Here is a 72,089-nt window from a genome sequence, read left to right as displayed (position 1 = left end):
CAATTGGGAACATACCTGAAGATTTAGAAATATATAGATATAAGTCATCACAAAGGCAGTAATTTTCTAGTTTTTATGGAGTAGAAAGAAATTTATTGGGTATCCTACATCCACCTCTTTGTCTGACAAAGGGAGAACTCCAAATAAAGTACAGACATACAGTGGGAGATTGATAGGTCCTCCCACACCTTTCCCACATGCATGTTTAATGTCAACTCCCTTCCCCACACAAAATCACACACCCAAGTACCTATGCATCTGTCCAATGTGAACTCAGGATGGACTGGAAAATATGGATCAACCTAAGTCTAAGGACTGGTAACTCTTTAAAGATGAATTGAACCAATACATTCTAAATATAAAATTACAGTTCTGGAGTTACACATATTACTATGGATTTTGGCTCTAAATCTCTGTATGAAAACTCCTAATTTGGGTGACCTGAAGTGATGTTATAAAGGTACAGGAGCTCCTTTTGCTTCTTTCACTTCTGTTTCAAACAAAAAGCAGGACACCACTTTACATAGATCCCTTTTTTATGTTACCTGGAGAAAATTTCATTTCAATGATCAGAAGATATTTGGAAAACCAAATCTCCAAGGTAAAAGGAAATAATTTGCTCCAAAATAGGTATTTGATTCCTTCTGGGATCTAAGATCAACTTTCTAACAGCTTCTCTATTTCTATCTCTATCTCTACCTCTATCTCTGTCTCTGTCTCTGTCTCTATCTCTATCCCTATCCCTATCTGTTTATACCATGCATAGTATTTTTATTGTCTCACACTTCTATGCACCATGTATGTGCCTTTTCTTCCTTTTAATTTTTCTTTATTTTTTAAACGGTTTTATTCAGACACCATACAATCCTTCCTAAGTGTACAATCAATGGCTTCTGATATAATCACATAGTTATACATTCACCACCACAATCTATATGAGAACATTCCAATTGCTTCCAAAAAGAAAGAAAAAAGATCCCATAACCCTTCTTTTTATCCACCTATTATTGGTATTTAGATTTCGTATAGTGCCTTTGATACAATTAATGAAAAAATATTACAATGTTACTGTTAACTGTAGACTTTAGTTTGCATTAATTTTATTTTTCCATATACCATCACTTTTTTAACACCTTGTAATAGTGTCATACATTTGTTCTGGTTCATGTAAAAACTTTCTTTATATTTGTACAATTAACCACCATCATCATCCACTCTAGGTTTTGCTAAGTATACAGTCCCACATTTTATCCTCTAGCTTTCTTAGGTGACATATACAACCCTAGCCTTCCTCTTTCAACCATACTTGAACTCAGCTTTGTTCATTAAACTTAAAATATTGTGCTACCATGACACAGTATTATACTGTCTTTTTCTGAACTTTTACAGTCAACTTTATTAGACATTCTTTACTCCATAAGGATCAATTGCCCAATCTCTACCCTCCTTCTAAATCCTGGTAACCTGATCTCAAATTTAACTCTCAGTGTTTGCTCATTATAATTAGCTCATATTAGTGACACCATGTAGTATTTGTCCATTTGTTTCTGGCTTCTATCACTGGATGCAATGTCTTCAAGGTCCATCCACATTGTTGCATACTTCATGACTTCATTGTATCTTAGAGACGCATAATATTCCATTGTAGGTATATAACACAGTTTGTTTGTCCACTACTCAGTTGATCGACATCTGGGCTATTTCCATCTGTTGGCAATTTTAAACATCAGTGTGCAAATGTTTATTCCTGTCACTGCTTTCAGTTCTTCTCAGTATATATCTAGTAATGGGATTACCAGGTCATATGGTAATTCAATACTTAGCTTCCTGGGGAACCACAAACTGTCTTCCAGAATGGATGCACCACTCTGCATTCCCACCACAGTGTCTAAGTGTACCTATTCCTCCACATCCTCTCCAGCACTAGTAGTTTTCTGTTTTTTGATAAAGTCTATTCTATTAGGTATGAAATTGTATTACATTGTGGTTTTGATTTGCATTTTCATAATAGCTAGTGAAGTTGAGCATCTTTTCATATACTTTTTAGCCATTTGTATTTCCTCTTTGGAAAAGTGTCTATCCATGTCTTTTGCCCACTTTTTAAATTGGCTTGTCTTTTTTTTAAATTTAATTTTATTGAGATTGTTCACATACTCTATAATTATCCAAAGATCCAAAGTGCACAATCAATTGCCCACAGTACCATCATACAGCTGTGCATCCATCACCACAATTAATTTTTTTCCTATTTTTAGAACATTTTAATTACCCCAGAAAAAAAATAAAGATAACAAAGAAAACTCAATTCCTCCCCTACCCCTAACCACCCCCACTCCATTACTGACTCATAGTATTTGTATGGTACATTTGTTACTGTTGATGAAAGAATGTTAAAATACTGTTAACTGTGGTACATAGTTTACAATAGGTATATTTTGTCCCCTATATACCCATCTATTATTAGCTTCTAGTTATAGTGCCATACATTTGTTCTAGTTCATGAAAGAGATTTCTAATATTTGTACAATTAATCACAGACATTGTCCACCACAATATTCACTGTTTTATACTTTACCATATTTTAACCTCCAACTTCCCTTCTGTTGACATACGTGACTCTAAGCTTCCCCTTTCCACCACATTCACACACCATTCAGCACTGTTAGTTATTCTCACAGTGGCGTGCTACTGTCACTTCTGTCCACTTCCAAACACAGGTTCAACCTGTTGAACATTCTGCTCATAATAAGCAACTGCTCCTCTTTCTTTAGTGTCATTCTATATCCTGTTAACTTATATTACATATCTATTTGTTTACATATTATAATTAGTTCATATCAGTGAGACTATGCCATATTTGTCCTTATGTGTCTGACTTATTTCACTCAATGTAGTGCCCTCAATGTTTCTTCATCAACCTGTTTTATTTTTTTTAAGACGGTTTTGTTCACACACCATACTTTCAATCCTAAGTAATAATCAATGGTTGCCTGTATAGATACATATTTATGTATTCACCAATATCATACTATATATATAAGGACATCTCCATTTCTTCCACGAATAAGAAGGAAGAGTCAAAAGAAGGTACAGAGATAAAAGAAAAAGAAAGAAAAAAATATGACAGCTAAAAAGCAATGAAAGGAAAGAGAATTAAATTAAAATAGAATAAAAGAGTCAGACATCATCACCAATGCCAAAAGTCCCATACCTCTCCCTTATGTCCCCCTCTTATAGGCATTTAGCTTTGGTATATTGCCTTTGTTACACTAAAAGAAGCATAATGTAAAATTTCTGTTAACTATAGTCTCTAGTTTACATTGATTGTATATTTTTCCCAATACCACCCTATTTTTAACACCTTGCAAGGTTGACATTCATTTGTTCTACCTCATGTAAAAACATATTTGTACATTTTATCACAATCGTTGAGCACTCTAGGTTTCACTGAGTTATACAGTCACAGTCTTTGTCTTTCCTCTTTCCTTCTGGTGTCCCACATGTTCCTAACCTTCCTCTTTTGACCATACTCACAATCATCTTTGTTCAGTTTACTTGCATTGCTGTGCTACTATCATGCAAAATTGTGTTCCAAACCTCTCACTCCTGTCTTCTCCTATCTGTCTGTAGTGCTCCCTTTAGTATTTCCTGTAGCGCAGGTATCTTGTTCACAAACTCTCTCATTGTCTGTTTGTCAGAGAATATATTAAACTCTCCTTCATATTTGAAGGACAGTTTTAGATACAGGATTCTTGGTTGGTGGTTTTTCTCTTTCAGTGTGTTAAATATATCACACCACTTCCTTTTTGCCTCCAGGGATTCTACTGAGAAATCCACACATGGTCTTATCAAGCTTCCTTTGTATGTGATGGATCGCTTTTCTCTTGCTGCTTTCAGAATTCTCTCTTTGTCTTTGATGTTTGATAATCTGATTATTAAGCGTCTTTGTGTAAATCTATTCAAATCTATTCTGTTTGGGGTATGCTGTGCTTCTTGTGTCTGTAATTTTATGTCTTTCATAAGTTACGGGAAATTTTCATTGATTATTTCCTCTATTATTGCTCCTGCACCTTTTCCCTTCTCTTCACCTCTGGGACACTCATGACATGTACATTCATGTCCTTCATGTTGTCATTTAATTCCCTGAGGTGTTGCTCATATTTTTCCATTCTTTTCCCTATCTGTTTTTTGTGTGTAGTATTTCAGGTGTCTTGTTCTCCAGTTTCTGAGTGTTTTCTTATGCCTCTTGAGATCTGCTGCTGTATGTCTCCACTGTGTTTTTCATTCTCTTGTGTTATGCCTTTCATTTCTATAGATTCTGCCCATTGTTTTATCAAACTTTCTATCTCTACTTCATGTTCACCCAGTGTTTTCTTTATAGCCTTTGTCTCTTTGTAATATCTTCTCTGAACTCACTGATTTGGTTTTTTTATTTGATTTAGCATATTTCTTTGAAAATCTTTGATAGATTGTTTCATTAAAGTGAAACAATATCTCAGTGGTATCTTGATGGAGGTGTAAGTTTGTTCCTTTGGGCCATATCTTTGTTTTCCCTAGTATAGATTGTAGTTTTCTTTTGTCTAGGCATCTAGTTTCCTTGGTTACCCCAGTCAATTTTCCCAGACCAGAATGGGTTCAGGTCTCAGTACGGGGTTATATTCAGGGTGTATTTTAGAGGAATGACAGATTTTCCTGTGAGGTTTCCATTTGCTGTGTTTTTCCTAACCTGCCCAGCAGGTGGCACCTGTCAGCCTGTTGCTCCCAACTGGTGTAAGGAGGTGTGACCTCCTTGGTTTCTGTTTTGGCTGTTTTCCCCCAGGCTCTGGGGTCTGGTTCTGAAGGGAAAGCTGGGCACCACTTCCCTACTCTTAGGGAAGATCCACCCCTAGGGAGTTATCATCTGCATTTGAATAGTCTCCCTGACTGTGTTATCTCCACCCCTGTCTGGGTCAGAATGCTGTGAACTGAAAATGGCTACAGCTCTCTCTTCTGATACCCTCAGATTGAGAGAGAGAAAAAGGGACAGAAAACCCCCTTTTGGAGCCAGTACATGGCTCCCCAGTTTCACTCATTGGCCAGAGGTAACACTCAGTCTTCTGGGCTCCCCCTCTCAAGACAGATGAGTCTTCTGCTTCTTTAAGGTCAGTCATCACTAAAGGCCTCTGTCTGCTTGTTGGGGGTTTGTAGCTTGTATTCAGGAGTCCACATTTGTTAATTAAATACCCAGTTGGAGCTCAGCTGAGCTATATTCTCTCACTCAGAGAGTGCTACTAGTTTCTACCACTGCGAGGTTTTGCAGCTTACCCTGCCATGGGGGGAGGGGGCTCTCAGGGAGGTTCTACAGCTTTTACTTACAGATTCTATGCTGCAATCTCAGGCATTCCTCCCAATCCAGGTTGGTGTATGATGTGTGGATAGTCACCATTGTCCCCCAGCAGTTATTCCAAATTATTTACTAGTTGTTCCCTGTTTATTAGTTGTTCCAGGGGACTGACTAAATTCCACTCCTGTCTTTGCTGCCATCTTGCCCCTCCTCCTTGATTGTCTTCTTGTTTGTTGAGGTTTGTTTCTTCTCAAGTTTGTGTTGGTTGTTCGTGTGTTTCTAGGAAGTTGTCCATTTCATCCAATTTGTTTGTTAGTATACTGTTGATCATTGCATCCTGTTATTAGCTCTTTTATTTCTGCATGGTCAATATTAATGTCCCCCCTCCCATTTGTGATTTTATTTATTTGCATCCTTTCTCTTTTCTTCTTTGTCCACCTAGCTAAGGGTCCATCAGTTTTACTGATTTTCTCAAAGAACCAACTTCTGGCTTTGTTGATTCTCTCTATTTTTTTCATGTTCTCAATTTCATTTATTTCTGCCCCAATCCTTGTTATTTATTTTCTTCTGTTTGCTTTGGGGTTAGTTTGCTGTTCTTTTTCTAGTTCCTCCAGATATGCAGTTAAATCCTTACTTTTACCTCTTTCTTCTTTGTTAATGTAGATGTTTAGGGCAATAAATTTCCCTCTCAGCACTGTCTTCACTGCATCCCATAAATTTTGATATGTCATGTTCCAATTTTCATTTGCCTTGATATATTTACTGATTTCTCTTTTAATTTCATCTTTGATCAGTGGTTGTTTAAGAGTGTATTGTTTAGCCTCTATATATTTGTAGATTTTCCAGTCCTCTGCCTGGTATTGACTTCAATCTTCATTCCATTATGATCCAAGAAAGTATTTTGTATAATTTTAATCTTTTTAAATTTATGGAGACCTGCTTTGCACCTAACATGTGGTCTCTCCTTGAGAGTGGTCCATGAGCACTTGAGAAGACTATATATCCTGCAGTTGTGAGATGCAGTGTTCTGTAAGTATCTGTTAAATCTAATTCATTTATCATATTATTCAAGATCTCTGTTTACTTATTGATCCTCTGTCTAGATTTTCTATCCATTGATGAGAGTGGTGTATTGAAGTCTCCAAATATTATTGTAGAGGTGTTTATTTCTCCCTTCAGTGTTGCCAGTGTTTGCCCTAATGGACTTTGGGGCATCCTGGCTAGATGCATAAATATTTATGGTAGTTATTTCTTCTTGATGTATTGTCCCTTTTATTAACACATATTTCCATTCTTTGTCTGCTTCAACAGTTTTATATTTAAAGTCTATTTTGTACAATATTAGTTTAGCTACCTCTTTTAGGAACTGTTTTTTTCCCATTAACCCTGCTAAGGGAGCACCCCCAGTTGCTTAGAGAGAAACACACTGGGAGAAAAGAGCAAGGAAGCACAGGAGCTGAGAGAGAGGAGCCAAGGCAAAAGCCCAGAGACATTTTGGAGAAAACCACTTTGATACACAACCTGGGAGCAGTGGAGCAGCAGACACTAGCCATATGCCTTCCCAGCTGACAGAGGTGTTCCAGACACCATCAGCCATTCTTCAGTGAAGTATCCTCTTGCTGATGCTTTAGTTTGGAAACTTTTATGGCCTTAGGGCTGTAAGTTTGTAGCCTAATAAATCCCCTTCATAAAAGCCAATCCATTTCTGGTATTTTTCATACTGATATCATTAGCAAACTAGACACATTTTGGTACCAGAGAAGTGTGGTGCTGCTGAGTTTGCAGGCACCAAATATGATGGAAAGGATTTTTAACTGATAAGGGAAAGATTCTGGAATAATTGTGAGGAGCTTGATAGAAAAGGCCTAGGTTGCTTTGAAGACACTATTGATAGAACTATGGAATTAAAACATAATTCTGATGTGGCCTTAGAATTGATGAATATGTCATTGCAAACTGGAAGAAAGGTGATCCTTGTTTTAAAGTGACAGAGGATTTGGCAAAATTGGGTCCTGGTGTGGGATGGAAGGCAGAAATTGAAAGCATGAACTGGAATACTTAGCTGAAGAGATCTCCAAACAAAAAGTGGAAAATGCAGCCTGGGTTCTCCTTGCAGCTTATAGTAAAATGCAAGGAGAAAGAGATAAGCTGAGAATTGAATTCTTGTGTACAAAGAAATCAGAAATTGATGGTCTGGAAAACTCTGGACTTCCAGAAACCCAGGGGCTTCAGCCCTATGTGAGGATTTAACAAAATCTGGAACCAGCCAGCTATGTCAGTACAAGCAAGGATTGGAAATGGAGTTATCCACAAAGTATTTGTGGAAAGTCCTATTGTCTGATGGTTTTGACCCCTGTATGCTGCATACCAAGATCTGTATAAATGGAACCACTGACAGTCTGGACTAAACAGGACAGAAAAGGGGCAGATTGAAGGAAAAATTTATTCAGAGAAGGCAGAACCATGGAAACCAAGGTCTGAAGCCAAGAAATCTTGGGCAAGGAGACCAGAGCAAGCCAAGCACGTGGAGGCCTCAGAGAGGGTAGAGCACATTCCCCAGAGACTGGGGAGAGCCTGGCCACCACTCCACTGTTCTGAAGGGGTTGAGCATTTGCCCAGGAAATGGAAGAGAGTCTGGGTGCCACCCTGATGTTTGAGGAGAGTGGGGCTGAGAAGAATGTGGGCTTCCCAGTGCATGGATATGTTAGAGCACTCCCCCCAAGGTTGGGAAAATAAAGGGCTGCCATGAAGGCCCTTGGAAAGGGTTAGACTCCTGCTCTCTCAAGCCCTAAGGATAAAAAGGCATTCAATAAATGATTCTCAGACTTTTAAATCTAAGGAAGTATGCCCCACAGGTTTTGGAACTGTTTTGGACCTTGGATCCCTGTTTTCCTTCCAATTTTTCCATATGGCAATGTGAATGTCTATCCTATGGCTGCCACTCATTTGTATATTGGAAGCAGATAACGTGTTCTGAGTTTCACAGGTCCACAGCTGGAGTCAAATGTTAGGAATTTGTACTTACTTGTCTGTATTGTGATGGAATGAATATATTTTTTCATTTGGAAAGAACATGTCTTTTGGGGGTACAGGGGGTGGAATGTTCTGGTTTTCATACATTGTGTCCCCCAAAAAGTCATATTCTTTAATGCAGTCTTTGGGGGCACACTGATTAGTCTGTTGATTAGGGTGGAACCTCTGGTTGAATTATTTGAATGGAGGTGTGGACCCACCTATTCAGGGTGCATCTTGATTAGATCACTGGAGTATTTAACAGAGAAGTTAAGGGTTGACACAGAGCCAGATGCTTGCTTATGCTTGGAGATGGTTGGAGATGTGGACCAAAGGATGTTTGGAGATGCTAAGAGATGAAACCCAGAGTTTGCACCAGAAGAGCCAAGAGAGGACCTCCAGTTGCTTAAAGAGAAATGCACTGGGAGAAAGAAGCAAGGATGCAAAGGAGCTGAGAGAGGAGCCAAGACAAAAGCCCAGAGACATTTTGGATAAAGCCATTTTGAAACACAACCCTGGAGCATAGGACAAGCAGATGCCAGCCATTTTCCTTCCCAGCTGACAGAGGTGTTCTGGACACTACTGGCTATTTTTCAGTGAAGATATCCTCTTGTTGATGCCTTAGTTTGGACACTTTTATGGCCTTAGGACTATAAATGTGAAACTCAATAAATCCCCTTCATAAAATCCAATCCATTTCTGGTATTTTGCATAATGGCAGCATTAGCAAACCAGAATACTACCCCTGCTCCTTGCTGGTTGCTGTTTGCATGGAATATTTTTTTCCAAAACTTTCATTTTCAACCTGTTTGTTTCCTTGGGTCTAAAGTGTTTTTCTTGTAGACAGCATATAGATGTATCCTGTTTTTTAAAAATCCATTCTTCCAGTCTATGCCTTTTGATTGTGGAGTTCAATCCATAGGCATTCAATGTTATAACTGTAAGGGCAGTACTTTCTTCAACTACCTTGTCTTTTCATTTTATATGTCATATCTTATTTTCTCTCTCTTTTTACCCTTTTAGTTACCCTTACTGATATTCTTAATTTCTACACTTTCCTCTAAACCTGTCTCTCTCCAGTCTTTTCCTATCAGCCTGTAGCAATTCCTTTAGTATTTCTTGTAGCACAGCTCTCTTGTTTATGAACACTCTCAGTTTCTGTTTATTTCTGAATATTTTAAACTCTTCCTCATTTTTGAAGGATAATTTTGCTGAATATAGTATTATTGACTGGCAGTTTTACTTTTTTAATATCTTAAATATATCATACCACTGCCTTCTTACCTCCATGATTTCTGGTGAGAAATCTGCACATAGTCTTATCGAGCTTCCCTTGTATACGATGGATCGCTTTTCTCCTGCTACTTTCAGAATTCTCTTTTTGTATTTGACATTTGACAATCTGATTAGTAGTGTCTCAGAGTAGGCCTGTTCGGATCTATTCTGTTTGGCATATATTGCACTTCTTGGACCTGAAATTTGATGTCTATCATAAGAGTCGGGAAATTTTTGAAATTATTTCTTTAATTATTATTTCTGCCCCATTTCCCTTCTCTTTGACTTCTGGAACACCAATGACATGTATATTTGTGTGTTTCAGCTGTCATTCAATTCCCTGAGACCCTGCCCCAACTTTTCTATTCTTTTCCAAGTCTGAGATTTCAGATAACTTATCCTCTAGTTCTCTGATCCTTTCTTCTGCCTCTTTAAATATGCCGTTGTATGTCTTTATTTTATTTTTTATCTCTTCTATTGTACATTTCATTCCCATAAGTTCTGTTATTTTTTTTATGCCTGCTTCCATGTTCTTCTTTATGGTCACCCAGTGTCTTCTTTATATCCATCATCTCTTTTGCCATATTTCCTCTCAATTCATTGAATTGGCTTACAAGATTTGTTTGAACATCCTTAATTAGTTGTTTTGATTCCTGTATTTCAGCTGAAGTTTTAGTTTGTTCCTTAGACTGGGCCATATCTTCTTGTTTCTTAGCATGACTTGTGATTTTTTGCTAGGTCTAGGCATCTGATTTTATTCATTAGTTTACTCTGGAGTTCATTTTCTCTTTTTTGCCTAGGGCTTTCTTGTTGATTGGCTTTTTGTTCAAACTCTTCTTTGACACTTAGTTCAACTTATTCTGGACCTCTAAGATACCTTGTGTTTAAATGATCAGAGTTTTTTTTAGCTCTTATATATCTGATTCTTGGCCTGCATATATGGAATGATTTTTGATATTTCCCTATTTGTGCAGTTGTTTCTCACTCAGGAAAAAGATTTCTCTTCCTTCTTCCACCCTAGGGAATGTTGATCTTCTCTGTTTTTTTTGTGTTGTTTTTTGTTTTTTGTTTTTTAATTGCCTGTCTTTATGTTTAACTCTCCTTTCACTGTCTCTAACAACTTTTACCTGGAGGGCTGATTCTGGGAGGAGGGTTTCCCTGGAGCAGATCTACCCCAGTCAGATTTTTCCAGACAAGACAGGTCCAAGACTCACAAAGGAGGATGAGACCCAATAAGGTGCCAGTCTTCCCTGTGAAGCCTCCTGGTCCTGTTCTTTTCCTGTCCAACCCAGCCAACTGCACTCTTAAGTCCACTTCTCCTTACAGGCATAAGGTGGTACTTTGCCTTTAATTCTCAGCTGACACTGTCCCCAGGAACCTGGTTGAGACAGAGGCTGCAGGGAAAGTAGGTTGAACTGTTTCTGTTTTCCTAGCCTTTGGGGTTTGAGTTCTCTAAATAATAACCAATACCTGCACTGGGACTTGCCTCCCTCCTTTTCTTGGGGAGGAGCCACTCTTCAGCCCCCTGTTCCACCCAGGCCAGAAAAGTTACAGAGACTCTCAAGTAGCCCCAGTTCCTCCATGCTAGTGTGGTGCATGGTTGAGACTAAGGCTGGGCACCACTATTTTGGCTGAAACTGTTGCTGACATCCCAGGCCCTGGGATCTAAATTCTCTAAATGACAGCTGCTGCTTGCACTGGGCCCTGCCCCACCTTTTCTTGAGGAAGATATGCCCTTTAAGGAACTGTCTCCCCTGCCTGAGTGGTTTCTGTGCCTCTCAGTCAACCATACTTCTACTCCTGCCTGGAGCAGGGCTGACAACTGAGACTGCTGAATACTTTCTATAATGGGCTGCTTAAAAAAAAAGCTATTCTCAGATCTGGGCCCAGCACCCCAGGTTCACCAGTAAAGAGCTGGAGTTGGTACCTGGCTCTGTCAGCCTCTTTTCTTGGGACAATGCTGTCTTTCAGCAAAGTGAGTCTAGTTAACTCCAGAAGCATCAGCCTCTCTGTTAGCCCTGCTTCTTCTCTGATGGGAACACAGCTGAAACAGAATGCCAAGTTTATTTCTTGGTTGCATTGTGAATTTATCTATGCTCCAAGCTGGTATCCAGCAGTCCGAATTTGTTAATCAAAGCCTCAATTGGTGCCTGGCTGAGTTCCTCTCCCCTTGCTCCTCAGAGAGAGGGCTTAAGTTTCCCACCAGGGAGTGGCTCCTGAGTCAGCCTGCCTTGACAGAAGAGGAGGGGCTCCAGCCTCAACAGCTTGGTATGATTTACTTACAGCTCTTCACTGTAATTTCTCAGTCTCTCTCTTCCACTCATTCCTGGCTCATGTATGATGCGTGTCTGGTCTCCAAAGTCCCCCAAACAGTTGTTTCAGACAGTTCCTGGCTATTTACTAGCTGTTCTGGAGGACAAAATAAATCCTAGAACTTCCTATGCCACCATTTTCCTGATTCTCCAGAGCTTACCTTTTATCTTGATTCTTCAGAAGCTGTGAAGGATGAGACTTTTCTTCCTACCCTGTAACTTTGTCTACAGTCAATAGGAAATATTATCCAGCCCTATCTTGTATTTTGTTGTTTTAAAAATTGCTTGGGGGTAAATTTTTTAACACTCAAATAACATTCTTCCTTTTCTCAAGGATTTCAACTCATGAACTGTTAAGGTATTAGCAATGAATGTTAACTCCCTTTCTTCTTGATGCATTAGAACTATAGAACATTTAGGCAGTCTTCATATGTATTAATCTTCCATGTACTTGTTACAAAGTCACAAATTTTCTCTATCATCATAACTTTAATGGGAAGTTGAAAATTCTAAATAATAGCATATATTCAACCATCACACTTCACCACCATTATGTGTGACTTTTAAAAGAGCTATTAACAATTTGAATACATTTCCAGGGCTTAAAGAATTTAAGTATTACAGTGAGTATAAAATATTTTGGTGTGATGATCATAAGAGATACATTAAGTTAGCAATAATGTGATTCTATTAGTGTTGTTAATTCTTTCATTAAAGGCAATAAATTCTATACCATGTCTTTCTTGTGTTTTGTATTTTTTTTCCAGAAAGCTATTACATTTTTTTCTTGTGTTTTGTATCTTTTTTCCAGAAAGCTATTACATTTTTTTAAGATCTTGTGAAGAAGATATTAAAAAAATACATGTTCTTGGTGGAAAATAGGTGTTAAATGCTTAGCAGATGTAAATATCTCTTTAAATGACTTCTCTATTTTAAGCTTTTCAAATTATACTTAAAAATAGTAATGTTTTGAAGGAGTCTAAATACTGAAATGCAATGACTAAATTGTTAATATACAACATCTTAACATTTAAATAGGTCAAAAACCTATTCTTGGGAAGTCCTCAAATCTTGTAGTATAGGAAAACAGATGCTATATATTAAACAGTGATTAAACATTTGTTGATTATTTATCAATGCTTGGCATAGTTCTGGACTGTTAAGAAAGCAAAAATATTGAAAATTTGGAAATAATCAAATGCATGGTTGCATGCCCTTTCAGTGTGACATGGAGTTACTGGGTGGGTATATCAGGTCCACTTGAGGCTTATTTAATTCTCTGAGTGTATGCATCTATGTTTGACTTACTATCTACTATTGAATAGGATGCTTTACAACTCTGTAAATATTAAAATTATTTTGTAGAAAAATTATAGTGTTACAAATGATTTTAGTACAGTTGCAAATCAAATGGATTTTGTCCTGAAGAGATGTCAATTTATACTCATAGAAGAGATAATCCCAAGGTTGAAGAATTATTGCTCTGTAGGGCATTAACCAGTTTATCAGTCATTTACTGGTATTCTTTCTTTCAGTGTCTACAAATAATTTGTCTCGCCTACAATCCTTTGAACCAATTTTTTCATCTTGCTGGTCTCCTCATTAATGATCTAAATAAATCTTTGACATACACTCATCCTATGTTTTTAAGAGATATATTTTATCTTTTGAAGGTTATATTTAACAGGTTTTTGTTCATCTTGTTCTCTCCTTAATTGACATATATGCAGGAACTGATTGTATAAAAGTTTCAACAGATTTCTATAATGCTGCTTCAAGACTTGCTCCTTCCAAGTAGAACTTATTAGGTCCCCTTCTAATTATGTTTTACATTATTTCTCATTATTACTTATCTTCCAATTCCTTAATTTTCTTAATTTCTAAACTTCTTCCTTTCAGACTTACCCTTGTGCATCAGCTCCTACTACCTGTCTTGCTTTTGGGATTGACAATCTAAATTGAATGTATCATCAAACTTATAAATCTTTCTCTTTAAATACATATTTTTAGTCATAGTGTTTTCAACACTCCAGTTTATATAAGCCTTCCCAAACATTTTTTCCCTAGTATCTGTAAGGGTTTCACTTTCTTCTAGTAGATTTTTTTTAAATGTAGATCTCTTTATCCTTTTTTAAATTATCCTAGTACATGGTGAGAGAGAAATGTATTCAATAATGTCATTTCATTGTATTTCTTCAGTTATCCCAACACTAATTATACCCCATCTTTTTTCCTCATAGATTTGAATTGCCAACTTACTGGTTTTGAAAATTTCCAAATGCAGTTGGGGTTATTTTTAAATTTTCTGTTCCATACCATTGGTCTGTCTACTCATATGCCAATACAACACTCTTTTAGTTTAGTTATAAAGACTATACATAATGTAAGATGAAACTTCAGGGGTTAATTTGGTGATTAAAGAAATGCAGTGAGGTTCTCTCTCACCCTTGAAATTAAAAAAGCAGTATAAACTGCAAATTAATGACCTCTCTTGAAGCAATCTGAGAGCTGAAGTTGAAGGGCAAACCACTAGCCCAATATCTGGAGAAAGACAGGTACCTGGAGGGAGAAAAAAATCATCCATGTATTTGCTTACTGGGAACAAACCATGCATATGATATAAGCCCATAAGGAAAGTCAGCTATAAATTCTTAGTGGATTACTAAAGCCTGAATATGGGTTAGCGTGAAAGTATAAAGCCACAGACCTAGGGAAGTTCATACAATTTTGTAGGTTTTTTCTCAAGGAACTCGACCAGGTGCTAAAAAGGAAGATCATGTAGAATTTGAGAAAGCTTACCTGGAAGTGCTACCTGGGAGAGGAGAAGAGCAGCTATTGCCAAGACCCCATCCAAACCCATCTTCCCTATTTCCAGTAAAGAAGGAAAACCTAAATCTGAAGGAGAGAAAGACGAACAAACAAACAAAGAAACAAAACACATAATAGCCTGAGGGCTCTTGTAGAAACCTGGAGAAATGCAACAGGGGCAAGAGAAAGCTCTATCCTTAGAAAAGGGATGCAAGCAAATACATACTAGGGCAAGCACTATTTCAACAGAAGAGCACACCTACTTTTAAAGGCCACAATTCTGAGAATCAGGTTCAGAGTACTTGTCTAAGACTGAGGCTTATTGAAAACATCAGAGAACACCACATCCTCCATGCCCCACTACCATGCTAAGAAATGTCAAATTAAAATTAGAGTAGAAATCAGCTGGAAGAAATACAAGAGACTGATTCTCTCTGGTCAGTAGTACAAAGGAAGGACATTAAGGCAAGCAAGGAGTCTCAAAGACAAGTGGTGAGCATACAGGAAGAAAAAAAGTCCTTTGACAAATTAGTCCACAATAAAACATATCAGTGTACATAGTGCACTGAGGATAACCACAAAAAACCATCATAAAACTTCAAACCCAACCCAACTGCTGACTGTAATAATATAAACCCTGCACTACAAGCCTAGGAAGAAGAAATTTTAAAAGTCAGACTCATATCTAAGCATATATGCATGTGTATAATCTCAGTATCTACTATCCTATAAAACATTTGTAACTTTTAATAAAAAATGATGTATCAAAAAAGCAAGAGAAATATACAATGTGAAGAAACAAAGTAATAATTAAAACAAGACTTAAATATAACATAGATGCCAGAATTTTTAGGCAGGGGAATTAAAACAGCTGCAATTAAGAAATTAAAGTATCCAATGGCAAAGGTAGACCACATGCAAGATCAGAAGATAGTGAAGCAGAAAAGTAGATGCTATAGGAAAGAATCAAATGGGAATACTAGAGAAAAACTCGGTAACAGATATGGAGAATTCTTTGATGGACTCATCAGCAGACTTGATGTAGTTGAGGAAAGGCTTGGTAAATGTGAAGATAGATCAGTAAAAATTACACAAAGGAAAACCCAAAGACAAAAATGAGTGAATAAAAAAATCATCGAATTCAAGAACTCTCAGAGAATACGAAAGTGTCTGATAATGATTAATTGGAAACATTTAAGGAAAGGAGAGAACAGAAGAGAAGAGATATTAAAAGAAGTAGTGGCCAACAATTGTCCAAAATTAATGGCAATCTCCAAAGCAAAGATCCAAGAAGCTCAGAGAACAAGCAAGATAATTTTTTTTTAATGACTACACATATTAAATTCACAATGTTAAAACACTAATCAGAAAATGTCAAAGGCAGACTATGAAAAGAAATGATTCATTACTTAGAGAAAATAAAGATAAGAATTGTAGCCGACTTCTTGTCATTAGCCATTCAAACAAGAAATTGAGACACATTTTTAAAGTCTTGGAAGAGAAAAACTGACAACTCAGAATTCTTTATCCAGCAAAAATAACTTTGAAAAGGGAAGGAGAATAAAGAATTTCTTAGACAAACAAATATCAAGGGAATCATTGCCAACAGACCTACTCTTTAAGAAATGTTAAAAGAAACTTCTTAAAGCAAAAGGAATGTGGTACAGGCCACCTAATTGGATATTTACAAATAAATGATGAGTGTCAGAGGTAGAAAAATATTTTTGTGTCTTTTTTAATCTTTGAAAAAAGTGACTGAAGCAAAAATCATTTAAAGCTTAATTATAAAGATGGAGAACAAATCACATTTTGTTAGGAGTGGACAGTGTTTGACTGCAAATGTGTAATGAAGAAGTTCTTTGTGCTGAAGGAATTCTTTATCCTGATTGTGTTGGTAGTTACATGAGTCAATGCATTTCTCCAAACTCATGAAACTGTACTCCAAAAGAAAAGTGAAGTTTACTGTATCTAAATGAAAAAGTAAAAACATAAAGTGTTAATAGTCAGCAAAAGAAAGTAACTGGATGGTTGAAAATGGTATTGGAAGCAAAGGGGGCTCTAATTAGTTACTCTTGTTTACCACAGGGGCCCCAGTGCCTAACTGAGTAATTTACATTTGTCAGACTTCCAATAAATATTAGTTGAATAAATTAACAAATGAATGAGTAAATGAGGCCTGATAGAATTGAAAGAAACTACCTGGGAAATTCAGAGGGAGGGAGAGGATTTTTGGAGGGGAAGAGTTCAAGAATATTTATTACCAATATTTTCTAAATGTGTCAGAGAGAGACTCTGTTTTCTCACTACATGGGTATGGCCCTCCAGCCCAGGAGACCACGTAAGAAGAAATGAAACCACACTTAAAATACACACTTTTCTAACCAGTGTTCTTAAACTAAAGCCTCTAGAATAAACTAATGTGTTTCAAGAAGAAATTATGAGGACTTAGGATTGTGGTAAGTGAATGATCAACATAAAGAGGCTAGAGGAGAAAACAGGTTATTTTGCTCAATCAATCTTCTAAAAGCCTACTGCAGAATGTTCTCTAATGAATGATATACCAGTGAGTGAAATGGGGTAAGAGATAATATTGACTAGAAAAATAGAAGGTGGGGGTAATGTATTGAAATTTCCCAATTTATTAGTGATATTTCCAGGAAAATTGTAGAAATTCTGATTTGAAATACTTAGAATGAACGCATTGACCATTTGGAAACTTGCCCTAAGTCATGTTCATGCATTGGAGAAGACTCTTCTGTCAGTGGTTTTGAGTCCTGTGATTGCACATGCCGCTAATAGGATCTGTGCAATGAATAGATTATTTTCTTAATATTCAGGTGAAAAATGTAGGGTGTTAATTTTTCTCCAAAGTAAACATCTGGTAGAAGTGGGCCATTGTTGCGCATGTTATACAGCAGAAATCAGCAAGTTTTCTATAAATGGGGAGCTAGCATTTAAATATTTTAGGCTTTGCAGGCCATGTGGTCTCTGTCACAGCCAATTAGCTCTGCCTTTGTAGTGTGAAAGTGATCATACACAGGATATAAATATATAGATATGGATATATTCCAATAAAATTTTATTTACAAAAATGGGAAGTGCCATACTTAGCCTGTGGGCCACACTTTGCCAGCCCCTGGTCTGTAGAATTATTAGAATATTGTCACAGGGAAAAGCACATTTAAATAATAGGTCATCATATTTTTTTTTCATTTAAATGAAAAATAGCAAAATGGAGGACATACATGAATGGGGATCAGCTAAAAGAAGGATCTAATTTTGATCCAATTGTAATAGAATTTGAATAGGAGTATTTTTCTTAAAGAACCAGAGCTCTTGAAGACAAATAGTAAATGAAGGAGTCTCCTGGAAAATCACACATAAAGAGTGAACATCCTGTGTTTGAATATTTGCATAGGCTCTGTTGTCTGCTAATCCAACCTTGTTCTTAGCAGAGCAGGGGGAAAGAAAATTGGAAAGATAAAATGAATGGAAATGTATTGTATCTGCCCAAGTGCTCATGAGAAATGGTGAAGGGATAATATATATATTACAAAAATGAGGCAGTGAATATAAGAATTAAAGATTTTCATATTGACTCCCAAGGAGTTAAGATTCACAGTTATCCTCCAAGAGTCTTGACAGAGTCAAATATTGACAATAAGGCCTGGATTGAAATATCTCAAAAATATCCGATATTCTTGGTGGAGCAGTTAGAGATTGTTATGGAATATGGGTCCCTTGGGACATAATAGGCAGGATGTCTATTGCCCATAAAGTCAGTAAAAATTTCAGGAGCAGGCAAAAGATCTGGTGTGTAGTGGTCAAGCAAGAGAACAAGCAAATTAATAAGATAACTGATGCAGCTGAAGCTCCTGTATCCAGCTCTGGGCATATATCTTTCCATGATAGCAGTATGCTATGGATTTGTGACCCAACTTCATATTTTAGAGGAATAATTTCCATAATAATATAATTGTAACTAACTCTCATTGCCTACTTAATATATCAGGCACAGCTGTAAGTTTTACAATCACTATCTTGTCTATCTTCAAATAATGAGGCAATTATTATTATCTCCATTTTTCTTATAAAGAAACAAAGATGGAGGAGAAATATGACAATGATAACTTTTTGCTATTAAATATTACAGTGTATTGTCACATACAGAGAAAAAATACTTTAATTGGCAGTTGGAGGAATAATTGCAAATGTTTTTAATAATATTGTACAGCTCAAAGGGTGACAGAAGGGGGACTTGCCAGCTGGCTGATGAGGACTCCTCATGGTGGCATTTGGTGTAGTCCAGGACCAGCCTTCAATATCAGAAACCAGTTCACCCAGGGACAATCAGACTCTCTGTGGCAGAGTCACATTAGACTGATGCATAATGCTGGTGCATGCTGGTCATTCTGGTTCATTTATTTACAGAGGAAGGTATATACTTTAAGTGGACATAATGCCATAATTCTTTCTAGTGTACTTTCTATCTCAAAATCTAGATAGCCATGACCTCTATTAGCAATAAGAAAGTTACTTGATGTGAGTTTCTGGTTTCCAACACTTCAAGTACGAACTACTGTTATCATTTATTCACTTACCTAATCATCACCTTAACTAAGGGAATAATTGTGCTGTATGCTATCCTGATAAAGTATATCAGAACCAGGTTATAGGTAGCTTCATGTTAGAGGTGGATAGCATCAAATAAAGGATGGCTAGAATATTAGACCATACTTTTGGATAAGAGCAGATTTTCAGTACAACTGGCAAGCTGGGTTTTGTTTTCATGGATTCTGGCTAGGCAGGGAGGATGAATAGAGATGTGGTTATGGTTACAGAATGGAAGTTAACGTTCAGATGGCAAAGCCATAGGGAGGTCATGGGTTCTGTGAAATAGACACAGATCAGGGTTTTGTGGTCACATTGACTGAGGGAAACCGATTAGGCAAGAAGGAACTGGCAGCTGTTGTCACTCAGTACTAAAACCAGTAGGTGGCTCTTGTCCCAGAGTGAGGGCTTCCTGTCTTCTGCTCTGGATTTAAGAAGCTGTAAGCATGTGGTTGGATAAGGACTAACTGGCTTGCTTTATTTCTCCACCAAGGCAGAGATCTCTGAATGAAGAGGATTGCCCTGGAAACCCAGCTCCTCTGGCAGATCCTCACACTTAAGGCAGAACATGTATGGCATTTCCTCCAAATCTGAGGGGGCATCTACTCTTGCCCCCTCAGTAGTGCAACCTATTTTGAACCAGCCAATATTTAACAGGACATTATTTATCTTAGTTTTGGAAGTGGAAGCAAGGCTGCATTGCCAGTCAATAATTAGTAATATCTCCTGCCAGCCCTCTTCTTGTATGGCTCAGATTACAATTCATAAAAATAGTTTCTTCTCTGAACACATAAGAATTAATTTTATGAAAAACAAAACATGAAAATTGTTACTAACTTGATCTTAGACCAGAAGGTAAATACTACGCATTTGGAAAACAATCACTGAGTGTGAAAGTGTGGGGAACCATTAGATTGGAAAACTGAGAGCTATAAATCCAGGAGCACAGCACCTGATTAGTTCTAAATTTTCTTTGAGTTCAATATTCTACTATTTTATGATTCTAGAACTTAAACATCTTCTTTATATTCTCATATCTTGTTATTAAACTTCATTTTTTCACTTTATACATACGTTATCAAAGTAAGACACAATAAGATGTTTGGTTGCCCCACTTTCTTTTTCTGCATCCATTATTGTCCAGATCATTCAGTTAGGGAAAACAACAGGCTTTTATTTTCAACTGAGCTATTTTCTTTATATTACTTTGGTCCTGCAGCCTAAAACAAATTGTCTCTTGTTCCTATCAATTGCTTTGTTTTGCTTTCTATTTGCTTCATTACATTCTTGAATTGATTTCTTTTGTCTGCTGGGTACACTTTTCCCCAATATTTTATTTCTCAGAAATAGTTAACTGGGTAACAACTGTAAAAGGAATAGGATAATTTATACTTATTTCTCATATTTCAAAGTTTACCACCAGCTGTTCTACCACTGCATCAAGCAGTCAAATTATTTACTTTGACTTCTAGGCTAGTATTGGTGCTTTGCTTAAGGTCTCTTGGTTGAGCTGAAGAGTAAATCATAACTTAATTTTTGCTGCACATTTTGTCACCTCATTGACAACAACTTGAAGGTGAAGGTGGTCTATTTGTTGAGGCTGAAGTTCAAATCTAACAGACAATATGTTGTGGTCCTGTCTCAAACTTGTTACCTTCTCTAGCCCAAAATTTTATCTTTGACATTAAAATATTAGAGAAAAGACCTACTTTTTTTCTTTATGACTTTAACAAAAATGGTCAGGAATTAACTATCAACATATCAACAAATTTTTGATAAGCACCAAATATTTATTCATCTTATTCATTTGGCAACTGCTAATCCATTGTAGGGCTCACCACAACTTAGTGGTTAAGATAATGAGATTTGTACAAAATTGCATGTGTCTAAACACCTGTTCTGCTGCTTACTAACCTGGTAGCATTGAGTAGATTACTTAAATTGCCTGACTTTCTGATTCTGTAAAAATTGTCCTACTTTATAGGATTAGATGAGATTGAGGAATATACAATATTTAAAATAATTTCCAGCAAGATGGTAAGTGCATAATAAAAGTTAGCTATCAAATTACATACCAAAGAATATGCTAGATATGTGAGGAATCCAAGGTTTCTTCAGATGTGACATCTATCCTTCGGTATATAGAAAATTAATAATAAATAGAAATACATACCTGCCTTTTATGGTTTTTATTACGATTTTCTGAGATTATGACCACAGAAACCCTTTGCAAAATTTAATGTGTGTTTTCCAAGTCTGCAAAGTAGGTTGTTGGAATTTTGGAATTGCATTGAATATGTAGATCAGTTTGGGTAGAATTAACATCATAGCGAAGTTTAGCCTTCCTATGCATGAACATGGAATATCTTTCTACCTCTTTAGGTCCCCTTTGATTTCTTTTAGTAACAATTTGTAATTTTCTACGTAGAGGACTTTTACATCCTTGGTTAAATTTGTTCCTAGGTACTTGATTTAGTTGCTATTGTGAATGGATTTTTTTTTTTTTTTTTTTTTTATTGCCTCTCCAGTTAGGTCATTACTAGTGTATAGAAACTTTACTGGCTTTTGTGATTAATCTTGTATCCTGCCACTCTGCTGAATTTGTTTATTAGTTCAAGTAGATTTGTCACTGATTTCACATTTTTTATATATGTTATATTTCACAGTGAGGAAAAAACTGAAACTATGGTATTATAATCCATAAGATTCTTGGAAATTTCCTATCTAACTACTTATTAAATCATACTTTGAAAGTTATCACCTTTTTGCATAGACATTTTATTTCACAATACAGAAATAACTGAAACTGTGGAACTGTAACCCATAAAATTCTTTGAAATTTGCTAACTACTTGTTAAATTGCACTTGGAGAGTTATCACTTCTATGTAAATATATTGTATTCCACAATAAAAAAAATTATTATGGGATATAAATGAAATATATCATTACTAATTCAAGTGGATATAGTTTACCAGAAAAGAAAGGCTCTATTTACCTCCCTTTATCATCAACATCATTATTTGAACTAAAAAGGTATTAATATATAAAATGGCTAAAGTATTGTCTTCAGCAACAAAGAAATCAGAATAATTTCTTGGTCTATGAAGGAATTTTCTGAAATCTACAGGTATGGCTGTATTAAGTTAAATGAAATAAATAGATCCCACACATCAATTCTAAACTGCAGGCTGGCCATTAACCCCAAATTTTGTAACCTGAATAGGAATTCATTGCGTATTTTAAAAAATGACTATAGCAATAGGAACTTCTTTAAACTATAATCTTTTTTTCTTTCTCCATTAAAGTGACTGATTCTGTGTTTTCAGAAGAATATATTTCTCTTGATTTTTTTATGGATCGTTTTTATCGTTTAACATAAGAAAAATTTAAACTGATAAAAAATCACATTCTTAAACACCTCGTCAAGGTGATGTGAATGAGAAGAGAGGGATTCTGCCCTTACCTGGCCATAGAAGGGATGGACAAACTGAAGTGCATTTATACAGACTACAACAGGATGTATAGCAGGGATCTCTGTGAAATCCCTAGGTTTGTCAACTGTCAAAGCCCCCAAATCCCAACTGCATCTCCCTTCTGTCCCCCAAAGAAAAAAAATCCCAAAGAATTTGTTGAACGAGTAACGCTAAGTTTATTCATCTTAATGCAGTATAGGAGAAAAACCACAAAGTGTTGCAGAAAGGGGAACTTGTAGAAGGATAATTTATCAAATTTTAGACCCTAGGCTGTGGAGGATTTTAAGGAAGATGTTAAAATAATTGTTTGGAAATGTTTAGAACTTATGACATAATAGCTTTGGATTACTGGGCAAAGTGAGCAAGTGCCTCAAAATAATTCCTATAAGCAACTAATTGGAACTGAGAAGTAGGCTGGTTCACAGTATTATATTTCAGAAGGAAGTATTTCCCAGGAGAAGTTAACTTGTTTTTGCTTATTCTGAATATTATTTAACATGTGGCTAAGAAAGTATGCCCAGTCCCATCATTGTCCAACATAGAGACAAGAAATTATGTTGATTTCTGTTTTCAGGTTCCACAGTTAGTAAGGATTAACTTTGATTTTAAACTCAGATTTTCTTCCTCCAAATTCTTTTAAGATTAAATGTTTTGCTGGAGAGTGAAACTATTACATCCATTTACTGACTCCTAGGACAATTTATATTTTTGCCATTTCACTGTTTAATGATTTTTATGCTAAATAATTCATTAAAAAAAATCAGCCTATTGAATCATCCACTCCATGTGAGTAAATAAAGCTGGGTATAAAGAAAGTGCGTGAATAGTATAAATATTTGGTCAAGAAGCAGTTCTTGAAGAAAAAAAAGTAAATCACAAAATATGCAAGTAAGAAGATAGAGTAAGAACTGCTTGCCCCACTTGATATTGTGATGCTTATCAGATGTTATTTCAAAATTCATTCTTTTTTCAGTCTGGCCTAGGAAGTGGAGCTGAATTAAATAAATATCCATTCCCAAACACTTTTTTTGTAGTTGTTTTGAGTGTTAGCCTAGCATTCTGTGATTTCAAGCAGGCTACTTATGCCTTTGTGAATAATGTTCAACAGTAAAACATTTCTGTATATACACAGTTTTATGAAAGAAGTTTTACCTGTTACTTGGTAAATACTTATTGTGCCTACAAGGCTGTAATTCATTTCAGAGTTTTCTGCTGAGTTTATAAGTAACAAAAATATCTTTTGAGTGCTTTACTGCTTGATTTAAAATGTCAAGGCTAAATTTAGAGCACTGGAATATTTCCTGAATATGCTTATATTTGTATGTATATATGTAGATATTTAGATATATATAAATTCATGTGTGTGTGTATGTGTGTTGGGGGGGAGGGTGTGTATCTATATATACATATACAAATACATATATTTGTTTCCCCAAATTTGAGTACTAAAATGCTGTACAAGATACATAAAAGTTGTTATCCAAGTATTTAAATATTTTTATCAAAAGAAAGGAGAGGGGTTTCTAATGTAAATTCTAGATAACAGATTTGAAGATAATTAGCTTTTAAAGATATCCATCATAACTTTTGTAGTTCCAAGTGACAGAAACTCAATTCAAAAGTGAGGATTATTTATTCCCATCACTGGGAAGGGGGGTGATATCATTGGACCTAAGGATGGGAGAGAAGAAGAGGCTCCCATAGGGAGGGTGGGGCTCATCAGAAACAAGCTTGGGCAGCAGCCAGGCTCTGTCCTGGACCTCAAGAACCAATGAAACCAGTTAAAATATACTACCTTCCCTCTGATCGCTGTTCAAGGTTCTTTAATGGAGAATGACACTGAGTGAATATTTATCTTCATAACTACATTGTGTTCTTTTCATCTCCAGTTAACTGTTATAAATGGGTGAGCAAAGAATATACCTTCAGATTTTGGGTTCAGCAGCAGACCTTTGTAAACATAACTAATTAGGTGGTTTGGAAGTCTTACATTGATGACTCCCAAGGAATCACATCTCTTAGCATTCACAATGTGTGAATTCCCTCCCTCTTGAATATGGGATGGACCTGTTGTTTATTTAAACCATTAGGATATAGAGTAACAACTCTACCCCTGTTTTGGACACAAGACATAAGAAGACCTGGGAGCTTCCACTTTTGCACTTTTGGGAGCCCTGAGCTACCATGTAAGAAATCTGGATACCCTGGCTGGAAATATGATATAGAGAGACTACAGTGAGAGGGGGGCCCTGAGATCCAAAGGTCATCCCATTGCTAAAGGGTTCCCATTTAGCAAACTAAATCACTTACAATTTAATCAACTAGCTCTATATTATATCCGGTTGGATGGTGGTGGAAGGTGGAAGTGCACTGGCCAAGGGACTGAAACTGAGGCCAGCTCCTGTGCTCCTCCCTCATGGATGCCCAAACTGACTTGACTCTTAACCCCAACTTTGAAAGGAGTATATTTCCACTGCCAACCCTTGCTGGAGGCTGCTGCTCCCGGAAACTGACTGTACTGTCACAGTTGCAGCCGTGGGGCTGAGCAATGGGAGCTGGTCATAGGTTTTGCTTTTACTTATAGAAGTTGAACTCTTGAAGATCCTCACTTCCTTTGATGCTCCTGCAGTTGTTCTACTTGTCCATCTAGTTCCGGGGTTACCACTTAGTTAATTCCACTCTTTTTCCAGCTCTTTTATTTTTCTAGTGGAGCAAGTGATTTGTAAACTTCCTACCTGTAGTGTTTTAGTAAGTTGTAACATGATGTTAGTGCAAGAGTACTAAAATTATTTAGCTCATTTAGTAACAAAAGATCATGTGTTAAGTTCATGTTCCTCTCTTATTGTTTATTAAATGATGCATTTATGGTATTACAAATATTTTGCTATGATTGTTTATATTGTTACAAAATTCTTTTATTAAGAAATTTTGGCAATGGTGTCAGTCTTTGGCATTCCATAAAGCCAGCCTTTCAGGGCACAGAGACTCATGATGAAGGCTCGGGTGGGTCTGGAAAAACAGCATATTCAGGTATTTTAAAAATTTGAATACTGCCGTTTTAATAAATTGGATGTCATTTATGTTTTCATGTTTTGCCTTGAATATGCGTTGCAGCGATTGCTTGATTGGAAAATGTGAACATTCATCTCTCTAAATGGTGGGTATTGGTCCCATAGAATCCTGGATACCGTCCAACTAAAGAATTTTACTAATATTACCCATGTTTTTAAGGAATTTCTCTCATTTGTTGAGGTCACTTTATATTTACTTTATATCTTAAAGGAATGAACAATTATGTTTCATAGTTAAATGGAAATTTACTAAGGGACCTCTTTCAAAATGACAGATGAAAGACTGATATTTTAATAATGACATCTGCCTAAATGTTCAGTACATATTCATTCATGAAGCTCTCAAAGGGTGAATGTGATGCAACTGAAAAATCAAAAACTGATGAGTCTGCATTCTTCACCAACTTATGTTACAAGAATAAAAATAAAAATGGTAAATTTTCCTAAATTTATGATACAATATTTTATAGACTATATTTTGCTTTATTTGAGCAATAAAAATGGTCCTAATCATAATGATAGCTAAGCTTAAATCAAGCATGCAATAATCAATTAAATAAATAGTTTGAGGAGAGAAAGAGAATGAAAAAAAAAAAAAAACACTGCATGTTTTAGGTAGGTGGACTAAAAAAGTGTATACCAAAGCTCCACTAATAGGAATCTCAGTTTTAGCCAGCAGAGTCAGGTATAATTCTCTTAGATTATCAAATGTTTTATAAGCTATCTTTAGTCAAATGAACACTGGATTATGCATTGAAAAACTTAAATTTTATTTATTTCTAATTAATATAAATTTGTTTCTAATTTATTTATATTTCTAATTTCTTAATTAAATTAGAATTAATTCTAATTAATTAGAATTAATAGACTATTGATCAATCAATTATATTAATCTATTAATTAATAGAATCTGGCCTTTTCTCCCCTTAAAACAAGGGCATGTGAATAATGTCCCTTTCAGCTTTAAGATATTTTATTCACTAAGTTTATAATATTAACATTATCATTTCCAATAAGCTCCATGTTTCTCTGGTGAAAACTATACACTAAAATTTTACAAATTAAAAATCTCAAATAACATAGTCCTCTTTGGCCAATTATGGAAGCAATCATGAGTTGAAATCAGATTTATTCAATTGAGTCCACCTTACTGGTCTGGGAGGGTTTACTTTCTTTCCTTTCAGCCCTGCTTTCTGTTCCTTGGATTCCCTATGGTCTGTCTCTTTATTGTTTTTTTTTTTTTTTAGTCTTATATTTTTATTAATAATGCATGAAAGGTTAATGGACAGGAATCATCAACTTCAATGATCTATCTTCAGAGCCCCATGGAAAAGAATCTTCCATTTTATATAATTTACCAGTTATCTGTTCATAAGCAGGATAAAAATGTCATTGGACCCCAAGTTTACACAATAAATAAATCTAACTTGTACAATGAGCCAATACTTAAAAAAAAAAAAAAGGCCCTGATACAATGTTACTTTTCTTCAACTTTTAAAACACCTGCCAAAGTTGCTTGTTTGCACTAGACACAGAAGATTGACAATTAAAGAAAAACAAAGTAAAAATATCTGGGAGAGTGTCCATCATCAATGCTATCATGATGGGCAATTCTCTCATACTAAGATACCAAAAATACAAACAAACAAAAAGCAACCCTCGTTCATTTCTTAAATTTCTTATCTTAGTACCCAATTAATAAATCTTATAGTCCATGTGAAATATTATGACAACATGTGAGTTATGCAATGTATATTGTATTGAAGGGAAAACCAAATAGCAAAGGACCTAACACTTTGGGTTCTGCATTATTGATGTATACAAGTCTGGAAGCAAAAGAAAGAATCTTGTGGTATTTCCAGAATAATATTTAACTTCCCATCATGAATAAAAGCAGCCTATGTAGCACAGGCCAATTATACACAAATGGGCAGCTCCTATAAAAACAACGAAAGTTCTCTAGCCTGTCTCATCATCACCGAGATGGTTATCTCCACTGTAGTGTTGACCCGACTTCCTACCCAAGGAGTTGGAGTAGACATTCTTGCACAGAAGGCAGTCCTGGTTGCTTTCATTTCTGCAGCACAATTTGTTTCAATATTTATATTGATGTTTCAGTGAGTCACCTATTCCACCATACATTCTGATCAAATGACATCCAAAAGCATCAGTAGATCATCACCCTGACTGTGTGCGAGCCAAAGTCTTGGCCTGGTATGAACTCCAGGCAATCAGTCATTGAGAGAAGTCTGTTTGAGGCACACTGTGTGGAGGAGGTCCAGATTGGCCATTTTTCTGGTTCTTTTTTCTCATCTTCTCATCCACAATTTTGTGCTATCTTTCAGTACCTCTAAAATGAGATTAAGGTTTGTAGTGAACACAGTAGAAACCAGCAGTGAAGGAAATAGGCAAGAAACTGTCTTCATCCATCTTTCTCCTAAAAGACATCCCATTCCAAATTTTCTATCCTTATGTAATATTCAATTTAGCCCTTAATATATTCTTTAAGCAATGCTTCTTCCACTGGATACACCTGTACACCTGTACATCATCATAGTAATACTCATATGGTATTAAGTTCTGCATGAATTGGTTGGTTAGTCCTTTCACCATGTTCTCAATAACCATATGAATAATCAAAGTTCAATCAAAGATTCCCTCTGCCTTGGCCTCTTCCCCGTCCTCAGCCTCTTCCTCAGCCTCTAAAGGAACCTCTGATATTACCACCCTCACTTCTCACACTGGAAACTTCACTTGATCATCTCTCTCTTCTCTATCTTGCCTCCAACTTCTTGTGTCATTTCGCCTATTGTTATATGCTGATTTATTTGTCTCACATTGACATCTTGAGCTGTTCCGGGATTCTGGTATCTCTTGACTATTTGGTCTTACATCATCTCCACTTATGCTTATTAGCTCTCTTCCACTGATTACTTGACTGAGCTTCATCTTCACTGACATTTTCACCAGGACCATCTAATTTTGTTTCCTGGTTTTTTTTACTCTCACTATTGGTTTTTTTCTCTTCTTTTTATTTTCTATTTTGTGGCTTCTTATTTCTTGGCTGACAATACTTTGACAACCAGTATCTGCTAATTCACTTGATGTTGGCCAATTTGCCACATTGCTGAAATCACTAGCCTTATTTGTCCTAACTTTTCTGGCTTTTACAATCCTGGGAGAACTGAACTCAGCTCCTGCGCTCGCCTAGCCGCCACTGGCGGTGGCTGACTGATGAGCCCGCAGTGCTGCCTGGCCTCAAGTGTGGGGGAGGGAGGGTGGTGACCCTTTACTGTTTTTTAAGAGATACTTGCTATTCATTGTTATTTTGCTTCTGGCTCAACCACCATGACTTTATAGTCTCTCCCTAAAACCCACAGTTCTCCCATACCAGCAGCATCAGTAACATCTGGGAAAGTGTTAGAAATGCAAATTCTCAGATGCCAGCTCAACAATTGAATCAGAAACACTGGAAACAGGGTCTATGCTACTTTCTTTTCCAGGAATAACATTTTTCTTCCTGTCCACTTAACAAATTCCTACTCATTCTTTATTATTTCATTCAGATATCATCTAATCATAACTTAATTACATAATTATAGATTATTCTTCTGGAGGAGGATTTTTTTTGTCTTAATGATCTTTTTGTTGCCACTGACAACATAGAGCATTCAATTAATAATCAGTAGCACCAAAACATCATTAATTTCTAGAATTACCTGCAAAGGCACAAAAATATGAAAGAATATAGTACATCTGGGTAACTGCATAAAGAGTATAATGTTTCAAGCTCCAAGAACCCAATCATCTGGAAAAGTAAAAAGTGTTTATAAGCTACTATAAAGACTTTGGACTTGGTGAAAGACCTGGAGAAGGTTTTAATCAGAGCAGAGTGTGGATTCAAAATTGATGTGTTAGGATCATATTAGTGATATTGGGGATAAACTGGCTGCATTTGAAGAACATGTTGGGCTGGCACATGTAGGACTAGGGGAAAGGGACCTTCCTGGCAATGGAAAGTTTAGAATCTTCCATCCTTCTCTTAGTTCATGGGAGAAGGACAGTGAGCAGTGGGGCTGTCCTATGAATTATGTTCTAATACTTCAACTTAAGAGAGTGAAATTTAATTAAGGAAAGCAGAAATAGAAGAGAAATATAGAGAGACAAAAATATTGTTGAGAACAATGAGGGTCAGTCTCGGAAAACCAACATCAGTTGACAAGTCTAAAGGATGTGGGAAGAGAAAAACATACCAGCTGTCACCGACAATAGAAATATGCATCAGGAGCATGGAAGAATCTTGAACATGAAAGTAAATTGGGTGCAAACTTAAGGGGTCCTAGTGCATTGATATTCATTGTTGTCACCTCCACAATCTGTGTAAATGGACCTGGCTGGCTTAAGGTACAAGATTTAGATGGGAAAGACGTAAAAAAAAAAAAAAAAAAAAAAAAGACTGAATTAGAAAAAAATATATAAGGCAACAATATAAAGTGTTGAAATTGTATTTTGATGATTGACACATTCATGGTAAACTATAATTGACAGACACATGTGGATGATACCCTATGATTATAAAACTGATAAAATAACACAATATCCATTATTTTACAGCAATAATTAATATCCAAACAGCAAGGCCAAAATCGTAACTATTTGCCTCATTCATGAGAGAATATTAAAAATACAAGGGCAAGAGAGTTTCTCTAACTGGGATCACATGTTTGATAAAGAATTTAAATAGAAATGATGAATTGGTTAAATGTGACAACCTGAGAATTGATAAATAATGATAATACCAACATTTATTTTATTTTTTTTTTACTTTGCAACAGGAAAAAACTTTGACCCTGTATATATCAATAATCAGGTCTACGAGTCAAATGTAATAGCATAATGATACGTTGTGTTTCACATCACCATCTCAAATGAATTTTCCATGGCAATTTTATTATCTCTAATGTATAGCCTGTACAACGGCTACAATGAACAGATGGATTATGTGACTGGGCCTGAAAAGCCACTTGCTCCATTTATTTAGACCATAAATTTCTTTCAACTCTACAGCTTCTCCTCAAGACCAAGGTTCATTTCTTGCTTTCTTCTTATTAATGTAATAGCTGGTGCATTCAAACTGATCTCCTCAGCATCTGCAGTGGAGTGACTATTATAGGTACAGGAGAGTTTTCCTCCCTTTGTACTTTACTAGTTTGTATCAACACCCTGATACTGCTCATAGTATGTTTTAGTCACCTTTAATTCTTCTGGTATTAATATAAAAATTGGCTATAAATCTAGAAAAATGAAAATTAATAATAATAATGGTAGTTTATAATAATAATAGTAGTTTATAATGAGATTGATGCTTTCAAAATGATTACCCCATTTGAACATTAAGACCACCTTATATTGTAAGATTATTTTTGGTGAATATCACGAAACTATCTCAAAAAGATTCATTAATTTGTCTAATATCAAGCACTAAGTAGAAAACCAAGGTCTGTCAAATGCTAAAAATCCCTCTCTGCTACATCAAAGAATTTGTTCAGTTTACAAAATATAATGATTTAATTTACAGAATTTAGTTGTCAAATCTTTCGGTCATGGTAATAACATTTGTCATAGTGTCTATGTCTTATTCAATTGATCTTTTAGTGTTTGGTTTCAATCATCATTTCTCTTTTTGAATCTATTTTATGCTATCAATATCTCTATTTTACTTTTTCTCTTAAAAAAGAGATTTCTCGGAGGGAAGGATCTTTAGCTCAGAGAAATGAACTGAGTCACAGTAAGCAGATATGAAGAGCCATCTCTACTAACATTTTAAGGGATTGAATAGATTTGTGACTTATGGGGGAGCAGGCCATATATATAAAATTCCTTTAGGTTGTATGCTAATTGCTGTCACCACAAAATTAGCATAATGCCGCTATGACACCTCCTTTGGACATCACAGTGCACCGTCATTAATACTTAAAAAAATTCTGTACACCATTATATGTTCTTTAGCATCATTTTCTTCATATCTATGAAATACTATGTGATGGTCATTTCTCCATTTTCTGATTCTGCTTTTGGCTTTGCTCCCTCCTCCTCATTTATAGTTTCCACTAATCTAAAACATTCACTCATTTATAGCTTTCTCTACTCAGAATATTTCCCTCCTGCTCCCTCTCTGTCTCCCTTTTGCTCTCTCTGCATTATGGATACAGAGAACTTACAGCAGCTCAATATGTGGCCATGATTCCCTAAATAGATCATATCATAATGGTGTGAATGAACAGTATATGCAGTTTGAAAATAAAATGACATGATTGTTCAATTGCTTTGATCTTTAGTCAAAATTTGATTATCTTTACATTAAAATAATATTAAAAGTCTGAGTGGGATTTTATGTTTATCAAGAGGAAATAGTATTATAAGTGATTGAGAACCCCTGCCTTGCTGAATGCTGTGATTCTGAGAAATTACAGAGTTTCTCTGTGCACAGTCTTGGAGCCTGAGAGAAAGTGAGTGGTGTTTCAGCACCCTATTTTGTTCAGTAAATCTAGCACACTTATTTTCCTTTAGATCTTTCTACTGATTAAACATAGTAGTAACCCTAGTGACTTTATACAATGAGGATTGAATTTTTATTTTTCCACCAGGTGTTTTAGCATTTGCTCAACACTATCAAATTGTACAGACATGCAAAAAGAGGTAGAGGGAGCAAGTTATCTTGATTTACCCCAATAGAATTTAATAGTATCCTGAATGATTTATGTTCTCACAGTATTCCTTTCAAATAAGGCATGCAGCTTTCAAAAGTTTCTTTTTAATCTCAAAATTGAATCTATAAGATTTTTACCCCTATGTGAACTGAAGAGATACAAAATATTGAATCACCTCCTTACTCATTTGTCAATTTGATAAATACATTCTTCGGTGTTTTGTCCAATTGAGAATTAAGTGTCTTAAAGTTTATCATTCTACCAGCATCTGATGTGTAGTCAGCATTTCATTATACCAAGTCTCCCACAGGAGACGGACTCACTTTGGCTGTAGGTGAAAAAGTCTGAGAATGTATCTATGAGCTGATAAAGCACATGGAGAAAAGTTGCAGCTAATATCGAATATCCTCAAAGTCTGATAAGTCTAAGCACGTGTTGGAAGAGGCCCTAAGGATCTATTTCCATAAAGGTTCTTGTGAAGCAATTCACCTTCAGGGAAGACAAGACACATTAGCTTGATCTAAAGATAATGACTCCATGTAATAGGGAAGCAACGATTTTAAATATAAAAGTATGTACTATGCTGATTACTTTATTACTATTGAACTCTTACCCAGAGCCCAAAGGAGAGAAAGCTATAACTGTAAAATGACTCATATTTCTCAAATCTCTAAGATACTTTGAACACATGCTAGTAGTAGTTTATGGTCTATGGAGCAAAGAGTAGTGTGAAGGGGATTTTTTTCTCAATTTAGGAAGGGGGTTTGAAAAGAAAGGAGAAGGAGCAGTGGACAAAAGGACTGTGTTAAGAGCAGAAAACCAGGCCAGTCTACAAGAGGTCAGCTGCCACAAAGTCTAGGTATGTCCACAGAAAACATCAGGAGCAAGAGAGCAGCACAGCTGTGTGGACACTTGGACCCTACATCATGCGCGTAGATGGAGGAGTGGGAGAACATGTCACAATTAGGAGTGCCAGGTTTTGACCTCATCACCACACAGAACTGCAGAGCCCGTGAGCAGTTTCTGAGGTAGGAATTGAGTAGTAGCTGGACTGAGATTTGAGGTTAGATTATTCTTTTTTTTGCAGGTGGGAAATATTATAACAAGTTAGTATCCTGATGGGAATGATTAAGAGAGAGAGAAACAGTGATGGTGAAGAATAGAAGCCAGAGGTTTTGGATCGCTTATGCTAGTTCAGAAGTTACCCTTTGGGGATGCACAATTTCTTGGTCCTAACAGGAAGTAAGTGTGAGCTCAGGGTGCAGGTATGACAGGCCTCTGGGTACTTCTAAAACAAAGTGCGAGTGAGAGTCCCACAATCCTGTGAATAGCGGCTCCAATTCTGGAAAATACAATTTGGTTACTACTGTGGGACTCTTTCATTCATCCTTTTTTTTTTTTAATCTTCATTTTATTGAGATATATTCACATACCATGCAGTCATACAAAACAAATCGTACTTTCGATTGTTTACAGTACCATTACATAGTGGTACATTCATCACCCAAATCAATCCCTGACACCTTCATTAGCACACACACAAAAATAACAAGAATAATAATTAAAGTGAAAAAGAGCAATTGAAGTAAAAAAGAACACTGGGTACCTCTGTCTGTTTGTTTCCTTCCCCTATTTTTCTACTCATCCATCCATAAACTAGACAAAGTGGAGTGTGGTCCTTATGTCTTTCCCAATCCCATTGTCACCCCTCATAAGCTACATTTTTATACAACTGTCTTCGAGATTCATGGGTTCTGGGTTGTAGTTTGATAGTTTCAGGTATCCACCACCAGCTACCCCAATTCTTTAGAACCTAAAAAGGGTTGTCTAAAGTGTGCATAAGAGTGCCCACCAGAGTGACCTCTCGGCTCCTTTTGGAATCCCTCTGCCACTGAAGCTTATTTCATTTCCTTTCACATCCCCCTTTTGGTCAAGAAGATGTTCTCCGTCCCACAATGCCAGGTCTACATTCCTCCCCGGGAGTCATATTCCACGTTGCCAGGGAGATTCACTCCCCTGGGTGTCTGATCCCACGTAGGGGGGAGGGCAGTGATTTCACCTTTCAAGTTGGCTTAGCCAGAGAGAGAGGGCCACATCTGAGCAACAAAGAGGCATTCGGGAGGAGGCTCTTAGGCACAACCATAGGGAGGCCTAGCAGCAACCGTCTTTTATTCATTAATTCATTCATCATGTTTTAAAGTAAAATGGGCTAGGCACTATATTAGTTGTTAGATACAAAACAGTGAATCAAGTTTGAGGAAATTCAGTATGGACTGAGAAAAAGATTTCACATAATGGCATGTGATTAAATGGAAAAACCAGTTGTGTAGCTTTTACTAAGGACTAACATTGCAAGGTAATTAGGCAAATGACAAATATTTTTTTAAAAGTTTTACTAATGTCTTAGAGCAAGAGGCTTATTATCATACTGATTTGTCTCTAACTTACATTATTAATATTTTAAATATTACTAGGGAGCACACCTTAAAAGAGAATCATAATTAAAGAACATCATTTCTAGGCTTGTAATTGCAAATTTTCATATTAAATATGTCAGAACTTGGGCTAGCTGACCATATGGTGTAGGGGAGGAGAGGGGAAGGGAAGTAGTTCACTGATGACCAAGTGCCAAGAAGCATGACATGCAGCTACACATGTAAGTTTGACGGGATGCCATACCCTATGCTCTCTCCCATATTCCCTTCACCAATAAGCTTAACTTTAGTTTCTGTGTTCCTCCATTTATTTTGTCTTGTATATGCCCATTTCCTTCAGAAACTGGATTTTTGAAACTAGGAAACATTCTGATTTTTTCATCCTTAAGAGTACTTTTTAGAAACAAGAAGCAGAAGTTATTTGCAAGGCTATTTCTTTCTCTTTGATATTCATGTTCTCCTCTGCCACCACAGTTTCACAATAAAACCAATTGATTAGTCAATAAACACATTCATCTTTGTATCTCCTGTTGGCATGGGCCTATGTGCATTCATGAGATGGCCAAAGAGCTTGTCTCAGATTGAGGCTCTCCAAGAGGGGGTCTGGACAGTGCTGTGCTTTCACATAACTTGGCAGAATTGATTGGAATGGGAGTCACTTTCCATTCATTGCAAAGTACAGAAGGCATAGATTTCTTTATAGGTCACTGAGTATAGGACTAATTTTCCCTTGTGCCAGCTTTACACTAAGCTTGAATGCATCACAAAGCATGTCTTAAAAACCTTATCTCTAGGGTTTCCTCTCTATAAATAATTCAACTGCTGGTACAGTTATACTGGTTTTTCTCCTAATTTCATGTGAGACTTCAATTCAAAGAAAATGTCATAATATTTGCAACTCATTGATTCACTGTTTTAGATTTATTTGATATGTATAAGCCCATACTGAAAAACTTTTAAGAATCTTGACCAAGGGAAAAGTTGGATTTTCACTGGTAAATATAGGAGGCATCTTATTCTTCAACTTTGCTGTAAAATTACTAGGTGATTTGATTGTGAAGACTTAAGTCTTTCTTTTCCTTTACTTGAGAAGTTGTGGGTTTACAGAACAATCAGGTGTAAAATACAGAATTGCATTGGTGTGGAACATTTGCTACATTTGATGATAGCACATTTTTTAATGCAATTTTATTGAGATATGTTCACACACCATACCATCCATCCAAGTATACACAAAATGGCTCACAGTGTCATCACATAGTTATGCATTCATCACCACAAAATCATCCCATATCCCTCCCCCCACCCCATTATTGACCACCAGCATTGGTTTAGTATATTTCTTATTGTTGATGAAAGAATATTAAAATATTACTGTTAACTATAGTCCATAGTTTGCAATAGGTGCATTTTTTCCATATGTCACTCTTATTAACTCCTTGTAATAGTGATGTACATTTGTTCTAGTACATGAAAAACCTTTTTATATTTTTACTGTTAATCACAGTCATATACCACAAGGTTCATTGTGTTATACTGCCCCATGTTTTAACCTCTAGCTTTCCTTCTAGTGACATACATGATTCTAAACTTCCCCTTTCAACCACAATCACACACAGAATTCAGTGCTGTTAATTACACTCACCATAATGTGCTACCATTACCTCTATCCATTTACAAACATTTAAATTCAACCTAGTTCAAAATTCTGCACATAATAAGCATCTGCTCTCCATTCTCTAGCCATATCATATCTCCTGGTAACCTCTGTTCTAGATTTTATCTATATGAACTAACATAATATAATTACTTCATATTAGTGATATTATACAATATTTGTCCTTTTGTGTCTGGCTTATTTCACACATCATGATATATTCAGGGTTCATCCATTTTGTCACATGTATCAGGACTTCATTCTTTTATGCCTAAATAATATTTCATTGTGTATATATACCACATTTTATTTATCCACTCATTGGTTGATGGACACTTGGGTTGCTCCCATCTTTTGGCAATTGTGAATAATGCTTCTATGAATATCAGTGTGCAAACATTAAAAGCCCCTGCTTTCAATTCTTTGGGGTGTATAGCTAGTAGTTGGATTGCCAGGTCATATGGTAGTTCTATACTTATCTTTCTGAGGAACTGCCAAACTGTCTTCCACAGCAGCTGCACCATTTTATATTGCCACCAGGAATGAATGAGTGTTCCTATTTCTCTGCATTCTCTCCAACACATTGTTTTCCACTTTTTAGTAGCAGATATTCTAATGAATGTGAAATGATATCTCATCGTAGTTTTGATTTGCATTTCCCTAATGGCTAGTGATGTTGAGCATCTTTTCATGTGCTTTCTGGCATTTGTTTATCTTCTTTGGAGAGATGTCTTTTGCCGATTTTTAAATTAGGTTGTTTTTTGTTGTTGTTGTTAAGTTGAAGGATCTCTTTATATAAAGTGGATATTAATCCTTTATTGCGTAAATTATTTCCAAATATTTTCTCCTATTGCGTAGGTTATCATTTTTCCTTTCATGACAAAGCCCTTTGAAGAATAGAAGTTTTTTTTATTATTATTATTATGAGGTCCCATTTATCTATTTTTTTCTCTTTTGTTGTGCTTTAAGTGTGAACTCTATAAAAAGATTGTCTACCACAAGGTCCTGAAGATGCTTCCCTACATTTTCTTCTAGAAGTTTTATAGTACTAGCTCTTATATTTAGGTCTTTGATCCATTTTGAGTTGATTTTTGTATATGGTGTAAAGTAGGGATCCTCCATCTTCTTTTGGCAGATGGAAATCCAGTTTTCCCAGCAACTTTTGTTGAAGAGACTATTCTTTCCCAATTGATTAGTCTTTGTAACCTTGTCAAAAATCAGTTAGCCATATATGTGAGGGTTGTTTTCTGAGCTCTCAATTCTATTCCATTGGTCTATATGCCTGTCATTGTGCCAGTACCATGCTGTTTTGATTACTGTGGCTTTGTAATACGTTTTAAGATTGGGAAGTGTGAGTCCTCTAACTCAATTCTTTAAGATGCTTTAGCTATTTGGGTCCCCTTACCCTTCCATATAAATTGGGTTATTGACTTCCATTCCTGCAAAGAAGGTTGTTGGATTTTCATTGGAATTGCATTGAGTCTATAAACTGGTTCAGGGAGTACTGACTTCTTAAGGATGTTTAGTCTTCCAATACATGAACATGGAATATCTCTCCATTTATTTGGGTCTTCTTTAATTTCTGTATAAAGTCATTTACATCCTTGTTTAGATTTATTCCTAGGTATTCGATTCTTTTAGTTGCTGTTGTGAATGGAATTTTTTTCTTGATTTCTTCTTCCAATTGTTCATTGATTGTGTATAGAAACACTACTGATTTTGGGGTGCTGATATTGTACCCTGCCACTTTGGTGAATTCATTTATTAGCTCTAGGAGCTTTGTTGTGGATTTTTCAGGATTTTCTATATATAAGATCACATCATCTGGAAATAGGGGAAATTTTACCTCTTCCTTTCTAATCTGTATGTCTTTCATTTCTTTTTCTTGCCTAATTGCTCTGGCAAGAACTTCTAGTACAATGTTGAATAACAGTGATAACAGTGGGTATCCTTGTCTTGTTCATGATCTTAGAGGGAAAGCTTTCAGTCTCTCACCATTAAGTAGGATGTTAGAGGTGGGCTGTTCATATATGTCCTTTATTATGTTGAAGAAGTTTCTATTTCTAGTGTTCTAACTTTTTATGAAGAAAGGGTGCTGGATTTTGTCAAATGCCTTTTCTATGTTGACTGAAGTGATCATGTGATTTTTTTTCCTTCATCCTGTTAATGTGGTATATTACATTAATTGATTTTCTTATGTTGAACCAACCTTGCATAGCACGGTTAAATCCCACTTGATCTTGGTTGTGATGGTTGGGTTCATGTGTCAACTTGGCTAGGTGACTCAGCTGTCTGGTCAAGCGGGCACTGGCCTGACGATTGCTGTGAAGATATTTGAGGCTGGTTAATAAACCAATGGGCTGGTTTGTTGGATCTTCAGTCAATTGACTGCAGCTGACTGATGACTCATCAAGGGGCATGCCTTCCACAGTGAGAGAATGCAATTGGCTGGATTTGGTCCGGGTGATCAGTTGAAGGCTTATAAGCCGGACGGTTAGAGAACCTTCACTTCTTCTTCGGCTGCCCAGTGAAGCATTTCCTGGGGAGCTCGTCGAAGTTTCTGGTTCATTTCCCAAGGAGTTCATTGGGCATTTTCCTTGGAGTTGACAGTTTTTTGACGGCTCTGCAGAATTTGGACTTGTGCATACCCACAGTTGCATGAGTCACTTTTACAATTTGATAATCAGAGACGTCTCTCATTGATTCTGTTTCCCAAGAGGACCCTAACTAACATGACTTGGTACCAGGAGTGGTTCTTGAGAAATGGAATCTTAAAATGGGCTTTTACAATTTGTTTCTACTCTGATTAGATTCAGAGGCACTAATGACTCTATTTCCAATAATCAAGAGGGCACTGACAGTCCATGGCAGGAGTTGGCAAAGGAAATACGCAAAAAAGCACCATTTGATTCTCCTAATTGTACTCTATTACGAAGCAAGGCTCTGGGTGACAGTGTTTTCAACACTTTCAAGGAGTTTTGCAGTATTGAGAGGTATAATGATGTTGGCTGGCTGCTCTTAGATACTTTGGATACAGTTGTAAGAGGAAAGGGATGAGCTAAAGGCTTCAAATTCAAAACTTGAACACCGTATGACAGATATAAAGGGTTCCATGTGTGCCCTGAATGAAAATCTTATTTCCTGTGCCCGCAGACTGGAAGTTTCTGAAAATCAGATGCAGTCTCTCATTGTGTGAGTAGCACATTTACAACGTAAACTAAAATCTCAACCTCTCAGGGTGTCTGCTGTTAAAGTAAAGGCATTGATTGGAAAAGAATGGGATCCAGAAACTTGGGATGGGGACACATGGATTGATAATAATGACAGTGAGGACATTGGAACCCTGGATTCTGCTGGGTCATTGTTAGATTTACCTGTAGAGGGCTGTCCTGGGGAAACAGCTTCTCTACCTCCAGTCTGCCCTAAGGAGCCTGCCACCCAACCCCCACCTAAGGAGATTAACCCTTCAGTGCCTGCTAATCCTGTAATCACCTCCCCTGAGGAAGCAGCCCTCACTCTTTTGTCTGGAGAGATTAATCCTGTTTTAAGAGAAGAAAATGCAACAGAATGTCCTGAGATGAATGGCTTGAGAGATAATTCTAACTCTTTTCATGACCCACCCCCACCACCAGTTTTTGCTTCAAGACCTATAACTAGGCTCAAGTCCCAACAAGCCCCAAAGGGTGAGGCACAAAGTGTGACCCATGAGGAAGTATGCTATACTCCAAAAGAACTGTATGAGTTTTCCAACTTATACAGACAGAAACCAGGGGAATATGTGTGGGAATGAATATTGAGATTGTGGGATAATGGTGGAAGGAATATAAGGTTGCATCAGGCTGAATTTACTGATATGGGCCCACTAAGCAGAGATTCTGCATTCAGTGTTGTAGCTCGAGGGGTTAGAAAGGGTGTTAACAGTTTGTTTGGGTGGCTGGCTGAAACATGGATCAAAAGGTGGCCGGCATTACCAGAGGTTGAAATGCCAGAACTGCCCTGGTACAATGTGGAGGAGGGGATTCAAAGGTTTAGAGAGATTGGAATATTAGAGTGGATTTATCATGGAAGACCTGCTCACACAGCCCTGGAATGTCCAGAGGACACACCTTTTACCAGGACTGTAAGGAATAAATTTGTGAAACTAGCTCCATCATCCCTGAAGAGCTCTGTAGTCACGCTTCTCTGTAGGTCAGATATTACTGTAGGAACTGCTGTCACTGAGCTGGAATCCTTAAACACAATGGGGATAATTGGGTCCCGAGTCAGCAGAAGCCAAGTGGCTGCAGTTAATTGCCACAGACAAGGTGGGCATGGCTACCATAATGGAAAACAGGCTCAAAGCAGCAATCAAAATAATATGACTCGCAGAGACTTATGGCGCTGGCCAGTGGATCATGGAGTACCAAGTAGTACAATAGATGGGCAATCGACTAAATTCTTGTTTGAACTATATAAGCAGAAGAATTCTAGGTCACATGAACAAAAGTCTCCCTTGAATTACAAAAACAGAGAGTCATGGCCCCTTAATCAATTCCCAGACTTGAGACAGTTTACAGATCCAGAGCCCCTTGAATGAAGGGAAGGCCAGGTACCCTTAGGGAAGGACCCTGTTATACTGCCAAAAATTTATACTGTTAATCTTCCTCCCAGCCTTCCCCAGGGGGACCTACGGCCTTTTACCAGGGTGACTGTGCATTGGGGAAAAGGAAATGATCAGATATTTCGTGGATTATTAGACACTGGGTCAGAAGTGACATTAATTCCCGGAGACCCAAAACGTCACTCTGGTCCACCAGTCAGAGTTGGGGCTTACGGAGGTCAGGTGATTGATGGAGTTTTAGCTCAGGTCCATCTCACAGTGGGTCCAGTGGGTCCCCGGACCCGTTCTGTGTTTATTTCCCCAGTGCCGGAATGCATAATTGGAATAGACATACTCACCAACTGGCAGAATCCTCACATTGGTTCCCTGACTCCTGGAGTGAGGGCTATTATGGTGGGAAAGGCCAAGTGGAAGCCACTAGAACTGCCCCTGCCTAGCAAAATAGTGAACCAGAAGCAATACCGGATTCCTAGAGGGATTGCAGAGATTAATGCCACTCTTAAGGACTTGAAGGATGCAGGGCTGGTGATTCCCACCACATCCCCATTCAACTCTCCTATTTGGCCTGTGCAGAAAACAGATGGGTCTTGGAGGATGACTGTGGATTATCGTAAGCTTAACCAGGTGGCGACTCCTGCTGTCCCAGATGTGGTATCATTGCTTGAGGAAATCAACACATCCCCTGGTACCTGGTATGCAGCTATTGATCTGGCAAATGCTTTTTTCTTAATTGCTGTCAGCAAGGATCACCAGAAACAGTTTGCATTCAGCTGGCAAGGCCAGCAGTTTACCTTCACTGTGCTACCTCAGGGTTATATCAACTCTCCAGCCCTATGTCATAATATTGTCCTCAGGGATCTTGATTGTTTCTCCCTCCCACAAGACATCACACTGGTCCATTATATTGATGATATCATGTTGATTGGACCTAGTGAGCAAGAAGTAGCAACTACTCTAGATTTGTTGGTGAGGTATTTGTGTGGCAGAGGATGGGAGATAAATCCAACAAAAATACAGGGGCCTTCCACCTCAGTAAAATTTCTAGGTGTCCAGTGGTGTGGGGCCTGTCAAGATATTCCTTCTAAGGTGAAGGATAAGCTGCTGGATCTGGCCCCTTCTACAACCAAAAAAGAGGCACAACGCTTAGTTGGCCTCTTTGGGTTTTGGAGACAACATATTCCTCATTTAGGTGTGCTACTCCGGCCCATTTACTGAGTGATTAGAAAAGCTTCTAGTTTTGAGTGGGGACTGGAGCAAGATGAGGCTCTGCGACAGGTCCAGGCTGCTGTGCAAGCTGCTCTGCCTCTTGGACCATATGATCCAGCTGACCCAGTGGTGCTGGAAGTGTCAGTGGCTAATAGAGATGCTGTTTGGAGCCTTTGGCAGGCTCCTAGGGAGAATAACAATGCAGGCCCTTAGGATTTTGGAGTAAAGCTTTACCATCCTCTGCAGATAACTACTCTCCATTTGAGAAACAGCTGTTGGCCTGCTACTGGGCCTAGTAGAGACAGAATGTTTAACCATGGACCACCAAGTTACCATGACATCTGAGTTACCTATCATGAGCTGGGTGTTGTCTGACCCACCAAGCCATAAAGTTGGGCGTGCACAGCAGCACTCCATCATAAAATGGAAATGGTATATATGAGATAGAGCTCGAGCAGGTCCTGAAGGTACAAGTAAGTTACATGAGGAAGTGGCCCAAATGCCCATGGCCCCCACTCCTTCTACCTTACCTTCTCTTTCCCAGCCCACAGCTATGGCATCTTGGGGAGTTCTTTACAGTCAGTTAACTGAGGAAGACAAGACTCGGGCCTGATTTACAGATGGTTCTGCACGATATGCAGGCACCACCCTAAAGTGGACAGCTGCAGAGCTGCAGCCCCTTTATGGGATGTCCCTGAAGGACAGTGGTGAGGGGAAATCCTCCCAGTGGGCAGAACTTCGAGCAGTGCACCTGGTTGTTCACTTTGCTTGGAAGGAAAACTGGCCAGAGGTGTGTCTGTATACTGATTCCTGGGCTGTTGCTAATGGTTTGGCTGGATGGTCAGGGACTTGGAAGGAACATGATTGGAAGATTGGTGACAAAGAAGTCTGGGGAAGGGGTATGTGGATAGACTTTTCTGAGTGGGAAAACAACATAAAGATATTTATGTCCCATGTGAATGCTCACCAGAGGGTGACTTCAGCAGAAGACGGTTTTAATAATCAAGTGGATAAAATGACCCGTTTGGTGGATACCAATCAGCCTCTTTCCCCAGCAACTCCTGTCATTGCCCAATGGGCTGATGAACAAAGTGGTCATGGTGGTAGGGATGGAGGTTATGCATGGGCTCAGCAACATGGACTTCCACTCACCAAGGCTGACCTGGCCACAGCCACTGCTGAGTGTCCAATCTGCCAGCAACAGAGACCCACACTCAGTCCCCAATATGGCACCATTCCTCAGGGTGATCAGCCTGCTACCTGGTGGCAGGTTGATTGCATCGGACCACTTCCATCATGGAAAGGGCAGCCATTTGTTCTTACTGGAATAGACACATACTCCGGATATGGGTTTGCCTTCCCTGCATGACATGCTTCTGCCAAAACTACAATACGTGGACTTACAGAATGCCTCAAGCACCGTCATGGTATTCCACGCAGCATTGCTTCGGACCAAGGAACCCACTTCACAGCAAATGAAGTGAGGGAATGGGCACATGCTCATGGAATTGTGTGGTCTTACCATGTTCCCCATCATCCGGAGGCAGCTGGGTTGATAGAATGGTGGAATGGCCTATTGAAGACTCAATTACGGCGCCAACTAGGTGGCAATACCTTGCTGGGTTGGAGTAGTGTTCTCCAGGGGGCTGTGTATGCTCTGAATCAGCATCCACTCTATGGTGCTGTTTCTCCCATAGCCAGGACTCATGGGTCCAGGAATCAAGGGGTGGAAACAGGAGTGGCACCACTCACTATCACCACTAGTGATCCACTAGGGAAATTTTTGCTTCCTGTCCCTGCAAGTTTAAGCTCTGCTGGTCTACAGGTCTTGGTTCCAAAAGGAGGAGTGCTTCCACCAGGAAACACAACAATAATCCCATTGAACTGGAAGTTAAGACTGCCACCTGGCCACTTTGAGCTTCTTATGCCTCTGAATCAACAGGCAAGGAAGGGGATTACTGTACTGGCTGGGGTGATTGATCCTGACTATCAAGGGGAAATAGCACTGCAACTACACAATGGAAGTAAAGAAGAGTTTTTCTGGAATACAGGAGATCCCTTAGGGTGTCTCTTAGTACTACCATGCCCCGTGATTCAAGTCAATGGAAAACTGCAACAACTCAATCCAGGCAGGACTACCAATGGCCAAGAAACTTCAGGAATGAAGGTTTGGGTCACCCCACCAGGCAAAGAACCATGGCCAGTTGAAGTGCTTGCTGAGGGTAAAGGGAACGTGGAATGGGTAGTGGAAGAAGGTCGTGATAAATATGAACTATGGCCACGTGACCAGTTACAGAAATGAGGACTATGATGACATGAATATTTCCTCCTCGTTTTGTTATGATTATGTTTGTATTTGTCTGTAAAGCAAATATCTTTGCTTTCTTCTGTCTTATCCCCTTATCATATGGCATAAGCTGTAACGTTCATTTTGAAGGTATGGTTTTAGGTGACATGTACAACTGCCAAGTTGACAAGGGGTGGACTGTGATGGTTGGGTTCATGTGTCAACTTGGCTAGGTGACCCAGCTGTCTGGTGAAGTGGGCACTGGCCTGACGATTGCTGTGAAGATATTTGAGGCTGGTTAATAAACCAATGGGCTGGTTTGTTGGATCATCAGTCAATTGACTGCAGCTGACTGATGACTCATCAAGGGGCGTGCTTCCACAATGAGAGAATGCAATTGGCTGGATTTGGTCCGGGTGATCAGTTGAAGGCTTATAAGCCAGACAGTTAGAGAACCTTCACTTCTTCTTCGGCTGCCCAGTGAAGCATTTCCTGGGGAGCTCGTCGAAGTTGCCGGTTCATTTCCTGAGGAGTTCGTCGAAGTTGTCGGTTCGTTTCCCGAGGAGTTCATCGGACATCTTCCTTGGAGTTGACAGTTTGTTGACGGCTCTGCAGAATTTGGACTCGTGCATACCCACAGTTGCATGAGTCACTTTTACAATTTGATAATCAGAGACATCTTTAATTGATTCTGTTTCCCAAGAGAACCCTAACTAATGCAATGGTGTATAATTATTTTAATGTGCTGTTGGTCTCAGTTTGCTAGTATTTTGTTGAGGATTTTTGCATCTATATTCACAAGAGAGATTGGTCTGTAGTTTTCTTTTCTTGGGGTAGCTTTGTCTGGTTTTGGTAAGAGGGTGATATTAACCTTGTAGAATGAGTTAAGGAGTGTTCCCTTCTCTTCAGTGTGTTTGGAAGAATTTGAGAAGAATTGGAGGTAAGTCTTCTTGGAATGTTTGGTAGAATTTCCCTGTGAAGCCATCTGGTTCTGGGCTTCTTTTTTTAGGGGGTGGGTGGGGTGGGGTGGTGGTTTGATTACTGATTCAATCTCTTAACTATAATTGGTTTGTTGAGATTTTCTATTACTTCTTGAGTCAAGTGGGTAGTTTGCATGCTTCTAAGAATTTGTCCATTTCACTAGGTTATCTAATTCATTGGTATACAGTTGTTCAATGTATCCAGTTATAGTTCTTTTTATTTGTGCAGGGTCAATAGTAACGTCGCCCTTTTCATTTCTGATTTTTGTAATTTGTATCCTCTCATTTTTCCCTTCTCAATTCAGCTAAAGGTTTGTTGATTTTGTTGATCTTTTTAAAGAACCAACTTTTGGTTTGGTTGATTCTCTTTTTTTTTTTTTCTATTTCATTTATCTGTGGTCTAATCTTTGTTATTTCCTGACTTTTGCTTGTTTGGGTTTAGTTTGCTCTTCTTTTCCTAGTTCTTTCAGTTTTGAGGCTAGGTCTCTGATTTGAAGCCTTTCTCCTTTTTTGATCTAAGCATTTTGAGCTATAAATTACCCTCTCAGCACTGCCTTTCCTGCATCCCATACATTTTGGTATGTTTTATTTTCATTTAATTCACCTCAAGATATTTCCTGATTTTACAGAGACATTTAGGAGATGACCTTTGAAAGCAGACTTTTGCTCTGGAGAAGTGAAGAGAGGACAAATGCCCCAAGAGCAACTGAGAGTGACATTTTGGTGAGAAGGTGAAGCCTAGAGAGGAATGTCCTGGGAGAAAGCCATTTTGAAACCAGAACTCCAGAGCAGACGCCAGCCACATGCCTTCCCAGCTAACAGAGGTTTTCCAGACCCATTGGCCATCCTCCAGTGAAGGTACCTGACTGTTGATGTGGTACCTTGGACACTTTATGGCCTTAAGACTGTAACTGTGTAACAAAATATACCCCCTTTTATAAAGCCAATCCATTTCTGGTGTTTTGCATTCTGGCAGCATTAGCAAACTAGAACATTACCTTCATCACAGGTCTTTATTTCTTTATGCTGCTTTGAACCACTGCCTAGTGTCCTTTCATTTCAGTCTGTAGAACTCCCTTTAGCATTGCTTATAGGGCCACTCTAGTAGTGATGAACTCCCTCTGCTTTTGTTTATCTGAGAATGTCTTAATCTCCCCCTCATTTTTGAAAGAGTGTCACTGGATATATAATTCTTGACTGGCAGTTGTTTTCCTTCAGCACTTTAAGTATTTTAACCCACTGCCTTCTTGCTTTCATGGTTTCTGATGAGAAATTGGTACTCAATCTTATTGGGATTCCCTTGTACATAATACATTGCTTTTCTCTTGCAGCTTTCATTACTCTCTTCTATTTTGCATGTGATAATGTAATGAATATATGATGAGGTATATTTTTCCTTCATGTTTATTCTGTTTGGTGTTCTCTGAGATTCTTGGATGTGCATATTCAAGACTTTTGATAAGTTTGGGATGTTTTCTGTCATTATTTCTTTGACTATTCCTTCTGCCCCTTTTTCTCTCCTTCTGGGATTCCCATAATGCTTTTGTTGTTCAACTTGATAGTGTCCCACAGCTGTCTTAGGCTATTTTCACTTCTAATATTTCTTTTTTTCTTTCTGCTCCTTAGCCTGATTTATTTCAAGTGTCTCATCTTCAAGGTCACTGATTCTTCCACCAGCTTCATTCTGCTTTAAACCCGCCCCTGAGCATTTTTTTTTTTTCAGTTATTATAGTCTTCAGTAGCTATGTTTGGTTCCTTTTAAAAATTTTTATCTCTTTACTTAGACTCTCATATTGTTCATTCATTTTTTTCCTGATATCCTGTAGTTCTTTCTCTGTACTTTCCTTCTTCTCCTTAAGCATTTTTAAGAATTGTTTTAAAAGCTTTGTTCAGTATGTTCACATTCTCATCTTTCTCAGTTTTATTTTTATCCTCTTCCTTTGGTTTGCCATCATTTCCTGTTTCTTTGTCTTACACTTTTTTCTCGAACACTATACATTTTAGTAATTTTGGAATGCTAGCTCAGGGGTTTACTCCCTAGGATGTCTGTTTCCTGTTTCCTGTTTTGTTTTGTTTTTAACCAGCTGATGATAAGCTCAAGATTTTCTTGAGCGTCAGCCTTCCTATCAGAAAGGTTTGCCCAAGGTGAATGCATTGTGAGGGTTTTACCTTGTCTTACTGTGCCTCTGTCTTGTCCCGGGCTTTTACTTGTTAGTTGATTTGGGGTTCCCCCATCTACAGAAATTTGTTTGTCTCCTCTGTTTCCCAGTGGACAAACCTCCCTCTCCCAGGCTTCTAAAGCCTGCTGGCCTTTGTCTCAGACTGCCTGCCTCTATAGTTTTTGTTTACCCTCCTTTCATTGTCTCACACTGCTTTTGCCTGGAGGGCAAATGATGGCATGAGGGTCACCCCAGGGAGGACTTTTCCAGTTTAGTATTCCCAGCCAAAACAGGGCCAAGGACCTGTTTTTGAAGACACAGACTGGCTTCAAAGTGTCCTGTAGAGGGGATCAGGAAGGTCACCAAAAACTTCTCTGACAGCTGAGCTTTCATGGCCTGCCCAGCAAGTACCACCCTTCAGCCAAATTTCATCCCCAGCCCTGGGGAAGCCCTGCATCTTTAAATCTCCACCACCTCTGCCCTTGTCCTGGGAGGGTTGAAACAATGATCAACACTCCGTTTGTCAGGGGTGGGTTGTAACAACAACTGCCCTTGGAGTTGGGACCTAGTGATCCAAATTCACTAATCAAAAGCTGTGATCAGTGATCAGCTATGCCCACCCTTTTTCTTGAGGAAAAGGACTTGTATGCCCCTTTCGGTTACCAGCAGCTAGCCCTCCACAGCCTGCTCTGAGGGTGGGGGATGGGCATGGGCTGCAGCCATGCAGAGAAAGCCATTTACTGTTCTTTACCATAATTTATCATCCTCTTCCTCCTGCTCTTCTCTGGATGCTGTACAATGTTCTTCTGGCCTTTGGAGTTTCAAAATAGTTGTTTCAGATACTTCCTGCCTGTTTAATAGTTGTTTTTTTGGTAGGACTGAGTCCTGTAGCTCCCTACTGTGCCATCTTCCCCAAAGTTTCCCAAAGAATTACTCTTACGTGCAGTTACAAACCTGACACTTCATTCTTATTGACCCTACCCTCATATCACCTTAAAATGCAAGAAATTACATCATGATTTTGAGTCCTGACACGATATGGACAAGAAGTGCAACACTCAATGGGTTCATTTTAGTCTCAATTAAACAATGAGCCTCATTGTATTTGAATAAGTCACATATGACATTAGATTCAATTAGAAGAACATAAGACTAGGAATAGAACCTAACAGCTGGGCAGCAATGATAAGGTACTTTGTCCTTATTGGAAGTACTCAGAGCAGAGCCTACAATAGTCCAGGGGCTATATTCTGCCACTGTATGCTACAGTTCAGCAGCAAGTGAATGAGATTCAGTTGGGTGAATGGTGAGTCACCTTCGCTTAGAAGCTCATGTTCCAAATAGAAAACAAAGTTTCAACATTGTACTAACCAGGGAAATCAGAAAAGCAAAAGAAATTAAAAGGAAAAAAATCCAGATTGGAAAGCAAGAAATAAAACTCTATTTTGTATTCATGGATGAAATAATCTTGTATCTAGGAAATCCTAAAGAATTCACACCAAAAGAATTATTAGAGCTAATAAAAGAATTCAGCAAAGTTTCAGAATACAATACAACATGCAAAATCAGTTGTATTTCTATTTAATAGAAATGAACAATGTGAAAATAAAATTAACAAAACAATTCCATTTGCAATAGCATCAAAAAGAATAAAATACCTAGAAATAAATTTAGCCAAGGGAATGAAAGATTTCTACACTGAAAACTGCAAAATATTTTTGAAATTATAGAATAGCTAAAGAAATGATAAGATATCCATGTTCATGTAGTGGAAGATTTGCCATTGTTAGGATGACAATACTCCCCAAATTGACCCATGGATTCTATGCAATCCCTACCAAAATTCCAACTGCTTTTTTGCAAATAAATGGACAAGCTAACCTTAAAAATTCACATGGAATTTCAAGGGACTCTAAAGAGCCAAAACAATCTTGAACATGAACAAAGTTACTCACAATACCTATTTCAAAATTTACTACAATGCTACAATCATAAAGACTTTGTAGTGCTGGCATGAAGATAGACATATGATCCATGGAATAGAACTGGGGGTCCAGAAATAAACCCATCTATGGATAATTGATTTTCAACAAAGGTGCTAAAATTGATCAAAGGGAAAAGAATAGTCTTTTCAACAAATGGTAATGTCACAACTAGATATCTATAGAAAAAAGAATGAAGTTGGACCCTTATCTCAGAGCATTTATAAAAACTAACTTAAAATAGATCAATGTGAAAGTTAAACTATAAAACTCTTAGAAGGAAACAAAGGAGTAAATCTGTATGTCCTTGGTTTTGACAATGGACTCAAATATGACACCAAAAGCACAAGCAATGAAATAAAATAATAGGTAAATTGGACCTTATCAAAATTAAAAACTTTTGTATGTTAAAGGACACCCTAAAGAAAATGAATATACAAACATGAGAAAGAGAATATATTTGATAATCATATATCTGAAAAGAGTCTACTATCCAGGGTATATAAGTTAATCTTATAACTCAACAACAAAAAGACAAAAAGCTCAATTTAAAAATGTACAAATAATATGAATAGACCTTTTCCCAAAGAACATAAACAAATGGCCAACAAGCACATGAAAAGATGCTTAACATCATTAGTCATTAGGTAAATGCAAATCAAAATCAAATGAGATACCACTTCATACCCACTAGGAGGTCTATAATAAAAGAAATAGAAAAGAGAAATTACAAGTGTTTGTGAGGATGTGGATAAATTGGAATCATTGTCCATTGCTGGTGGGAAGTTAAAATGGGGTAGGCACTGTGAAAAACAGTTTAGTGGTTCCTCAAGGAGTTAAATGTTGAATTAAAATATGACTCAGTAATACCACTTCTAGGTATGTACCCAGAAGAACGGGAAACCGGTAGTTAAAATAAACTTGTACATGAGTGTTTATAAGGCCATTATTCATAACAGCTCAAAAGTGGGAACAACCCAAATATCCATAAAGGAATAAATGGATAAACAAAATGTCATCATCCAGTGGATTATTATTTAACCTTAATGAGCAATGAAAAAACTGATAACATGCTACAACACAGATGAACCTTCATAACATTATGCAGAGTGAATTAGGCAAGGACAAAGGCCACATATTATTTGACTCAATTAATATGAAATGTTCAAAAAGCATTATTAGTGATTGTCACAGTCTGGGGAAGGCAGCAATGGAAAGTGACTGCTTAATGTGTACGGTGTTTCTTTTTGGTTGATGAAAATGTGCTGGAATTAGTGGTGACATTTGCACAACATTGTGAATGTACTGAAAACCACTGAATTGTACACTTTTAAAAGGTTAAAATAGTGAACTTTAGGTAACATGAAATTTTCCTCAAATATGTCTGCAAACAAAATACACATCCATATATATATGTATGTATGTATGTATGTATGTATATAGTTGTCCTAGAATGTTCAGGTAAGAATGAATGAATCTTGAAAATTATCTTGCCAAATTTGCTTCCCTTACATGTTTTGTGTAAATAAGTCCCTAATTTAATTTTCTTATCCCATTTTTACTTCTCCTTAAGAGCAAAATCAACCTAATTGATTTATTAAATGTGGTATTGTAATTGGAGCCAATATTTTATTAGGTAATATACACTCTTCTTGGATAATTCAAGTAGATATTGAGGTTTTCAGAGTTTCTTCTCTTCCCCTTGATCCTTTTGAAGATTGCATCTGATGTACGGCACTTGTACTTGATGTGAATTTATGGGAGTGAATGTGAGAAGGTATGCTTGAATTCATGCATTCTGATTTGGATCCTGACTAATTTCTGCTACAGTATGGCTAAAGTGGGATTCTTGTGAAAATAGTCACTACTGAAATACCATCAGTCTTGACTGGCTTTTGGGAAAGTCACATTTCGACACCCGTCACAGGAATTTGTAAACCAGGCCATGGATTAAGTCACTGCAAATGATGGCTCCTTCACACCAACTCCAGACTTCTGAAAGCTCACTGACCCTTTCAATACTTCTGAGTTTCCTTACTAAGTTATAGAGTTACTTCCTGGTACCATGCATATGACTATATATGGCTCTAGGAACCAAGAATTTACTTCCCCAACGTGGCAGTCTCCTACCACTGCTGCTATGCCATCACTTAATGCCATTGGCTTCTTTCGTTAAATTCAGTGAAGAAGCAAACCTATTTGGGTTTCTGAATCCATTGTATATATCTGGAAGTTCAGCCCCAGGGCAAGGAGAGATCTCTGGCATCCTGACTTCCTCATTCTCTATCTCTGTCCCTGATCTTCTTCCTACAATCTAAAAGAAACATGAGCTCCGGGCTTTCACACCCTGCACTTTATATCCTTCCTCCTCTGAGGTTCTTTTTTCTTATAATTAAGCTCTGAGCCTGATCCTCAGCTTTTCCTGTTCTCCTTTATTTCTTCAGGAAAAGAGTCCATTTTATACTGCTAAGATGCCCCTATGACTTTCGTACTACACCTTAAATTTGTAATTAATTATCTTCAGCCTTTCACTGTCTTTCTTTGATGCACCAGTCACCCCAGCAAAACCATCCACTTTCTTAGTCCTTATAATTAATATTCCCCCTATATTACTCCAACACTTCATTCCTTGCCTTAACTATTCTATCCCAGTCAACATCAATACATGTTACCAATTGTGCAGCTACAGCATTACAAGGGCTACCATAACTTCACCTACCAGCAGTGATGATATTCTAATTTCCAGCCTGCTGGTGAGTGACTCATGTCCAAAACATCACTTTAGAGTCTACTTCCCTAGATCACACCTAGTACCAATAGTCTTAGATTGGGTTCCCAGGGAAACAGACTGTAAGGTGAAGATTTGTGAATGGAACCAATACATATGGCATAATTGGGCACAGTGAAGAGTTGAACCGGGATGCAGTCTGACAAAAGGCCACAAAGAATCTCACAGGAAGCTAAGGACTTGGGATGGTCCTTCAGAATTATCCTATTCTGAGGAAAAGAGCCTGGCATTTGTACATCTGCATAGAAAGATCTTTGGAGTGGGATTTGAGGGGAGTGACTTAAGGTAATAGACACTTCCTGATTGATGACAGTTCTGAAAGAGGACTTAGCTGCCATCTTTGTTAGCCCCTAGTATTCTCAGAAGCCAGGGGAATAAGCGCTAAAAGATGTTTGGGATTGGCATATTACAGCCTCTAATACAATGACTTTAATGCATTCCACACAAATGAGAAGATGATAATTCTCACTATTTATACCAAAATTTTATCAGCCAAATGTGTATAAATCAGAGTAAAAGAGTTACTACATCACCATAATGGTGGATCACAAGAATAACGAGCAAGAAGGGACAGCTGCTCGAATTGTTGAGTGATTTCAGGCTAGAGGTCTTAAAATACTGTTGTATCCTAAATGATATTTCTGTTCTAAAGATCTAACTATATGGTTGCAGGGACGGTTTCCTGTTTACTTATGTTCACTGTTCCTGTTCTGTAGAACTCCTTATTACACATCCCATTTTTAGAGGTACTTGTATGAGTATTCTTTCCTTGCAAACTTAGATTACCCATTTTTGCAAGGCAAATGCTCTGTGAGGATAAATAGAAAAGCTGTGTCACAGTTCCTTTCAGGATGATTTATAATTCTTGATTTTTTTCTGCTGACATATTGTCAGTTGCTTACCAATGTTTAATAATGGTGATCAAATTGACATAATAAATATGCAATGTATAAAACTTATCTTGATCCTTGTTTTCAGGATGATTGTCTATGATTTGTTTCCAAGTCAAATTAGATAAATGTTATACCCAGTTGGTATAATTTGTTTTAAGGGATTAGAATTAGGCCAATTAAATTTGGATCAGGGCAATATCTTGTATTAAATTCTTTATTTGAATGCAAAAACTAAAATTGAGATCAGCAAATATACATCAATAATGGTAAAGATTTATCATTCTATATGAAATCCATAATTCATTATCTTCTGGCCTTCTGTGCAATATCATGTATTCTGGCAGAGTATATTCTTTTTAATTTCTCCCAGATCATTTGCACTGAATCACTTTAGAGACTAATCAGTCTTAGTTTGGTAAATCATACATTAAAGGTAATCACTCACTATGAGCATATGGATAGCATTATGCAGAATTATATTTCATTTAATTTAAAAACTACAAATTAGGTAGTTAGCATAATCCTGTATCTTCACATTTACAGGAAGGGCAAAACCACTCTTTATTCAATGATTATTTTTTCAGCAGAATGGATTGCAGTTAAACAAAAATTCAGGTTTATGAGGATTAGGACATATGGTTTCTTGATATGTAGAAATTTGAAAAAAATAATGAAATGAACTGATGCCACATGGAGCAAGAATAATCATTCAAATCTTAATCAGGAAAGGAGGGGATGGGGGTTGTCAAAGGTCATAACTAAGTTAAAATCAGAAATAATTTAAATGTAATAAAGGAAAATAAAGAAGAAAACCCTGTGATCATTATATTCGGTTGAAAATAATTAGCTGACTAAATAAGTAAGGGAAAGCAACTGCTGGAATTTTATGAAGGTCTTCTTAGAAATACTACCTTTTTTTCACATACATTTCTGTGGTCTGGAATTCCTAAAGGAACATTTTATTAGGTTTTATTTTTTATTATTAAAAATGAAATTGTTTTGGTTTTATGGACTGAGTATATCATATGTTACAGTCTGGATTTTTTAGGGGAAGGATTATAGCTGGCTGAATGTACTTAAGTGAAAAATATTAGAAATAATGTCCAGCTTCTACAGCCACATTTAGCATTCTTAGATTGTGATTTCACTGATAGGATTTATTGTCAGAGTTAATGCCAATGACAGGATTCAGGATTTCAGTTTATAGAGATGTCCTAGTTTGCAACTGGGTCTAACTTATTAAAGCAGTACAAACAATTGTGTTCAGTGACATTTTATTTGGATTGTTTATTTTCAAAATAGACATTTCTACCAGCATAGAACTTACAAAACATGAGAGTAAAAACAGCACACATCAAATGTTTTACCATCCTTACTTGGAATATAGTTTGTTAATTGACAGAATGTAGGAAAAAGAGTAATTTGAAATATCTCACTCCTATAGTCTAAGGACGGGAAGTGTTAGGCTTGTTTTAACAAAATCAGAGCAATAAATTTAAAAGGAAAAACAGTTCAAACAAAATGCTAAACAACTGTTCTAGTTTGCTAGTGCTGCTGGAATGCAAAACACCAGAAATGGATTGGCTTTTATAAAGGGGGTTTATTTGGTTACAGAGTTACAGTCTTAAGGCCATAAAGTGTCCAAGGTAACACATCAACAATCGGGTACCTTCACTGGAGGATGGCCAGTGGTGTCCAGAAAACCTCTTAGCTGGGAAGGCACGTGGCTGGCATCTGCTCCAAGTTCTGTTTTCAAAATGGCTTTCTCCCAACACATTCCTCTCTAGGCTGCAGTTCCTCAAAAATGTCACTCTTAGTTGCACTTGGGATATTTGTCCTCTCTCAGCTTCTCTGGAGCAAGAGTCTGCTTTCAACAGCCATCTGCAAAATGTCTCTCATCTGCAGCTCCTGTGCTTTCTTCAAGTGTCTCTCTTGGCTGTAGCTCCTCTTCAAAACATTACTCACAGCTGCACTGAGTTCCTTCTCTTTGAGTCAGCTCATTTGTATGGCTCCACTGATCAAGGCCCACCCTGAATGGGTGGGGCCGTGCCTCCATGGGAATATCTCATCAGAGTCATCACCCACAGCTGGGTGGGGCACATTCCAAGCAAATCTAATCAGCATCAAAACATCTGCCCCACAAGACTACATCGAAGATAATGGCGTTTGGGGGATACAATACATTCAAACTGGCACAACAACTAAAAGCCAGCTTCATATTTCCTTCCCTGTGGCCAGAAAACTTACCAGTACAATATTTTAGACTCTAAAGTATATACCTTCAAAGCACTAATATTGGGCACAACATCAAGTTATTTTTAAAAATGTGTCAAACATAAATCAAAGAAACTATCTGAATTCACTGAATACAAAATATTCAAAACTCATGTAAATTTATTCACTCATGATTCTGTTCTACATTTGGTAGTATTTTATATGGCTGAGATATTAATGTGTAACCCTCCATTACAGAATAAAAGTAGACCCAACAGATGGTGCCTAAATTCAATTTTCAAGGTAGTGATACAAATGGTATGGGATTTAATCACTGCCCTGTAACTGATGCTTTTACCCTCTATGGAGCTTACTAGTTCTTGTATGAAAAGATATACAGATTGTTTGCTTTTACTAGGGTTTTGGGGAAACTTTTATATTAAAAGATAGATCCTATTAATGGAATTTCAGTGGGTTTACAAAAGCATCTTGAATCCATCACATTTCCACACTTTATTTTGTAACTTGCTTCTTTGGTAAATGTACAACTGAGCTGGGCCTTTCTGAGGCACAATGTTATAGTATCAGATGTTTAAGCCCCTGAATTTCTTCTTTAATGTCATGTGTCCTGTCCTTGTAGAAAGTCAGGATAAATATGATGGATCAAACTGACACTTTCACCTCCAATTCCACTGAATCCCATCATAGTGACAGAATAGGGGTTTTCAAAAGACATATATTCTCTCATGTATAAAGAGAATAGTTGAGAGAAAAACATTTGGAAACTAGTAGACAGATGACTTGTGGAGATAAATCTAGCAGGCCCCTGAAACTTGAATCTTAAGTTAGATAAAGCTGAATGCTACCCCACTGCTACCCCAAAAGGCTCAGGAATTAGTGTCATCCAGGACAAATTTATAGGCAACAGTGGGGCTAAAACCTGAATGCTTACTGTAAGTTCATTTTAAGAAGCTAAATCTCCACTGAGATCCCAGATGACTGGCTACTCTTCTCTCAACTTGACATAATGCTGGAGGTTTATTTTCCAGAAAGCATAAAACAGTGTACTGGAAGAGGGCCAGAAAGCACTGTTGATGCAAAATGACTAAAGAAAACAGGGGTAATGCTATGAAACATCTTACAATAGCCTCCCATGACAAATAATTTTCCAGTCCAAATTACCAATAGTGCTGAGATTGAGAAAGCCTGGTCTAGAAGAAAATGTCTCTCTCCTAGTAAGGAGAGAACACCTGAGGTCATGGATGGGAGAGCTGTCTGCATACTCCCTTGCAATTGAGTCCCCACAGAAGAAATATCACCAAGTTAACCTCATATTATTTGGTGCCTCTTTCACAAGTGGTAATCTTCTCTGCCAGTCTCTCACTATATATACCAATAAGCAAGGTCTACTGGAGAGGAGCCGTTAGTCATTTTAGGGTTCCCTGGCAACATTGCTCTGCTTGTGGATTCTGCTGGGCAACATCTGAATACTGTGTGGTAACTTCCAATGAAACTGAGTGTCAGGAATGAATTCAAGGGGGAAGATGGCAGATTAGGAGAGACAACAAAATTCTCCTCCATGAAAACCACCAGATAAAGGACACAAAGCATTCCAGAACAGCAGTTCCAGGGTAACACCAGCTGGGTAGGGACTTCTACACCCATAGTGAGTGTGTACTTGGAGAAGCCAAGAGACTGCATTTAAGACTAGTTGGTGTTCTGCCTGAAACACCATCAAGGAATGGACATTTGAAGCTGGCAGATGAGTGTGGAAGGGAGGAGCCAGAGGGGATCCGCCTTCCACACCCGGGCACCCTCATCAGCACATGGCTCAGGTGATAACCTTTTGCAGACTCACTGCCAAGAGACCCCATCCAAGGGACTGGCAGTTGGAGCAGGCAAAGAGCACAGAAGAGGGCAGTTTTCCATGCCCCATGCCACCATCTTTGCAGTTGACCAGGGAGACTACACTTCACAGCCCATGGCTGAGAGCTTCCTTGAGGGAATTTGGGATCCAGCGGGCTTGTGAAGGCATCCACTGTTATCCATGGCAGCCCATGGTGTGTACAGTCTAGAGACAGGGAAGCCACATGGAAGTACAGAGAGGTCTCCCTCAATCCCAGGAAGTCTTGGCCAAATGGCTGACAGGGACTGTGGGGCATTTGAGCTAGAAGATGAGTTGTGTAGCTCTGTAGCTCCAGAGTTCTCCACCCACAGTCCCAGGAATGGCCAGGACCACTGTGTCCTGGAGTGGACCCCCTGCCAAACTGTGTAAGGCAATCCCCCAAACCACAGGGCTAGCAATCACCAGCACACATGGAAAATTGGTGCACTGATTGGACTTCCACATGGTTTGGATTCCCACTCATGCATGGATGAAGTTGGGGGAGAACTGGCATGAGAGTAAGAGGTGGCTCAGGAGCACCATCTGCTGGTAGCTCTGGGAAAGTGCACTCCATCAAGCTGTAGCTCTGCCAAATTATAGATAAATGTTCAAAAACTCTGCATATCCTAAAAGAACCCCATCAAGATAAGCAAATGCCAAGAGGCCAAAGAAAACAACAGAAAATTATAAAGCATGTAATTAAACCAGAATATATGGATAACCCAAACATCCAAATTAAGAAGCCAGAGGAGACACAGAATGTGGAGCAATTAATCAAAGTACACACAAACATCAATGTCATGGGCTCAGGATGTAAAGGACATGAAGACCTTAGAACTTAAGAATTTGCAAGAGTAAATAAAAAAAAAAAACAACAGATCTTATGGAAATAAAAGATACTGTTGATCAAATTAAAAATATTCTTGAGACCCATAACAGCAGATTTGAAGAGGTAGAGGAATGAATTAGTGAACTTGAAGACAGAACAATGGAATGAGAAAGCATAAAAGATGAATGTTGAAAAAAATTGCAAAATTTTAAATGGATTTCAGGGAAATGATGGATAACATGAAGCACACAAATATAAGAAACATTGGGGGTTCCAGACAGTGAATAGAAGAGTAAAGGGCTGGGAAGGGTATTCAAAGACATTGTTGGGGTAAACTTCCCAACCCTACTAAATGACATAAATATGCAGATCAAAGATGACAAATGAATTCCAAATACAATAAATCCAAATAAACCCACTCTGAGACATATTCTGGTCAGACTGTCAAATGCTGAAAAGGGAGCAAGTTCTGAAAGCAGCAAGGGAGAAGCAATTCAACACATACAAGGGAAATAACATAAGACTAAGTACTGACTGCTCAGTGGGCACAATGGAGGTGAGAAGGCAGTGGTATGGCATATTTTAAATTCTGAAAGAGAAAAATTGCCAACCAAGAATTCTTTATCTAGCAAAGCTCTACTTCAAAATTGAGGGAGAGCTTAAAATTTTCACAGACAAACAAATGCTAAGAGATTTTCTTAACAAGAGATCTGCCTACAAGAAATACTAAAGAGAGCTCTACTGGCTAAGAAAAAAAGACACGAGAGAGAGTCTCAGAGAAGGGCACAGAACTGAAGAGTATTAGTAAAAGTATCTTAAAGGAAATAGAGAGAGGGAACAAATACATCTGACAACTAAAAACCAAAGGATGAAATAGCTGATTCAAGAACTGCCTTCACAGTAATAACATTGAATATGAAAGGATTAAACTCCCAAATTAAATGATATAGACTGGTATAACTGATTTAAAAATATGAACCATCAATATGCTGTTTACAAGGCACTCATCTTAGACCCAGTGACACAAAGAAACTGAAAGTGAAAGGATGGAAAAAATATTCCATGCAAGCTGCAGCCAAAAGAAAGCAGGGGTGGCAATGCTAATATCAGATAAAATAGATTTTAAATGCAAGGATGCCATAAGAGACAAATAAGGACATTATATACTAATAAAAGGGGCAATTCACCAAGAAGAAATAACAATCATAAACATCTACACACCCAATCAAGGTGATCCAAAGTACATGAGACAAATATTGGCAAAACTGAAGGAAGCAATAGATGTTTCCACAATAATCATGGAAGACTTCAATACACCACTCTCTCCTATATATAGATCAACCTGACAGAGGACCAATAAGGAAATTTAAAACCTAAACAATGTTATAAATGAATCAGACTTAACAGACATATGTAGAGCATTATATCCCAAATTATCAGAATATACATTCTCTAGTGCTAATGGAACTTTCTCCAGGGTAGATCATATGCCGGGGCATAAAACAGGCCTCAATAAATTTCAAAAATTGAAATTATTCAAAGCACATTTCTGACCACAATAAAATAACAACTAGAAGTCAATAACCATGAAAGATTTAAAACATTCACAAATATCTGGAGGTTAAACAACATACTCCTAAATAATCAGTGTGTCAAAGAAGAAATTGCAAGTGAAATTGCTGAATATCTAGAGATGAATAAAATAAGAACACAACATATCAAAACTTATGGTATGCAGTGAAGGTGGTATTGAGGGGTAATTAGCTCTAAATGCATACATTAAAAAGGAAGAATGAGCTAAAATCAAAGAACTAATGGAACAACTGAGGAAGTTAGAAAATGAACAGCAAACTAATCCTAAAGCAAGTAGAAGAAAAGAAATAACAAAGATTAAGGCAGAAATAAATTATATGGAAAACACACACTCACACATGCACACACACAAATAGAAAAATTAAACCAAAAGTTTGTTCTTTGAAAAGATCAACAAGATTGACAAACCCTTAGCTAGATGGACAAAATCAAAAAGAGAGAAGACCCCCCAAAATAAAATAATAAATGAGAGGGGGGCATTATTATGGATCTTGATGAAATTTAAAAAATCGTAAGAGGATACTATGAACAACTGTACACCAGCAATTCAGAGGAAATGGATAATTTCCTGGAAACACATGAACAACCTAGACTGACCAGAGAAGAAAGAGAACTGCTCAACAAACCAATTACAGGTAAAGAGATCCAATCTCTCATCAAAAAGCTTCCTAGAAATAAAAGCCCAGGGCCAGATGGCTTCACAGGGGAATTCTATCAAATTTTCCAAAAAACACCTGACACCATTTCCACTCAAACTCTTTCAAAAAATTGAAGAAAATGGAACACTACCTAACTCATTTTTATGAAACCAACATTACTCTAATATCTGGTAGATAAAGATTCTGCAGGAAAGGAAAATTGCAGGTCAATCTTCCTAATGAATGTAGATGCAAAATTCTCAAAAAGTACTTGCAAATCAAATCCAAAGACACATTAAGAACCTCAGGCATGCAAGGGTGGTTCAACATAAGAAAATCAATCAATGTAATACAACACATTAACAAATCAAAAGGGGAAAATCAAGTGATCATCTCAATAGATGCTGAAAAAGCATTTGACAAAATTCAGCATCCTTTTTTGATAAAAACATTGCAAAAGGTAGGAATTGAAGGAAACTTCCTCAATATGATAAAGGGCATATATGAAAAACCCACAGGCAGCATAGTACTCAAAGGTGAGAGACTGAAACCCTTCCAAGATCAGGAGCAAGAGAAGGGTGCCCACTGTCACCACTATTCAACATTAGGCTAGAAGATCTAACCAGAGCAATCTGGCAAGACAAAGAAATAAAAGACATCCAAATTGGAAAGGAAGAAGTAAAACTGCCATTATTTGCAGATCATATGATCTATTTGGAAAATTATTTGCAGATCATATGATCTATTTGGAAAACCCTGAAAAATCAATGATACGCTACTTGAGCTAATAAACAAATTTAGCAAAGTAGCACGATACAAGATTAATCCACATAAGTCAGTAATGTTCTTATACACTAGAAATGACCTAACAAAATATAAACATAAGAAAACAATTCCATTCACAATAGTAACTAAAAAAATCAAGTACCTAGGAATAAATTTAACCAAGGATATAGAAGACTTCTATACAGAAAATTACATAATGTTTCTAAAAGAAATAAAAGGGGACCTGAAGAAATGGAAAGAAGTTCTGTGTTCATAGATAGGAAGACTAAATGTCATTAAGATGTCAATCCCACACAAACTGATCTACAGAGTCAATGCAATTCCAGTCAAAATTCCAACATCTTACTTTGCTTACTTGGAAAAGTTAGTTATCAAATTTATTTGGAAGGGAAAAGGGACTTGAATTGATAAAAACATTCTAAAAAAGAAAAACAAAGTGGGAGGACTTACACTTCCTGACTTTGAAACCTGCTATAAAGCCACAGAAGTCAAAACAGCTTGGTATTGGCACAAAGATAGACATATTGATCAGTGGAATCAAATTTAGCATTTGGAAATAGACCTCCAGATCTAAAGTCAACTGATTTTTGATAAGGCCCCCAAATCCACTGAACTGGGACAGAACAGTCTTTTCAACAAATGGGGCTAGGAGAACTGGATAGCCATATCCCAAAGAAGGATATAGGACCCCTACCTCACACCCTATACAAAAATTAACTCAAGGTAGATCAAAGACCTCAATATAAAAGACAGTACCATAAAACTCCTAGAGGATAATATAGGGAAACATCTCCAAGACCTAGTATTAGGAAGTCTTCTTAAACCTTACACACAAAGCACAAACAATGAAAGAAAAAATAGATAAATGGGAGCTCCTCAAAATCAAAAGCTTCTGTACCTCAAAGGAATTTGTCCAAAATATGAAGAGGAAGCCAACACAATGGAGAAAATATTTGGAAACCATGTATCTGATGAGACTGATATCTTGCATATATAGACAAATCATACAACATAATTACAGTAGTACAAACAGCCCAATTTTAAAATGGGCAACACATATGAAAAGACATTTCTCTGAAGAGGAAATACAAATGGCTAAAAAACACATGAGAAAATATTCATTTTTACTAGCTGTTAGAGAGTTGCAAATCAAGACCACAATGAGATATCATTTCACACCAGTAAGAATGGCTGCCTTTAAACAAACAGGAAACTACAAATGCTAGAGAAGACGTGTAAAATTGGAACTCTTATTCATTGCTGGTGGGACTGTATAATGGTACAGCCACTCTGGAGGACAGTTTGGCAGTTCTTCGGAAAACTAGATATCAAGTTACTCTATGATCCAGCAATTTCACTTCTTGGTATATACCCAGAAGATCTGAAAACAGTGACACAAACAGATATTTGCACACTAATATTCATAGTGGCATTGTTCACAATTGCCATGAGAGGGAAACAATCTAAATGTCCTTCAACAGATGAGTGGATGAGCAAAATATGGTATATGCATACCATGGAATGCTACGCAACAGTAGCAGGGACAAGGTTGTGAAACATATGACAACATAGATGAATCTTGAAGACATAATGCTGAGAGAAATAAGCCAGACACGAAAGGAGAGATATTGTATGTTACCACTAATTTGAACTCCCTGAAAAATGTAAAGTAAGTGTTTTATAATGTAGAAGATAGGGAACCTAGAGATAGACAGAAAATAGTGAAGGGGGAATGATAATGTAATATGTACAGATATGATAATGAGGGTAAACTTAATGGCATAGGAATGGTCAGGTGTGACTATGGTTTGTTAATGGGATTATAAATATCAGTGACTCATTGAAGGTGAACATGTTCATAATGGTTGTTTAAAGGCATGTAACCCACTGAGTAGCACCACAAACCTAAGTAAGTATTAGCATGATATACTTATAAGGTATGACAACTGGTGCAGAGGGTTAACAATTACATTGCCCATTACATTTTAAAGACTATGTTTAATAGAAATATCTTACCAACACTACACTAATACTAGGGATGAATAATTAGCAGCTGATAAGAGTTCTAGGATGTATTATGTTATGACAGTTGTTTAAAGTTCAGAGTGATGAGGAATTTACAACTAATTGAAGAGAATATAAGAAACTGACCATTTGGCTTGGATATTAAGTGAAATTAGGAACCCGCTACTTAATAAATCAAGCCCTTGACTTGCAGCTTGGTCTTGTGAAACTTAGGGTTGTAAATGGGAGGCTGAGTCCCCTGATAATAATGCTTAAGAGGCACCTCCAGGGAACCTCTTTTGTTGCTCAGATGTAGCCTTTCTCTCTAAGCCCAACTCAGCAAATAATTTCATTAACCACCAACCTCCACCATGAGGGACGTGACTCCCAGGGGAATGAATCTCCCTGGCAACATGGGACAGGATACCTAGTAATGAGCCTGGCCTTGGCAGCAAGGGATTGAAAATGCCTACTTGACCAAAAGTGGTTGGGGGAAGAAAGGTAACAAGCTGAGGTCATAGTGGCTGAGAGATCCCAAATAGAGTCGAGAGGCTATCCTGGCAGTTTCTCTTATGCAAGTCCCAGCTAGACATCCCAAATGGTTACACTCTGCCATGCCCTTACCAAAGGTAGTCCCCAAACACCTAAATCCCTACCTGAGATTCTATAAAAGATTCACTTGCTAAGTTTTATCTCTCAGAAACAAGTCCACCAGAGTGTTCCGGTGCCAGACAAGTCCTAAAACCTAGAGGCAACAACCTCTTTAAGATCAACAATCAAATGCAGCACCCTTCCCTATACTGTCAACATCCCCTTTCAATATAAATAGTTTAGGGTGCTCACTGTCTCCTGAAGATGGAGAGAGAGATTAAGTGAGAGAAAGGGGTAGCCACAAACAAGAAAAGATTTAACAAAGGCATATGAATACTGAAACTTTATATAAATATAAATATATATGTACATATATATACACATATACATGTACATATATATACATATATATATGTATGCTATGGTGTTGGAATAGCTGGAAGGAGGTAAATGACATAGTGGAATGCTAACCTACAACATCCTTTGAAATTTGCTCCAGTTCTTCATTGAATTGTGCTTTGAAAGTCTTCAGCTTTCTTTATATACCCTATATTGCATAATAGGGAAAGAACTGAAACTGTGGAGCTGTCACCCATAACAGTTTTTGAAATTACCTATGTAACTGCTTGTTGAGCTGTACATCAAAAGTCAGCACCTTTCTGTATATGCATGTTGTATTTTACAATAATGGAAATAGCTGAAGTTGTGGAATTGTGACCCATGATATTCTTTGAAATTTGCTAGCTACTTGTTAAATCATACTTTGGAAGTTATAACTGTTTTGTATAATGTTAAAGTTCATAATAGAAAATGCATTTAAAAAAGAATGAATTCAAGGATGCAAGGCTGAGCAAGCCATGCAGGGTGGCTTTTCTTTTCTCTAGGTTCATAGAAATCATTGGAAGACACCTGAGTATAATGTCAGAGGCACAGGTAAGCTTTTCTCAGCTTCCATGCTACAGTTGGAAATGCCAGCCTAGCCAACACATTGCAAACTAGACAGTGTGTGCCTCCTGGGTTTTTCTTACAAAGGCCATTTCTATTTCCATTTGCTTTGGGAGAACATGACCTTGACACTGAGAGTGGTCACATATATTTCCACTATAAATATTTGTCTCCTTGAACAAAATCAGGTCTGTCTTCCAAGAAATTTGAAATTATATGGGATGTCAAAAAGAAGAGATATTTTGCTTAGAGGACACCCTTGGGGATCAGTAAAAAAAAGGATGAAAAAGTAAGGATCCAAGACTGCTCTCCTCCAGGCCAACATTCCAGAAATTGAATCAGAGGTCTTTGAGCCTCCTTTCCTATGGTCCAGTGCCTAATCCTAGTCAGGCACAGGGCTTGGGGCTAAGCCTGCTGATCACATCCAAGTTATGCCATACCCAAATGTTCTTCTATCTTGTCTATGAATATGCTGGATCAGAAGTCAGTACTTTCCTAATCATGCAGCTCATAAACATTATCACCAAAGGGAGAGGGTCCATTACCTGGTGTTCAAATTCCTCTCCACTAGCCTAGAAACAAGTGGACAATGAGAAGGGCACACCTTGTTACTGCTGTATCCATGAGATTTTACTAATAAATGCTGCTCCTTCAGATCTGCTGTGTGTGCCATCTTGTCATTTGCCCTTGTTTTTACAACATGTATCTGTCCAAACTACCATTTAAGTGTCATAATAGAATGACGATATTTTCAGGGAAACAAAATTTCAAAAAACCTAGCCCCTATTCCATATACTCTTTCACAAGAAGCTACTGGAGATTATTTTCCACCTAATTGAAGGAGTAAGTCAAGAAAAATGAAGATGTGAGTTCTAAGAAACAGGGATTCCAATACAAAAGAAAAACAGATAATTATACCTTTAAAAAATGTAAAGAAAGATTTAAAAATAACTCATGTTTAGTTCAGTGCAAACTGGCTGGATTAGAGCTTGTCAGAATGTTGTGAAGACATTCCTTCAAGTATAAATCAATAAGAGGTCCAATATGTTTTAAAATACTGAATAGATTTATCCAAATTGCACAGTGATTGATAAATGCATATACAACGTAGCAACAAAAGGAAGACAATTATTAATTCTAGGGGAAAAACCCAAAAGTTTTGAAGGAAACAAAAAGAATCAATAATATATTTATGAGGAGTGAATAATTTTTACTTGATCATAATCATGTGAATGCTCAACACTAATTGAACAATTATAATATAGCTTTATGGTGAAGCTTTAGTGAAAGAAAGTGAAAGTGAGTATGTGTGTATGTGTGCATGTGTGAGAAAGAAGATGAATCTTCACCTCCTGTAGTGAAAGCCATTGAACAATCCCTGAAGTTGAAAAATGAAGAAGTTGGAATACAAGTAAATTATGTAAAGATAACACAGTAAGCCCAAAGAGTTGAAAGTGATTATCTTAGTGGAGTGGAAAAGCCTGGGGAAAGATTGTTTATTTTTCCTAACCAATTATTTAAGAACTATTTTTTAAAGTTCTGTGTGTGTATGCATTTGATATCAAAAATAAGTAAGTTGGAGACAGAAGAAGATGGTGGCATAGAGAGGAGCGGAAGCTGGTTTGTCCCCCTGGAATAACTATTAAACAATGAGGAACAGCTAGCTAAATAATCTGGAATAACTGCAGGGGGGGAAACATGACCATCCACTCACCAAACACCAACCTGAATTGGGAGGAATGCCCGAGATCGCAGCATAAAATCTCTAAGTAAAAACTGCAGATCCAATCTGGGAGCCCCCTCCCCCCATGGCCTGAACTGCAAAGCCTCATGATGCTACAGAGCAGCTCTCTCCAAGCAAGTGAATATAGCTCAGCTGAGTTCCAACTGGGTTTTTAATTAACAAGCATGGACTGCTCAATACAAGCTACAAATCCCCAACAAGCAGACAGAGGCTTTTGCTGATGACTGACCTTGGAGATGTGGAGGGTGGCCACAGACTAGCCCTGAAGGAGGGTTTTTTGTCCATTTTTTGGCTAAGTGGAGAAAGCCTCAGCCATTTTCAGTTCCCAGAGTTCTGACCCAGACAAGGGTGGAGATAGCACAGGCAGAGAGACTATTCAAGTGCTAATGACCTCTCCCTAGGGGGGCTATCTTCAGTAAGAGGAAAGAGGTGGGGCCAAGCTCTACTATGCGCATTCCATTCAGAACCAGACCACAGAGCCTGGGGGAAAAAAGCCATGGGCACATCTCCTTACACCAGTCTGGAGCTACAGGCTGACAGGTGCCACCTGATGGGCAGAAAAGCACAGTGATTTGAGGCCTCACAGGGTGTACCAATCTTCTGAGACACCCTCAGGGAAACTGGCTACTCTTCCCTCCTTCTAAGACCTGAGCCCATTCTGGTCTGGGGAAAACCTGATTGGGGTAACCAAGGAAATCAGATGCCTAGACAACAGAAAACTACAACCTATACTAATAAAAATGAAGTTATGGCCCAGTCAAAGGAACAAAGTTACACTTCAACTGAGTACAGGAATTGAAACAACTTATACTAAATCAATTCAAAAAGTTTAGGGAAGATATGGCAAAAGAGATGAAGTGTATAATGAAAAAAACTGGGCATACATAAGGTAGAAATTGAAAGTTTGAAAAATAACTGGCAGAATCTATGGAAATGAAAAGCACAACACAAGAGATGAAAGACACAATGGAAACATACAACACCAGGTCTCAAGAGGCAGAAGAAAACACTCAGGAACTGGAGAAAAATGCACCTGAAAGCCTACACACAAAAGAACAGATAGAGAAAAGAATGGAAAAATATGAGCTATGTCTCCAGAAATTGAATGACAACAAGAAATGCAGGAATGTACATGTCATGGGTGTCGCAGAAGGAGAAGAGAAGGGAAAAGGGGCCTAAGCAATAATAGAGGAAATAATCAATGAAAATTTCCCATCTCTTATGAAAGACATAAAATTATAGATCCAAGAAGTGCAGCATACCGCAAAAGAATAAACCTGAACAGGCCTATGCCAAGACATTTAATAATCATATTATCAAACATTAAAGATAAAGAGCGAGTCCTGAAAGCAGCAAGAGAAAAGTGATCCATCACATACTAAGGAAGCTTGATAAGACTATGTGTGGATTTCTCAGTAGAAACCATGGAGACAAGAAAGAAGTGGGGCGATACATTTAAGATACTGGAAGAGAAAAACCACCATCCAAAGGTTGAAGGGCAAGTGGCAAAGCTGTCCTTCAAATATGAGGGAGAGCCTTAAACAGACAGACACACAATGACAGTTTGTTAACAAAATACCTGCTCTGCAGGAAACACTGGGGGAAGCACTTCAGACAGAAGGAAGAGGACAGGAATGAGAGGTTTGGAAAACAATTTTGGGAGATAGTAGCACAGCAATGTAAGTACACTGAACAAAGATAACTTTGAGCATGGTTGAAAGAGGAAGGTTAGGACCATGTGGGACACCAGAAGGAAAGAGGAAAGATAAAGACTGGGGCTTTTATAACTCAGTGAAACTTAGGGTGCTCAACAATTGTAATAAATATGTTTTTACATGATGTAGAACAAATCAATGTCAACATTGCAAGGTGTTAAAAATCGGGTGGGATTAAGGGGAAAATACAATCAATGCAAACTAGAGACTATGATTAACAGAACCATTGTGTTATGCTTCCTTTAATGTAAAAAGGCAATATACCAAAGCTAAATGCATGCTGGGGGGGTACATAGGGGAAGGATATGGGACTCTTGGCATTGGTGATGTTGTCTGACTCTTTATTCTACTTTAGTTTAATGCTATCTTTCCTTTTGTTGCTTTCTAGCTGTCATGATTTTTTTTACCTCTCTCACTCTTTTTTTTTTCTTTTTCTTTTCTCCCTCTACCTTGTTTGACTCTTCCTCCTTTGTGGAAGAAATGGAGATATATAGATAGTGGCAATGGTGCTGAATACATAAATACGTGACTATAAGGGAATCAACGATTGTTTACTTAGGATGGAATGTATGGTGTGTGAACAAAACTGTCTTTAAAAAAATGGGTTGATGAAGAAAGCTTGAGGGCATTATATTGAGTGAAAGAAGAGAGACACATAGGGACAAATATTTCAGGGTCTCACTGACATGAATTAATTATAATATGTAAACTCATAGACATGAAATATAAGTTACCAGGATATAGAAGGAGGCTAAAGAATGGGGAGCAGTTGCTTATTATGAGCATGAGCAAAGCGTTCAACTAGAGTGGACTGAAATATTTGGAAATGGACAGAGATGATGGTAGCACATTTTGAGAATAACTAACAGTGCTGAATGGTGTGTGAATGTGGTAGAATGGGTATGCTCAGAGTCGTGTATGTCTCCAGAAGGAAAGTTGGAGGTTAAAAGATGGGAATGTATAAAACAGTGAATCTTGTGATGGACAATGTCTATGATTAACTACAAATATTAGAGATCTCGCTCATGAACTAGAACAAATGTATGACATTATAACTGGAAGTTGAAAATAGAGGGACATATAGGAAAAAAAATACCCATTGCAAACTGTATACTACAGCTAGTGGTATTTTAACATTCTTTCATCAGCAGTAACAAATGCACTATACCAAAACTGTGAATTAATAATGGAGGAGGGGTGGTTAAGGGTATGGGATGATTTGAGTTTCCTTTTTTTGTCTTTATTTCTTTTCTTGACTAATGAAAATGTTGTAAAAATTGAAAAAAAAAAATAGGTACGTTGAATAACAAAAATCAAGGTGAAGAAATTCTTGTATAAGATAGAAGCCACATATCAGAAAAAGAAGGAAAATTGTGTGGTTCTCAAAGTAATTACTTTAGGCTTTGTTCAGTGTGAACAGTTGTTCAGAGACACTCCTGATTTCCAAAAAAAGTGGCATTTTATTCTCACCTTCTGCAATTGTCTCTTTAAGGATAGCCTTAAAAAGCATTAGATTGTGACTATCATATTGATCTTTGTTTTGACTTTTCATGGTAAAATTAGTCATTATTTTTACCGTTGAATGGTTATTTTCATAAATACTTATTTATAATGACAAAATTAATCAAAGATTTTCTAAATCTTAGTGGAAACACATGTCTAATATGACAAGCTTATACACATTTATTTAGCCATTGTTATTTTCTTCTGATTTTAGTTAAAATGTTCAATAAATGGTCTGAAAATTCTGTAAATATGAATAATCTATAATATTTTACTCTTTTAAGTTGTATTTCCAATATTTAATTCCTGAATTATCGTTGGATCAATATAACCCATGCTTTATATCTTGAGTACTTTTAATTTTCAGAGTTAATGGAGGTAGAAAAAATATTCACAAAAGAATTGGACTTGATTAATGTTTTTCCCAGTTTAAAAATTGTATAAATTTGTAGAAATTACATAACTTCTGTAAGCCTGAGTTTTTCCATCTTTAAACTGAGAGTAACAATATTTACTTTGCATGATTATCATAAAGATTAAACGAGATTATGTATATATATATATATAATCTGAAGTGCCTGCACCAACTCTGACAATAGTAAATATTACATTTGTGCCATCCTCTTCCTCCTTCATTAATCTGTGTTCTATGGGAAGTATACTTATGTAAGAATCAGTGTCCTTGTACATTTCTGGTTGGGAAAACAAAGATAAATTTACATACTGAAACTGTTGGCCAATTAATAAGAAATAAAGGGTTCAGTAAACTAAAAGAACTCTAAGTATTGAAACAATACTGAAGAGAAATAAATGACAGCTGGTTTGAGGTAACAACTGATGTAATGTGAGGATCTGGGGTTGGACTTGAGACAATGATTAAACAAGAGGAAAGGGAGGTTGAGCTTTCAAATTAGAGAGAAATTCAAGGAATAGGGCCCCACCTTTGTAAAAACATGTTCCGGTTTGCTAATGCTGCCATTATGTGAAATACCAGAAATGGACTGGTTTTTATAAAGGGGGTTTATTTGGTTACAAAGTTACAGTTTTAAGGCCATGAAAGTCTCCAAGCTAAGGTGTAGACAACAGGGTACCTTCACAAAAGGATGCCGATGGCATCTGGAACATCTCTGTTAGCTGGGAAGGCATGTGGCTGGCATCTTCTTCCTTTGCTCCCAGATTGTGTTCCAAAATGGCTTTCTCCCCCGATGTTTCTCTCTAGGCATGTGGGGGTATTCGCTTCATTTCTCCCAGGAAAACTCTGGAGTAGCAAAAATCTGCTTTCAATGACCATCTTCAAAATCTCTCTCTTGGCTACAGCAGCTCTGAGGTCTTTCTGTTTGTGAGTTCTTATATAGGACTCCAGTGATTAAATCAAGACCCACCCTGAATGGGGAGGCCACATCTCCATAGAAATTATCCAATCAAAGGTCTCACCCACAATTGATTGAGTCACATCTCCATGGATACACTTAAAGGATTTCAACCTAATCAACACTAATACCTAATACATCTGCCCCCACAAGATTGCATTAAAGAACATAGCATTTTGGGGGACATGATACATCCAAACCAGCACAAAACACATGTACAACACTTTTATAATGAAATTTGCAACAGATAATATCCACAGTAATTTCCTGATTATAGTGCATGACAGTGGATATCTTAAGGATATAGTGCTCTCAGATAACAAAGAATGTGGAGAGCACATATTATATGCCCACACAGTGCTAAACACTATAGAGTAAGAACCCTCCTAACAAATGGAAGGATCCATATGTACTTGTCCAGTCAAGTAAAAAATCAGTTTAAACAAATTATCATTAAAAATTTATATCCTAAAACTGTATTTAAACTTAAATCATTCATTCACAAATCTTTGGATATAGTACCAAATGGTTTTTGTTGGGAATGGGTTTTCTAATTAGATTTACCCTTGACTATTATGACATCCATAAGTCACTTTATCTGATGGCTATTTTCAGTTTCTTTAAAAAGTCTTAAGACTGCAAGTCTTTTATGAATTACTGACAACAGACTCAGGGTTATATAAATCTTG

The 72,089-nt window shown here is 37.4% G+C and overlaps 1 pseudogene; it reads right to left on the bottom strand.

Annotated features, from left to right (window-relative positions):
* Window positions 1–28,053: 28,053 nt before the first annotated feature.
* On the bottom strand, window positions 28,054–30,168 carry LOC119509919 (annotated as a pseudogene).
* Window positions 30,169–72,089: the final 41,921 nt, after the last annotated feature.

Source organism: Choloepus didactylus, chromosome 15, assembly GCF_015220235.1.
Source record: "Choloepus didactylus isolate mChoDid1 chromosome 15, mChoDid1.pri, whole genome shotgun sequence".
Taxonomy (NCBI): Eukaryota; Metazoa; Chordata; class Mammalia; order Pilosa; family Megalonychidae; genus Choloepus; species Choloepus didactylus.
The sequence above is the reverse complement of the archived record's forward strand: the minus strand, read 5'-3'. Positions and strand labels throughout refer to the sequence as shown.